The sequence below is a fragment of the Ranitomeya imitator genome, chromosome 2, assembly GCF_032444005.1.
Source record: "Ranitomeya imitator isolate aRanImi1 chromosome 2, aRanImi1.pri, whole genome shotgun sequence".
Taxonomy (NCBI): domain Eukaryota; kingdom Metazoa; phylum Chordata; class Amphibia; order Anura; family Dendrobatidae; genus Ranitomeya; species Ranitomeya imitator.
The window spans coordinates 492,316,229-492,386,819 of record NC_091283.1 but is presented as its reverse complement, the minus strand read 5'-3'; the positions used below and the strand labels follow the sequence as shown (position 1 = coordinate 492,386,819).

The 70,591-nt window shown below is 44.1% G+C and overlaps 1 protein-coding gene across 1 annotated transcript; it reads right to left on the bottom strand.

Moving 5' to 3' along the window:
* Positions 1-12,704: 12,704 nt before the first annotated feature.
* COL1A1 (collagen type I alpha 1 chain) lies at positions 12,705-35,341 on the bottom strand. The gene is made up of 51 exons (XM_069751454.1): positions 35,080-35,341; positions 33,185-33,376; positions 32,971-32,990; positions 32,827-32,862; positions 32,363-32,455; positions 32,203-32,271; positions 31,965-32,009; positions 31,799-31,852; positions 30,820-30,873; positions 30,325-30,378; positions 30,015-30,068; positions 29,874-29,927; positions 29,736-29,780; positions 29,310-29,363; positions 29,171-29,215; positions 28,894-28,947; positions 28,532-28,630; positions 28,406-28,450; positions 28,183-28,281; positions 27,914-27,967; positions 27,723-27,830; positions 26,586-26,639; positions 25,004-25,102; positions 24,815-24,868; positions 24,613-24,711; positions 24,470-24,523; positions 23,743-23,796; positions 23,594-23,647; positions 22,964-23,017; positions 22,166-22,210; positions 21,743-21,841; positions 21,326-21,433; positions 21,007-21,114; positions 20,625-20,678; positions 20,481-20,534; positions 19,500-19,607; positions 19,347-19,400; positions 19,177-19,230; positions 18,256-18,417; positions 17,635-17,742; positions 17,200-17,307; positions 16,685-16,738; positions 16,489-16,596; positions 15,804-15,857; positions 15,609-15,716; positions 15,426-15,479; positions 15,206-15,313; positions 14,835-15,108; positions 14,547-14,737; positions 14,174-14,416; positions 12,705-14,008 (listed from the first exon to the last, which is right to left on the bottom strand). The coding sequence occupies exons 1-51, from the start codon at positions 35,159-35,161 to the stop codon at positions 13,862-13,864; spliced, it is 4,335 nt and encodes a 1,444-aa protein (XP_069607555.1). The 5' UTR covers positions 35,162-35,341; the 3' UTR covers positions 12,705-13,861.
* Positions 35,342-70,591: the final 35,250 nt, after the last annotated feature.

Here is a 70,591-nt window from a genome sequence, read left to right as displayed (position 1 = left end):
CTCCCTTCAATTTCAGTTCATGTGCCTGCGTGGCGTTTGCAGGTCACGTTGCAAGCTACACAGCAGGGGAACAGCTGGCGTTGCTGAACCCCACTGACACATTGACTGGTGTTTTTCTCTGTGCAGATTGCATGTCCGGGCAAAAACTAGCGGTGTTAGAGCCCAGGGTCAGCAGGAGGAGGAGGAGAGGAGCAAAGTGTAGGCCGAAGCCTGCACTGGTGGCAGCTTTTGGTCGGTTGTGCCAGCGTGGCTTGTGCTGGACACGATGCCGGCTACACAGCGGGGGAACAGCAGGCGGTGCTGAACCCCACTAACACATTGGCTGGTGTTTTTCTCTGTGCAGCTAGCATGTCCGGGCAGAAACTGGCGTTGTTTGAGCCCAGGGTCAGCAGGAGGAGGAGAGGAGCAAAGTGTAGGCCGAAGCCTGCACTGGTGGCAGCTTTTGGTCGGTTGTGCCAGCGTGGCTTGTGCTGGACACGTTGCCGACTACACAGCAGGGGAACAGCTGGCGGTGCTGAACCCCACTAACACATTGGCTGGTGTTTTTCTCTGTGCAGCTAGCATTTCCGGGCAAAAACTAGCGGTGTTTGAGCCCAGGGTCAGCAGGAGGAGGAGAGGAGCAGAGTGTAGGCCGAAGCCTAGTTGAACCAATTTCAAAGGTTACCTTTAACCCCCCCCTCAGGTGTTGCAAGGTACAAGAGCCACACCTTGTGCAGCATTAATGATGCACAAGTCAAAGGTTGCTCTATTTAATTTTGCTCCTTGCACACGCTGAATTAAACACGTACACTATTTAGCCCATTATACTGTCAAACAGTTGTGGAGGCGTGACTTGTCTTTTTAACGAGACGCAGCACAGGTGTCAAAATTTGCACCTAGGTACTGGGCGCAGATTCCTGAGCGTTGTTATTTGCTGTACAGGAGTCTGCGCTATTGTGATCCCTTGGCCATGCGCTGTGAGCGCTTCCTGTCTTCTGACCTCATTTCATGTCGGCCGTTGCGGTTAGCGATGGACATGAATCCCAGACCCACAGTGTGTTTTCACAAAAATCACACTGCGTGGCTGGGATTCGTGGCCTTGTGCAGTAAATAGGTTTGCCGCTTACACATGTCCTTACACCTGCTCCAGACTGGGCGGCCTCAGCTGATCCCTTATCGCCTACCACGGCCAGGAGGCCGCACAGTCTGAAGAAGGCGGAAGGAGATGAGTTAAGACAGGCGAACATATGCACTGCTCGTGCCCATAAACCACACCCTCGCTGACAAAATAAATATGACAACGAGGGGCGTTGTTTCTAGCAGGGCGGATGCACAGGCGCAGCCAGCTAACCATGATGACAAAAGACGGGAAACGCTACCAAGGGGGGTGCTGCGTATCATTACAAAGGAAAGTCACACCTCAGGGACAGTGGAATGGTCTCAATGAGACACATTTTGTACGTGTTGAGTTCCACGTGGGCAAGGAGAAAAAGTCAGCCACCTTGTACAAATGCAGCAGTACTGCTGTACTAGGTGGCTGTTATACATAGAAACACCTGGGGGGGTGGGGCCAGGTTCCCTTTTAATTTCAGTTCCTGTGCCTGCATGGCGTTTGCAGGTCACGTTGCCGGCTACACAGCAGGGGAACAGCTGGCGTTGCTGAACCCCACTAACACATTGGCTGGTGTTTTTCTCTGTGCAGCTAGCACTTCCGGGCAAAAACTAGCGGTGTTTGAGCCCAGGGTCAGCAGGAGGAGGAGAGGAGCAGAGTGTAGGCCGAAGCCTGCACTGGTGGCAGCTTTTGTTCTGTTGTGCCAGCGTGGCTTGTGCTGGACACGTTGCCGACTACACAGCAGGGGAACAGCTGGCGGTGCTGAACCCCACTGACACATCACCTAGTGTTTTTTTCTGTGTAGACAACACTTCCAGGTGGCAACTGACAGTGTTGAAACCCAGGGAATCAAAGAGGAGCAGAGTGTAGGCCGAAGCCTGCAGTGGAGCAAGTTGAAAGGGAACCTTTAACCCCCCCCCCCAGGCATTTGTTGCTGAAAGAGCCATCTTGTACAGCAGTAATACTGCACATGGAAAATGGTGGCTCCGAAAATTATGCTCCTTGCAAACGCTGAAGTACACACTCATATAATGTGTCCCCTCACACCGTCAAACCATCCCGGAAGTGGGACTTTCCTTTGTAATGTGACACAGCACAGCCGTCATTCCAACCCCCTTGGTGCCGGGCACCACCTCCTCAACGTTGTTTGGTTCTGTCACGGAGCCCGCACTGTAATGTTATCCCTTGGCCATGCACAGTTAGCGGTGCCCGTCTTCTGACATCATGTAGGTGTCAGGCTGGCAGTGCCTGTGCGTCCAAGCTGCCCGAGATCCAACCTTGCAGTGTCATCTAATGTAGTCCCACTGCGGGCCAGGGATCCATGGGCATGCGCAGTGCATATCATCGCCTCTCACTCACCTCCTTCCTGCTTCTTCAGACTGTGCGGCGTCACGGCCGTGGCATGCTATTAGGGATCAGCTGACGCCGCCTAGTCTGAAGAAGCGTGAAGAAGGGGAGTGAGAGGCTAGTATATGCACTGCGCATGGCCATGGATACCAGGCCCACTGTGGGATCACATTAGACGACACTGCGAGGTGTGATTTCGGGCAGCGTGGACGCACAGGCGCAGCCAGGACGACAACAAATGATGTCAGAGGACGGGCAGCGCAAACTGTGCATGGCCAAGGGATAACATAACAGCGCAGGGTCCATGACGGAATCAAACAACGCTAAGGAGGCAGCGCACGGTGCCAAGGGGGTAGCAATGACGGCTGTGCTGCGTCACATTACAAAGGAAAGTCCCACCTCCAGGACGGTTGGACGGTGTGAGGGGACACATTACATGAGTGTGTAGTTCAGCGTTTGCAAGGAGCATAATTTCAAGAGCGACCTTTCCCTTGTGCAGTATTAGTGCTGCACATGGTGGCTCTTTCAGTAACAAACGCCTAGGGGGGGGGGGGACAGGTCCCCTTACATTTTAGTTGTGCCAGCGTGGCGGTCGCATGACACGTTGCCGGATACACAGCTGGGGATCAGCTGACGTTACTGAACCCCAATAACAGAGGAGCGACTGTTGACTGTGCACACAGCACTTCCAGGCACCAACTGGCGGTGTTAGAGCCCAGGGACAGCAGGAGGAGCAGATTGGAGGTATTGCCGCACACACAGCTGGGGATCAGCTGACGTTACTGAACCCCAATAACAGAGGAGCGACTGTTGACTGTGCACACAGCACTTCCAGGCACCAACTGGCGGTGTTAGAGCCCAGGGACAGCAGGAGGAGCAGAGGAACAGAGTGTAGGCCGAAGCCTGATTGGAGCAAGTTGAAAGGAAACCTTTAACCCCCCCCCCCAAGACGTTTGTAGCTGAAAGAGCCATGTTGTGCAGCACTAAGGATGCAAAAGGAAAAGGTTGCTCTTTTAATTATGCTCCTTGCAAACACCGAAGTAAACACTAAAAATGTGTCCCTTTATACCGTTAAACCGTTCCGGAGGTGCGAATTTCCTTCGTAATGGGACACAGCACAGCTGTCATTCCTATCCCCTTGATGCCGTGCGCTGCCTCCTCAGCGTTGTTTTAAGCTGCCACGGAGCCTGCGCTGTTCTGTTAGCCCTTGGCCATGCCCAATTAGCGCTGCCTGTCTTCTGACATAATTTGGTGTCAGGCTGTCAGTGCCTGTGCGTCCACGCTGCTCCAGATCCCACCTCGCAGTCTCATCTAACGTAATCCCACTGCGGGCCTTGGAACCATGGGCATGCACAGTGCATAACCTCGACTCTCACTCCCCTCCTTCCCTCTTCTTCAGACTGTGCGGTGTCACGGCCGTGGCATGCTAGGGATCAGCTGACGGCGCACAGTCTAAAGAAGGCGGAGGGAAATGAGCGAGAGCCCGAGGGGAAGATATGCACTGCGCATGCCCATGGATCCCAGGCCCGCAGTGTGACTCAATCAGAAGACACTGCGAGGCGGGATCTCGGGCACCGCGGCCGCACAGGCGCAGCCAGCCTGACACCAAATTATGTCAGAAGACAGGCAGCGCAAATAGGGCATGCCCAAGGGATAACAGAACAGCGCAGGCTCCGTGACAGCTTAAAACAACGCTGAGGAGGCAGCGCATGGCACCAAGGGGGTAGGAATGACGGCTGTGCTGCGTCACATTACGAAGGAAAGTCCCAGCTCCGGGACGGTATAACGGTATCAGTGAACACATTTTATAAGTGTTAAGTTCTGCGTGTGCAAAGAGCTAAAAAAAAAGAGCTACCTTTTCCTTGTGCAGCATTACTGCTGCACAAGATGGCTCTTTCAGTAACAAACGACGGGGGGGGGGGGGGGGGACAGGTTCCCTTACATTTAGGTTGTTGTGCCAGCGTGGCGGTCGCAGGACACATTGCCGGCTACACAGCTGGGGATCAGCTGACGTTACTGAAACCCAATAACACTGGGTCGTATGTTTTTACTGTGCAGCCTGCACTTCTGAGCCGCAACTGGCGGTGTTGGAGCCCAGGAATAGCAGTTCAGGTGGTAGAAAGATGAACACAGCAGGAGACCTGGATGACACCCAATTACTTAATCAGGCAGAGGAGTGGCAAATTCCTGCGAGATCCAGGCCTGGTTCATTTTCAGGAAAGTAAGCCGGTCAACGTTATCGGAGGATAGTCGCATGCGACGGTCTGTTAGTACACCACCTGCGGCACTAAAGACACGTTCCGATAAGACACTAGCCGCAGGGCAAGCCAGCACCTCCAATGCATACTGGCTTAGCTCTGGCCATGTATCCAGCTTAGAGACCCAAAACTTGAACGGGGAAGAGCCGTCTGGGAGTACAGTAAGAGGGCAAGCCATGTAGTCTGTCACCATCTGACGGAACCGTTGCCTCCTGCTGACTGGAGCCGCCGGTGATGGTGTAGACATTTGGGGCGGGCACACAAAAGTGTGCCAGAGTTGTGCCATACTGGGCTTGCCTTGGGCAGAGGCACTGCTTCTGCTCCCTCTTTGGGCAGAGCCTCCCCCACTGCCTCGACGCACTGAGCTGCTTTGTAAAGCACTAGCAGCACTCCTCTCAGTTGGACAGGAGAAGATGATGGAATTCACCAGTGTGTCGTGGTACTCCCGCAATTTACGCTCCCGGGTCAACGCAGGGATGAGGTTTTGGACGTTGTCCCGGTAGCGAGGATCGAGGAGGGTGAACACCCAATAATCAGGCATGTTGAGAATGTGGTCGATGCGGCGGTCGTTTCTCAGGCACTGCAGCATGAAATCCACCATGTGCTGCAGAGTGCCAACCGGCCCAGAAACGCTGTCCCCTGCTTGAGACATGATCTCTGCCCGCTCGTCATCACCCCACCCTCGCTGTACACACTGACCACTGGACAATTGTGTCGCTCCCTCCTCTGGACGGAGCTCTTCCTCCTCCATTGACTCCTCCTCATCCTCCTCACAAATTGGCCCCTGCGTACCCCTTTGTGAGGAACCACGTGGCGCTGACTCTCCAGAAGCTGATGGAAAAGGTGACTCCTCATCCTCCACCTCTTCCACCACATCATCCCTTAACCCTTGCAAAGTTTGCTGAAGCAGGCAGATAAGGGGGACAGTCATGCTGACTAGTGCATCATCTGCACTTGCCATCCGCGTGGAATAATCAAAAGGACGCAAAACCTGGCAGACGTCCTTCATAGTGGCCCACTCTGTGGTTGTGAAGTCTGATCGGCGCTGACTGCGACTTCTTTGCGCCTGATGCAGCTGGTACTCCATAACTGCTTGCTGCTGCTCACACAACCGCTCCAACATATGTAACGTGGAATTCCACCGGGTAGGTAGGTCACATATGATGCGGTGTTCCGGAAGGCGGAATCGGCGCTGCAGAGCAGCAATGCGGGATCTGGCCAAGCTGGAACGCCGCAAGTGAGCACACTCTAGGCGGACCTTGTGCAGCAGGGCATCAAGATCCGGATAGTCCCTCAGAAAACTCTGCACAACCAAATTGAGCACATGTGCCAGACATGGGATGTGAGTGAGGTTGCCAAGGGCCAAAGCTGCCACCAGATTTCGGCCATTGTCACACACTACCATGCCTGGCTGGAGATTCGCTGGCAGTAACCACACATCGCTCTCCTGCTTTATAGCATTCCAGAGCTCCTGCGCTGTGTGGCTTCGATGCCCCAATGAAACTAGTTTCAAGACGGCCTGCTGACGTTTGGCCACGGCTGTGCTCATGTCGGTCATAGGTAAACGTTCACGGGTCCATGTGGGGGTGGACTGTGACGGATCCTGCAGAGAGGAATCAGAGGAACTGGTGTAAGAGGAGGAGTCGATGCGTACAGACTGGATTCCTGCAATCCTTGGAGTGGGCAGGACACGTCCTGCGCCACTCGCACGATCTGTACCTGGCTCAACAACATTAACCCAATGGGCAGTGAGGGAAACATATCGCCCCTGTCCATGCTGACTGGTCCACGCATCGGTGGTGAGGTGGACCTTGCTACTGACGGCGTTCAGTAGCGCATGTTTTATGTTTGCCTCAACATGCCTGTGCAGGGCAGGGACAGCCTGCCTGCTGAAGTAAAAGCGGCTGGGCACCTTGTACTGTGGGACTGCCAATGCCATCAAGTCACGGAAGCTGTCAGTCTCCACCAGCCTGAACGAGAGCATTTCCAGGGACAACAGTTTGGCAATGCCTGCATTCAGAGCCTGTGCTCGGGGGTGGTTGGCCGAGAATGCCCGCCTTTTCTCCCATGCCTGTACTACCGATGGCTGTAGAGTAGACTGGGAGTGTGAGGATGATTGGGAAGGTGGTGCTGTGGGTGGAATTACACAAGGTCTCTGGGAGGAAGCCAAACCAGCTGTGCGTGAGCTGGAGGAAGAGGCAACACGAGCTGAAGAGGTGGTAGCTGCCGCTGTTGGTTGGCCTACATCTTCAGTGTGTTTCTGTAACTCCACCGCGTGCCTGGTCCGCACATGTTTCCACATATTTGTGGTATTGAGGTTGCTGACATTTTTCCCTCTTTTTACTTTATGATGACACAGCTTGCATTTGACAAAACAAATGTCATCTGCAACTGTGTCAAAAAAGGACCAGGCACTGCAAGTCTTGGGAGCGCCCTTTTTGGCTTTGGAAAGAGACAGGCTCCTAACGGGTGCCAAAGTGGAGGCTACAGGCTCCGCAGTCTTCCCCCTCCCTCTCCCTCTTTGGCCCGTAAGAGGAAGCTCTTCCTCTGAGCTGCTCCCACCACCTTCCTGTTCCTCACGCCACGATGGGTCAAGGACCTCATCATCTCCACTACCCTCTGCCACCAACTGCTCCTCCTGGGTAGTCTCAGCAGCACAGTACGCACGAGAAAGCGGCACCTGAGTTTCATCATCAGATGCGTACTGCGCTGTGGTCACCGGAGGCACTGGCCCACCTGCCTCTTCAGAGTCAGAGAGAAAAAGGTGTTGGGCATCACTGCACACTGCCTCTTCTTCCATTTCTCCAATGCTGCTTGGCTGGCCCCCTGTTTCCAAGCCAAGAGATTCAGAGAACAGAAGTAGAGACGGCTCCTGTCCTGGGCTCTCTGACTGCCTGGCCAATTTGGCAGGTGGTGAAGAGACAGATGGCTGCTCTCCAGTGCTCTGTGCCTGAGAGGATGTGGCACTAACTGAAGTCGATGCCGAGGCGTTAGCTGCCATCCACCCGACAACGGCTTCAATTTGGTCTTCACGCAGCAGCGGTGCACGGCGCTCTCCGACAAAGCTGCGCATGAAGGACTGTTCCCTGCTGAAACTGAGTGACGACGAGTCACCGGCGCCCGCAGCAGGCACAGAATCACCACGTCCTCTCCCTGCTCCTCTCCCTGCTCCGCGCCCACGCCCACGTGCCTTACTCCCTGCCCTCTTCATCTTGGTTGACAGATAAAGATAAGCAGAAAAGTACTAAGGCCTTAGTGTGCTTATTCCTGTAATGCTCCTCCTAACAGGTGTAAGAAACACTAATGTTGTAAATTGTGGACTAAACTTTATTATTTTGCAAATGTGGCCTACACAAGTGTAAGTTGTGTTTGGTGAACTTAACCTTTTTTTTGGTGCAGATCGGGCTACAGAGCTAGTTTAAATCACACGGAGACCGTGCAGACAGCCGTAAACGGCGCTGCAAGGCCAAGAAACCCTCCTCTCGGTTATCCTATATAGTGTTTTTCCACTATTTAGCTGGATACGAGTGGAAAGACACTAATAGGAATTTTTTTTTTCAAATTTTAAACTGGCTGCACTATTTGAAAAAAAGGAAATTGTTTTTCAAGGTATGAGGCAGTAACGCACCCTGAGCTGAATCCAACCGGCTATGGCTGCACACAGACTACAGGGCGAGCTGCGCTCACACAGAGACCGTGCAGACAGCCGTAAACGGCGCTGCAAGGCCAAAAAACCCTCCTCTAGGTTATCCTATATAGTGTTTTTCCACTATTTAGCTGGATACGAGTGGAAAGACACTAATAGGAATTTTTTTTTTCAAATTTTAAACAGGCTGCACTATTTGAAAAAAAGGAAAATTTTTCTCAAGGTATGAGCCAGTAACGAACCCTGAGCTGAATCCAACCGGCTATGGCTGCACACAGACTACAGGGCGAGCTGGGCTCACACGGAGACCGTGCAGACAGCCGTAAACGGCGCTGCAAGGCCAAAAAACCCTCCTCTCGGTTATCCTATATAGTGTTTTTCCACTATTTAGCTGGATACGAGTGGAAAGACACTAATAGGAATTTTTTTTTTCAGATTTTAAACAGGCTGCACTATTTGAAAAAAAGGGAAATTTTTCTCAAGGTATGAGCCAGTAACGAACCCTGAGCTGAATCCAACCGGCTATGGCTGCACACAGACTACAGGGCGAGCTGGGCTCACACGGAGACCGTGCAGACAGCCGTAAACGGCGCTGCAAGGCCAAAAAACCCTCCTCTAGGTTATCCTATATAGTGTTTTTCCACTATTTAGCTGGATACGAGTGGAAAGACACTAATAGGAATTTTTTTTTTCAAATTTTAAACAGGCTGCACTATTTGAAAAAAAGGAAAATTTTTCTCAAGGTATGAGCCAGTAACGAACCCTGAGCTGAATCCAACCGGCTATGGCTGCACACAGACTACAGGGCGAGCTGGGCTCACACGGAGACCGTGCAGACAGCCGTAAACGGCGCTGCAAGGCCCAAAAACCCCCCTCTAGGTTATCCTATGTAGTGTTTTTCCACAATAGAGCTGGAGACTGGTGGAAAAACACTAATAGGAAATTTGAGAAAAAATGTGCAGCAGGCTGCACTAAGAGCAAAAAAGAACAACTGTGTGAGGCAGTGTGAACCCCCCCTGAGCTGAATACAACCGGGTATATGGCTGCACACAGACTACAGAGTGAGCTGCACACACACACACACACAGAGACCTTGCAGAACGCTGTTAAAACAGCGCTGCAAGGCAAGAGCAAGGTGAACAGTGAAGAACACACAGCGTTTTGCTAAATTAGCCTTTGGAAAGGAAAATAAAGCAATTAGCTAGCTCGACTGGCCCTCAGTTAGAACACAGCGTCCTGTCCCTAACTGAAATCACAGCAGAGTGAGCGCAAAATGGCGGCAGCGCTTTTTTATAGTGCAGAGTGACATCATTTCAGCAGCCAATCCCAGCCTTGCCAGTACTTACATGCCCACCATGCTAAACAGGATGTGCCCACACTTTCATTCATTCCTCATTGGCTGCTGCGTTCAATTTGAATTCTGGGAACTTCCGATTCCGGTATCCGATACGCGGGAAGTATCGGAATTCAGTATCGGAATTCCGATACCGCAAATATCGGCCGATACCCGATACTTGCGGTATCGGAATGCTCAACACTACTGACGAAAAAACATAAAAATGAACAACTGATTTTTGCCAAAGAATACCATGACAATCCTTCAGGAAAAATGTTCTGTGGACAGATGAAACAAAAATAGAGATTTTTGGCAATGCAAAGCAACAGTTTGTTTACAGATGGTCCAATGAAAATTATAAGGAATAAAACGCCCTACTAACAGTTAAGCATGGTAGAGGATCCATAATGCTGTGGGGTTGCTTTGCTGCATCCGATATTGGAGGCCTTGACCGTATCACAGAAATCACATGAAATCAGAGAATTATCAAGAGATTTTAGCGCGAACTGTCCTACCTGGTACAAGAAAACTTGGTTTGAGTCAAAGATCATGGGCCTCCAGCAAGACAATAGCCCAAAGCACACATTCAAAAGTACACAGGAATGGTTGAAAAATAAAAAAAAGGACTGTGCTTATAGTTTTCTTTGAATCAATTGTACCTGCTGATTCCAGGTCTTTCTGTAGGTCTCCATAGGTAATTCTTGGCTCTTGGACAACTCTTCTGACAATTCTTTTCATTCCTGTGTCTAGGGCACTATGTCGTGGTTGGCTTATGGTGAAATTATGTTCTTTCCACTTCCAGATTATGGCCCCAACAGTGCTCACTGGAGCCTTCAGTAGTTTAGAAACTCTTCTGTAATCAATGTCATCAGTATGTTTTGCAATAATAAGGTTGTGAAGGTCTTGAGACAGCACACTTGTTTCACCCATCATGAGATATTTCTTGTGTAGCACTTTAGTAATGAGACATCTTTTTTTAGGCCATCAGTTGAACCAGATGATACTATGTTTCACTAAGTCGGAGGATTGCTTTCTAATTACTGATAGATCTCAGCTGGTGTCCTGACTTTCCATATCTTTTTGCATCTCTTTTTCTTCATGTGTTGAATACTTTTCTCTGTGTCATTTCTGAATATTACATATAATTTGATGTAGATTTATGGTTTGATTTCTTTCCCTATGTGGATTGGATGGGTTGTTACCAACATCTGGTGAGAATTTCATGTCAATAGCACCTTTAGAAATATATTTACTTAGACAATTGGTGATGTGTTCAATACTTATTTCATCCGCTATATATACACACAATATATAGATAGTGTGTAAGGGCTGCATTGTATGTAATAATATCTTATAGCAAAGATACAACCAAAGGTTATCTTCTGGTATGTCATTGACATGCATTAAAAGACTACAATGGAGGCATTCTTGAATTTCCACCTTCATTTAAGAGATGGCCATTCCACAGACATGGAGGCAGATTTATGCCTAATAGAAAAACAGTGACTGTTGCCCATAACAACCAATCACGGTGCAGCTTTCATTCTACCAGGGCAGTTTAAGAAATGAAAGCTAAAATCTGATTGGTTGCTATAGAAAAAAAAGTCAGTTTTGTTTTGGACAGTTTTGACAAATCTTTACCCGTGTCTTCTGGAATCTGTGGTTCTCACGAACCCCATCAATTTATAGATATAAACTCACAACATGCCTGAAAGTTTGACTTTATTTCCTTTGGGAAGATTTTCCCACAACACAGGTGGCTTATCACTTGTCTGCACCATCATTTACTGTTCATTGAGGTCAGCTTACAGGATAATTCCAAGAACAATGATTATCTATTAACAAGATAATATATTTTTGGAAATTCTTTTTTGACATATGCTGTCCTTTAGAATACTAGCAAATGTGGAATATTGTCACCAGACCCATTATAGGCCACCATGGTTTACAATTAGTCCTTGATCTTAATGATACTCACAATTTAATTTACCAATCTCAACACTAAGGCCACTCTTATGAAACCAGACTAACCCTTTGGTATATTTTCAGAGCGTCAAATGAAACCCATGAAAAGAACATAGAGAATCTGGAGCAAATTTATCAAAATTATCTAAAAGAAAAACTGTATTTGTTACTTGTATCAACGAATGACAGTGGATCTTACCAGAGATGTTAAATAAATGAAAGCTGATTGATTGCTATGGGCAACAAAGACAAGATTTTTCTTAGACTGTTTTCATAAATGAGGCTTTTCTGTTTGTATTTTTACCTATTTTGCTCTCGGCTTGGTTTGAACCCAAATAGCTAGTGCTGCTTGGCCACAGTAGGTTACTGGATGCACGGACTGTATAAAAGACTTGCATTGACCATGATCTTCATGGGGGTATAGTTTGCTGTCAGTAGAGCACACCTGTATCAAACACTCTACACTTAGTCCTTGCAAATATTACCTATGGCATACATTTGTATTGAAGGATAAAATGGGGAAACCAATCTTTGAAATTGGTAGATTCTTACTTCTTGATCATTGACAAGAGCTAAAGATCTGTCTGACCTAATAAATGAAGTCACCAAGAAATTAAATTATGATGCGATGATGAGTGGAAATGTTTAGGTTTCATTTAAGAGTCCCCTTTCATGGTTCAAAATAGTAAAAAAAATTAAGAACCATGACTGGAAAGTAAAAACAACTACGATGACATGGTAAAACCAACTAAAATGGTAAAACCAACCTGTTTCTGATTGAGATTATTGTCTTAAAAGATAATCACTGCATCTACTTGATCTCAAGTCTGTTTAGAAGCTGTAATTTATGGTTACACTTTAGCTTGTGAGGATAGAAGTAAAGGAATCGAGAACAATGCCATTTACGTGTAAAGTTAAGCTCCTTGGTAGACTACTTAAAGTGTAAAGCCATTAGTAACTTTATAGTAGTTAATTAACATATCTTCCTTACATAACTTCAATGATATATCTACTTTTATGGGGGAGATGCCAACGTCGGATAGAGAAGGACCACCGATCACATTGACTGTTTTGGACCATATCACATGCTTTATTTCAGCAATCAAAATAATTAAAAACATCTCAAATTATTATACAATAACAAAACAGGTACAAATCCTTTGGTTTTTTTTTTCAGTTCAAACCCCATGGTATCACTGTCTAGTTTTGGTTTGGACAAAAAGTTGGAAAAAGGAAGGAGGAAGAAGGAGAGCAAGAAAAGGCAATGGTGAAGACAAAGAGGACGAGGCAAAACAAGAAGGTGAGAATTACACCAATACAGACAGGACCATATAACCTTGTGTTCACGGGAAAGGGGTTTAAAGAAGGTGGTAAGATGGAATGAAAATAGCACCTTTGATTATGGGAGGGACAGGGGATAAATATGGACAATAGATCTGTTCTATTGCTTAGCACCAAAAAGTGAAGCTATTATGGAAAAGACCATCAAAGAAGCAGTGAGACCTTAGCACCAAATGAATGGGACACAACAGTGAGGTAGTCTCAGGAAAAATAAACACACATTAATATTCTACACTGCTCACCCTTCTAACACTGGAAGAACCATCAATATTAAACTGTTTGTCGGACCTTCAGTATGACAAGGATGAAGCTTAGCATGGAAGAGGAATTTCAAGAATGATGGAGAAGCAGTGAAAGAAGACACTCACACCCAGAGGACAATACCCAAGTCTTTCATGATTCCAAAACACTCTCCACACACCTTCAATTTTATTTTTTCATATTTATTTTTTTTTGCCACCTGAACAAATGAAAAACAAAAAAAAAACATTTTCTTTTTCTTAAAAAAGGTGCATTACATGAAATGATCTGGTTTACTCCTCTTCTACTTTAGGATCATCGATCCAAGAATCTCATCATCTCAAATCCGGGGACAGTCATAATTTCCATTTTTTTCCAATGGGAAAAGGACATGTTCAAGGTTCTGGAAAGGCCAATGTAAGCAGGGGCACAGCAAATAGGAGAGGTGATAAATCTCCATCCCGTGAACACAACACACGGGCGTGGTCTGTCCTTTGAGAGATGTTCTTCAAAGCATGACTATCTGTTTGTTTTTTTGTGTAATGCTTACGGAAACAAGAAAAGTTTTAGAGATGAGAGGAACAACAATTTCAAGTCCGCATGAGATATTCTCCTGTCCTGATATTTGTGTTTTGTTTTTACACGAAGCAGACTGGTCCAATCTCAATTCCGAATTCCTGGTCTGCAGCTCCAATATCCATGGGTGCAACGTCAGTGATGGGCAGGCGTGATGTCTTTGATGTTTTGTATTCAATGACTGTCTTACCCCATTGTCCTGTGTGTTGCTGTAGAAGAAATAAGGATTATTAGTAGATTATTTTTCCATAATATATTACAAGAATGAATTAGGTGTATTACAAGTCCACCTTCTACAGTAGTAGGGCAGGTTAATTGGGAAATATATTTAAATCTTTGGCACTAAAGGTTTGCATGTCCTGACTTTTACTTACCGTGCAGCCATCTTCTGTGACACTGTATGTGAAGCGGCTATTGCCCTCTGCTCTTATTTCAATTTCGTTGGAGCCTTGGAGGAGCAGGGCCTTCTTCAGGTTGCCAGTTTCTTGATCCATGTATGCCACGCTGTTCTTACAGTGATAGGTGATGTTTTGAGAAGCTTCAGTGGCCATGAGGCGGAGGAATGTAAGTTGGATGGCAACATCAGCGGAGTCAGATCCCTCACTGCCGTAATCAAACTAGAAGTAAAAAAAATGGTTGTTATGCTTTCTATTTGTCTGCCATGACATCCGGATAAATGGTTTGGTCCTGATGTAATCCTTTACTAAGGACCCCTATTCTATTGAATTGTATTATGCTCATGCTTACCTGGAATCCTTCACTCATTGTCTCTCCAAACCAGACATGCTTCTTGTCACGTGGGTTCTTGCTGGTGTACCAGTTCTTCTGTTCAACTGTGGATTGAGTTGGATACACACAGGTTTCTCCAGTCTCCATGTTGCAGTAGACCTTGATGGCATCAAGAGTACAGCCTTGGTTGGGGTCAATCCAGTATTCACCTGTGTAAAAGAAGAGGGATGTCATTATGATATCTTTTAAGTACATGCATGGGTATGGTCAAGACATATCTGCATCATCATCGCCACATTGTCTTACCGCTCTTCCAGTCAGAGTGGCACATCTTCAGGTCACGGCAGGTGCGGGCTGGGTTCTTTCTGGTACCCTCAGGACTGCGGATGTTCTCAATCTGCTTGCTCAGGCTCTTGAGGGTGGTGTCTACCTCCATATCACGGTCACGCATGACGTTGGCATCATCAGCACGGTAGTGTCTATCAGATTTCTCCTGAGGAGGCTGGGGCATGAAGCTGAAGTCAAATCCACCACTGGGAGGGCCAGGAGGACCTGGGGGACCAGGAGGTCCAGGGGGACCCTAAAATATGTCACAGCAGAAGTCGAAGATTTAGTCAAGTGAAACATTATACTATATAATTTGACCAGTCTATGAATAATAAAATAAGGATACTTACAGCAGGACCAACATCACCATTACGACCACGTGGACCAGGAGGACCGATGGGACCAGGCAGACCATTAGCACCATCTTTACCAGCGTTGCCAGAAGATCCAGGTGGCCCCTATAATTTATAAGCACACAGTTAATCATATGTATTGTAGTTATCTCATATTTTTAACCTACACAGATTAACTTCTAGTGCTGATGGAGAATTGTAATAAAATAATACTTACTCTTGGACCAGCAGGACCAGAAGCTCCAGATGGACCTTGTTCACCAGAGGAGCCCTGCAATAGAGTTTCATTATTTCTATATGAAACTCAAATTTTAAACATTCAAGACCCAGAAAGGAACAGCTATGAGGACTAAACTCCTCATGTATTCTAATCTATTATTTATTGACCATTAATACTCACAGGGGGGCCAGGAGGGCCAGGAAGACCGTTGAATCCTCTGTGTCCCTTCATGCCTCTTTCTCCTTGTTCACCAGCTTCACCCTTGTCTCCACGTGCTCCTTGAGCTCCCTAAATTAGACAGTATATCAGTTATCTGAGAAGTGTATGTGAAAAGTGTTGAAAATTGAAGCAAGTGTGGTAAATAGGGCTACTTACAGCAGGGCCACGAACACCAGCAGGACCAGCGGGGCCAGCAGGACCAGCGGGACCCTAAAAAAAAGAAGAAAACATAGTAAGAAATTAGGAATATGCTTAGCTAGTCAGCATCTTCAAAGCTAACCCAATATCTTTGGTTAGTAGTCTGTTTTACAATTTGTCAGAGTGGCTTTGCATGAGTTTGTGTTTTTGAAATCCTTCAAAATCTTACTAAGGGACCTGAACGGAACGGATTATAGAAGCCACATGACTATTAGACTACAGAACATTGAACTATGTTAAATATTAAGATATTCCTTTTTTAAACTATGGTGAAATGCCCTAAAATTCAGATGTATAACCTGCAGCTCCTGGGCCACATAATATATGTAACAGGGCCTCATCTTACCATGTGCTATACTAGAGACTTATAATGTAGCAGATTGGCTTTTGGGCCTTCTTATGCACCACTACCTGGTGCAACTACTTCCTCTGCTCTCCCTATAGCTATGCATAAGCCAGATTTCACTATCTTAATTAGATTGGTTACACATATCAAAGACTTTCTTTATGTTCACTAGTAAATGTAGCATCCTACTTCTAAAATGTAAGTATTGCAACTAATAAAACTATGATCCAACACCAGTAGTCCTTACTCACTAGTTCTTATCTAATGGTATAAATTGAGATAAGAGGGAATACTCACAGTCTCACCACGATCGCCACTCTTTCCAGCAGGGCCAGCTGGGCCGGGAGCGCCAGGGGCACCAGGAGCACCAGGAGGTCCAGCAGGTCCGCTCTCACCACGATCACCCTATAGAAAATGAAATTATTAAGTTAAGGAACGTTTTGTTATTACACTAAGTTATTTGAACAAATGTTGCTATATTGGTGGTATTTACCTTGGGTCCAGCAGAACCGTCACGACCAGGAGAACCTTCAGATCCAGTAGAGCCCTAAAGTAGAAGAACAGATTGTATGTGAAGATGAGCTGCCTTAAATTCCCATTTTGTGCAGAGAAGAACATAGGTCATTTTGGTTCTCCATGATTCTCCATGGTTCTTGGTATAACTTTTACAGCTACTAAGATGACAAATATCTTCATTTTATGTGTGTCATACCAGTGGTCACAAATGTTATTTTTTATTATTGAAACCTGTCTCTTTCTTATGTATATTACCCAAACCAAGCTGGGTTTTGATAAAACAGGTTGACAATATTGTACTAGCCATGATGGTCCTCATTCCTTAGTCTTAAGGTGGACTGTCATAAACATCCCCTGCACTTTGTCGAATACTTAATTAGAGGATACATGGACAAGTAATAGAGCTACTAATAATAACCCTAATATGTTGGTCTGGAAATAAGAGTATTCATTCTATAATGTACACATTTAATAATATCATAAAAGATTTACCTCACGACCGGGTTCACCAGGGGGACCAGCTAAGCCTGGGGGTCCAGAAGGACCTGGGGGGCCACGTTCACCACTTGGACCACCTGGGCCTTGTTTACCAGGTTCACCCTAAAAGGTAAGGTAAAAGAAAACAAATGAAATGAGTGTGATTACATGGTTACTGGGGATGCACATGTGTAATGTAATACTGAAGTATGGTGTGAGGGTCTCATATCCATATATACAGTATATGATAAATATATACCACAGTATGTGGTATTGTGGTGAAAATATACTATGAAATACTCAACAATTGTCTGATATTTTCTCCCATTTTGAAGGGAGTGGCTTAACTTTGATGTAACATAATTTACACGGCCCCTGTCGAGGCCTACAAGAATGGGAAATCTTTATGAACTATTGATGTGTTATTTACTATATCAATATGATACTCACAGTGGGTCCGGGAAGACCGGGGAAACCTCTTTCTCCTCTCTGTCCGGGAAGACCAACGGTACCACGGGTTCCAGCAATACCTTGAGGTCCAGGAATACCAGGGGGACCCTACAAAGTCAAGATCAGATAAATTTCAGAAATGTATCATGAACAGTGAAAAAATCACTTTCCTTCGGAAATGTCATAACCATTGAACAGATAGCTAAGCAAGCATGCTTGGTTATTTCCATTACTCCCATAACAGAGAAGAGAGAGAACTGTGCATGTACGCCACCTCTTCACTCATAGCACCGGCAAAATTGGTTTTGGAGACCATATTGATGAAATATGTGCTAGTCCCAATAGAGTGACCTGCATTTATCAGACATTTATGGCAAATCCCAAGGATATGTCATAAATATTGTATATAAGATGGGAATAACACTTTCATTATTTTATATAAATCTCTATGCATAATGGTCTTGTTCATTTGGTCACATTATGACAAGGTATTTATGCACTATATAGTAAGTATGCCATAGACAAAAAACATATGGTACTTTCTATGCTTTTACCAATCCAGGCTTCATTTTTGCTACAGAAAAAAATAATTGGTATCAGCACAATTAGGGCAACACTTACAGCAGGGCCATCACTACCAGGAGAACCTTTCTCGCCAGAGGGTCCAGGAGGTCCAGCAGCTCCAGGTTCACCAGGACGTCCAGCAGGGCCAGTCTCACCACGATTTCCTTTCTGTCCTTCTTTTCCAGCTGGGCCAGGTGGTCCGGGAGGTCCAGCATTTCCCTAAAATTTATTTGGACTACTGTCAATGTATTGTTAACCATCTATAAATGACTTGTAAGGTCACATTTAGAATATGGGATCCAGTTTTGGGCTCCACATTTTAAAAAGTATATTCAGAAGTTAAAGTCAATTCAAAGGTGAGGAGCTCGATTATTACAAGGGATGGAAGACCTCTCATATGATGAGAGTTGGAAAGATTGGGCTTGTTTAGCTTAGAAAACCACATCTCAGATGAGATCTCATTATAAATATATGTGTGGCCAATACAAAGGACTGGCACACAACTTATTCCTTACAAAAGACCATACTAAGGACCAGGGGGCACTCATTACAGGTGGAAGAAAGGCGATTCCGACACTTAAATAGGAAAGGTTTCTTTACAGTAGTCAGACTGTGGAATGCCGACTACAAGAGGTAGTAATGGCAGACACTATGACATATTTTACAAAAGGGCTGGATGATTTCCTCAGTACACATAAAATAGCATTGTGGGTTGTAGAAAATTTAGTGATAAAAAATGTATAACTGGTAGAAAAAGATTAAACTTGATGGACTTAGGTCTTTTTCCAACCTATATAACTATTATATATAACGTTACCTATTATAAAGGTAATATGAAGTATGACCACTACCTTAAGTTTTGATCACTAATGCAATAGTGTATGTGAAACATATATTAGACATTATCAACATTAATCTATATATTTCTATGTGTAGTTATTACATTGGAGTAATGCCATGGTCAAAGGTGCTACTTACAGATGGGCCAGGGGGTCCAACACGTCCAGCAGCACCAGGGAAACCAGTAGCACCCTACAAAAGTGAAAGACACATCAAGAAACTAGGGTTAAACAAGATAAAGGTGGTTCAAGCAGACATTAGGTCAAAAGAACATATATCAATGGATTTACTAGTCCACTCATACTTACAGGAGGACCAGCAGTACCACGAGCACCTTTGGGACCAGGAGCACCAATTGCACCCTATATAAAGACAAAGCAAACATATCATCAAGAATTTTTAAATATTAAAAAATGATAATCATTAACTGATAGGTTTAAAGTATCTACAAATGAACTTACAGCAGGGCCGGAAGCACCAGTAGGACCACCAGGGCCTGGAGGACCAGCATCACCTTTGGGACCATTGTCTCCCTGTTCTCCCTTGGCACCAGGTTGACCATCAGCACCCTAAAGAGAGAGAAGTACAGGTAAGCAAGAGTATTACCGTAACTTCTTAATGGACCATAAAATATTATGCTTGACAAAGACTCCTGCATGGGTCGAAACATTAAATTTAATATGGGGTCAGTTAGTAAAGCCCACATGGCTTTACCTGTATGGATGTTATCATAGATTTATTAATTGGGTCTGTGGATTGGAATTCGGATATTTGGGAATTTTGTGACATTGTATTCAAAACTGACTAACAAATTCTTTGGAGGTTAATTAGCTACATCTAACTATTCTGATGAAGGAACAAACTTTTAGTCTATAGCCAAGTTCAGAATGACCCATAGGGAACAGGTGAACCTTCCGGTGGACCTCTGTGCATGAGTGGGCCCCCCAGATTAGCAGTGCATGGCACAGTGCACTGGATGCACAAAAAGCAGACAAAGGCAGCATACAGCATCTCATTTATTTAACAAATTACCAATTTTAATATTTTATGGAAGCTCAGGCTGGGATTACATAAAAAAAGTAGAATTCAATTAATTAGTATCCTTCATCTCTGGTCAATGATATTTGCATGTAGCATAAAAATGGGCCTCCAGAATCAATTTTACTGAAAAGCCCCTGGTATACAAGTCCACCACTGTCCATAACAATTGGACAATGACATTAACAGAAAGGGTTCAGATCTACAGTATGAGTGACAATGTTCATCTTGAAGTAACGTTAAGGGTAATTCACGAAAATGGAGTAGATAAGTTTGTCTCCTATTTGCAATAGCTTCAACTGGGTATAATGAAAAAGAACGTATATCTTTCTATGTAAAAATTGGTGACAATAATAATATCTTGATGTGTGGAAGAACCCAAAAAATATATCTTGAATACTTACAGGAGGACCAGCAAATCCAGCAGGGCCAGATGGACCAGGCTCACCACGCTCACCCTATGGGAGAAATAGGCAGACCATTGTCATAAGGAATTACACGACTGTGAAATTGGTGGTGGTCAGCTGATATTTACAGAAGATACTTACGGGAGCACCACGGGCACCAGTGGGGCCAGCAGGGCCAGAGGGACCAGCTTCACCCTGTGCAAAGGAACAATGGGTTATTATCAGTGATGAATATTGGAATAGTATAACCATGTCCCACTACAAAATAGAGCCTAATAACAGACACGGGATAAGAGGGAAATATCATCTTTCCTTATTAGTACGTATGAACTGAAAGATAGTTTTTATAACCAGAAGAGATTGTTCATGGAAAACTAAATTTTGTCTGGTGTAGGACAATTTTTTGTATCCATTTAATTTTTGGCGACGGATTCCAAATATTCCAATGTATTGTATACAGATTTTGGCTAGGGACTACTCCTGCATAAGTGTAACACCTGATCACTGGGAAGACTCCACTTACTTTGTCACCAGGAGCACCAGATGGGCCGGGTGGACCAATTGGGCCAGCTAGACCTCTAACACCATCTTTACCAGGGGCACCATCGCTTCCTTTAGGTCCTTGATCACCCTGGAAGAAGTAGTGGAGAGAATTAAGGACTATGAAACATAGTGTAATGTAAAATAGAGTAGTAACAAATAAATTTGAGAATCATAGAAGGAAAGCAATTCAGGAGATGAAACTGTAGAAGGGATAGGCGAAATGAGGCATTATTAGATAACTAAATACAATATTCAAATACCGTATCTCTATAGAAATCAAATCATGCATTGGCACTTACTCTGTCTCCCTTAGCACCAGGCAGACCGCCAGCACCACGCTCACCGGGCATTCCTTGAAGTCCTGGGGATCCTTGACCACCAGGGGCACCTGGAGCACCAGCTTCACCCTATTATAAGGAAAACATAAGAACACATGACAAACTAAACTTAGAATTTGTGCACATGAAGGTTCTTACAAACTGATAAAATTGACTAAACTACCCATATTTGCCAATATATAATGGCTCATTAATGGCTTACATGAAGAAATCAATCCAAATCAATTTCAGTCCACTTTATGTTTTTATCTCTTTACCTAACATGAATCAATGTTCTAAATGTCTACATTGACTATTACAGTCATTCATTACTGAACACCAGGCCTCTGAAGATGAAATTCTGCGCCATCATTTGTGGTCATGTCAAGGTAAACTCACCTTAGCACCATCGTTACCAGGAGCACCATTAGAACCACGGGGTCCCTGAGGGCCAGGAGGACCTTGGGTACCACGTTCACCAGGGAAACCTCTTTCACCCTAAATAAGATAAAGGTAGCAAGCATGAGATGATCAAATTTATGGCAAACATACTAAGAGTGGTCTATCACTAATAATTCATTGTAGTCTAAACTAAGCAGAGTTTCCTACTAATATTTGTCAGGCCTAATATTATAGAATATACCAGACATTATCCATCAGAGTAATGCTTATCTGATAGTGAAATACTACATATTACTATTTTAGACTACTGTAACTGCTTTTATGCAATGAATGACCAGTAAAAGAACTGACTATTGGGCATTACATAATCAATGTCATAGTCAATGTATAAAGACTTCTGTATTAAGGTATGATACTTACTCTTGGGCCACCAGGACCAGGAGGACCAACATCTCCAGGAGCACCCTATGATGAAAAAGTTGAATGTTAATATCATTAAATCCAAAAGTGACTGAATATTTAAAATTTAATCCAAAAGGGTTTTTTTTTAGCAATCGACCTCTCCCCTCTGCCCTCCTCTACCAATCCCTCCAATGGTTACCCATAGTCTGGAGCATTCACTATATAATACATGGCTGTCTACAGCCAGCCCCTCCCATGCATCTGAGCTGATCTCTAGATACATCCCCACATGTAGCTTCTCTTCACATGTCCATCTCCAAGTTCTCTCCTGTACTTCCCAATGCTTTGGAACTTGTTACCCCCAACTGATAAGACTTTTCCTCATATTTGAAACCTTCAAAAACAACCTGAAAACCCATGTCTTCAGACCATTTTTACACGTCACTGCCATTTAAACTGCTATTACCCTCATCTGTTTAGTTTTTCCCTCTTCCTTTGTTGTTTGCAAACCCTCAAGGGCAAAGTACTCCTTCTCTGAACCAGTCTGTCTTTTACTTAGTCCATGTTTTGTACTTGATTTTTGTCTGATATTATCTACTCAAACCTTTTTCATGGGTACACCTTCTTGGAATTAATGGCATTTATAAAATAATTAATAATAATGATAATAAAATATGTATTATGACTTGTCGATCTTAATACTTATTGGATATAGTTTTCACTTGCGACACCAAATTGGTGACTAAATAATTCAAACCCATTATTGGTATTCCAAACAATGACAACAGTTTCATTTATCTATATGTATATCCTCACCTGTTCACCGGGCTTGCCACTCTCACCAGTAGCACCTGGAGATCCGGGAAGACCCTAAAAAAAGTAAAAATAATGTTGACTTTTACTGGTTTAATGTATAGTTGTAAATTGCTGAATATTAATTTCCAGGACTATTAGTATAAACGTAGGTGGATGTATTGTGCTGCAATCATATGACTACATAAAGAGTTGAGGCATTATTTTCATCCACTGTAAATAACTAAATTGAGCTTTGTAAGCTCAGATGTAAGGTGGTCATATATTAGATAAATGGTCCTCCCAATTTTGGCATTACCAGTCAACTAATGTGTATGATAGTATCTTAACTCTCCCACAACAGAAAATGTTAAGTGAAAGCATGGTTAGGTATGTTAAATCTCAACATGATTGCTCCTTTTGAATTCACGGAAGCTAAGCTGCCACTTAGGGTGTATGACATCAGCTTACTCCCACTTCTCATTGAGAATGTATGCACACTCGGCCAAAGTGAGAATGGAGAGTTGGGAAAAGTAGACATTGGACGACAGCTTACTAAGGTGTATGTCCACCTTATGACTGTAATAAAAGTCAATGGACAATGGTCTGGAAATCAAGGACAGACTACTGCTATGCTCTATGTAAAAAACGTACTTGGAATCCAGGGGGACCAGCGGGACCTTGTTCTCCTCTCTCACCAGCGGGACCCTACAAAAGAATAAATGCAATGGTTAGTTATATCTGCTGCAAAACCAATACTCAATGGATATTATTGAGCAATAATAATAAATAATAATACTTACAGAAGGGCCAGGGGGACCTTGAGCACCAACTTCACCATCTTTGCCTGGGACACCCTAAACGAGGCAGAGAATATCATTATGAATGAAGACTTAAACATGGCTAACAAGCTACTCTTCAGTTAATTGCTTAACAATGTTGGAGTGACTCCTAGGTTATGGTATTGGTATATGATGTCGGTAGCTAGCGACTTATAATTACTGAAGTTAGGAATTACTGCAGCTTGGAGGAGGGATAGATGGAGAAAGCTCACATAGAGATAGTGGTAGTAATGAGCCTCTTATCGTATATCTGGCAGAAGTGGACATACCACTGGTGTAACCTATGCAAATGCACAGAGCCCAAAAGATAAAGGGAGCCCACTTCCATCCCCAAGGCAGCAAACAGCTTATGTCATAGACACATCATTACACAGCAAAGAGCCCATGTAACAAACCACTACACGACCAGCTCTGCCCTCGCCTACTGTATCCTCACCCATCCCTTGTAGATTGTGAGCCCTCGCGGTCAGGGTCCTCTCTCCTCCTGTACCAGTCAGTGACTTGTATTGTTTTAAGTTTACTGTACCTGTTTTTATTATGTATACCCCTCCTCACATGTAAAGCGCCATGGAATAAATGGCGTTATAATAATGTCTGTCCACCCCTGGTATACTGTATTATCTGAATCTTGGAAGATATGATGCATTTTTGGTGATTATTGACTAAAAGTAATATTTGATATACTTACAACTGCACCAGGGGGACCAGCAACTCCTCTCTCACCAGACTTTCCAGGCTCACCCTATGGAAGTTAGAAAAATATATTAAACACATTTTACAAACCAGTTAAAACTGTGAATGAACTGAAAAAAATAAATAAAAATCACTTACAGCAGCGCCTTTAGGACCAGGGAATCCCATTACACCAGATTGGCCTCTAGCACCAGGTGGACCAGGAGGTCCAGGGCGGCCATCTTGACCAGGGGCACCCTATTTCATAGTCAGGAAAACAAAAATCACAGGTTAGAATGCAAAAATCAGTTAAGTATATCTAAAGTAGATTAAATTATGGAAGAGAAGGAAGACAACTTACAGCAGGACCAGTCTTGCCATCAGGGCCAGGGCTACCAGGGCTACCAGTCAGACCCTAGAAATGGAGGGCAGAAAGAAACAAGGTTAAGTTGTATTCTCCTGGTAAACAGAGTTCCATATGTTTTCTTTCTTAGTAAAAGCTTTTAGCCCTCTTTGGCTTTTTGTGTTATGTCCTGGTATAATCTCTTACCTTAGCACCAGGAAGACCAGGTTCACCAGGGCGACCAGACTCGCCATTAGATCCTTTGGGACCAGCAGCACCAACGGGACCACGTTCACCAGGGGGGCCCTAGGTTAGAGCAAAAGTCAATGTTTAGATACAGGAAAGAATATAACTTTTAAGTCACAGTCTTAGAGGTGGCCATATCAGCTCCTGTAGTAACATAGTAACATAGTAACATAGTTAGTAAGGCCGAAAAAAGACATTTGTCCATCCAGTTCAGCCTATATTCCATCATAATAAATCCCCAGATCTACGTCCTTCTACAGAACCTAATAATTGTATGATACAATATTGTTCTGCTCCAGGAAGACATCCAGGCCTCTCTTGAACCCCTCGACTGAGTTCGCCATCACCACCTCCTCAGGCAAGCAATTCCAGATTCTCACTGCCCTAACAGTAAAGAATCCTCTTCTATGTTGGTGGAAAAACCTTCTCTCCTCCAGACGCAAAGAATGCCCCCTTGTGCCCGTCACCTTCCTTGGTATAAACAGATCCTCAGCGAGATATTTGTATTGTCCCCTTATATACTTATACATGGTTATTAGATCGCCCCTCAGTCGTCTTTTTTCTAGACTAAATAATCCTAATTTCGCTAATCTATCTGGGTATTGTAGTTCTCCCATCCCCTTTATTAATTTTGTTGCCCTCCTTTGTACTCTCTCTAGTTCCATTATATCCTTCCTGAGCACCGGTGCCCAAAACTGGACACAGTACTCCATGTGCGGTCTAACTAGGGATTTGTACAGAGGCAGTATAATGCTCTCATCATGTGTATCCAGACCTCTTTTAATGCACCCCATGATCCTGTTTGCCTTGGCAGCTGCTGCCTGGCACTGGCTGCTCCAGGTAAGTTTATCATTAACTAGGATCCCCAAGTCCTTCTCCCTGTCAGATTTACCCAGTGGTTTCCCGTTCAGTGTGTAATGGTGATATTGATTCCCTCTTCCCATGTGTATAACCTTACATTTATCATTGTTAAACCTCATCTGCCACCTTTCAGCCCAAGTTTCCAACTTATCCAGATCCATCTGTAGCAGAATACTATCTTCTCTTGTATTAACTGCTTTACATAGTTTTGTATCATCTGCAAATATCGATATTTTACTGTGTAAACCTTCTACCAGATCATTAATGAATATGTTGAAGAGAACAGGTCCCAATACTGACCCCTGCGGTACCCCACTGGTCACAGCGACCCAGTTAGAGACTATACCATTTATAACCACCCTCTGCTTTCTATCACTAAGCCAGTTACTAACCCATTTACACACATTTTCCCCCAGACCAAGCATTCTCATTTTGTGTACCAACCTCTTGTGCGGCACGGTATCAAACGCTTTGGAAAAATCGAGGTATCATGTCTACAACAAGTGGCATTACCATTCAATCCAGTGTGTAGTATACACATACACATATACATTATGTAATAGTTGTAGATTGTCAACTATCTTTGAAATCTTACATCTTCCCATCAAGTGGGACACTCAATGTAGCTATATTTCTGACGTAACTTAATATTAATATTAAGATGTCCATAGAGACGTCTTACCTTGGGTCCACCAGCACCATCAGCACCAGGGAAACCACGGCTTCCAGGTCCACCCTATTGAGGACAAATTATGGTCAAACAAATGTTGCTGAAAAGGTAGACATAGAATAATAAGATTGATAAAAAGAGAAATAAAATCTATTATTAAGCCCATTCTTACAAACCAGAGCCCAAGATCCATCAATAAGTCAAACAAAATATTTAAGACTCTGAATCATGAAGTAGGGTTGAGAAAATGGCCACCATCCTTATATGTTCAAAGCTCAATACTATTATATGAGTGTAAGAAATTCTTAATAAACGGCCAAATAGATAATACCTCATCTCAAGAATGCCACTATATCCAGATCCAGCCAATGATGTTACACGAGATAACCAGGCATTTTTGTATATATTATCATTCCCATACATGAAACAAAACAATAAACAGGATCTGAGATCCTTGTTCTTGAATTGATATATGAAGGCAGCCATATTGTGGATTGGATTGAAATTTCTAGAGTAAAGACAGCCAATAAATTCAACAGGAAATAGTGACATCCCTGTTCCTTACATGATAATATTGCCATTTAACAAACTGGCCTAAGAAATTATTTCCCTCAGTACTTTTTTGGACTGAACACAGTTGTAGGCCATATCTCTCAACATACTAGTGTCATCAGACTTTTCTAAACCAGAAGATCAGCTGGGAATTGTTCCCTAAAATATTGAGACTATATATTGTGGAATACCACAAGATTGACTTAGTTCTGTACATGTCCAGCTGGTTTTTGCAATATTCACTGTAGATTTATAAAAGCAACGTATACAGCCAATACTTGTAGGGATATTAGTCTGGAAATATTACCATTTCTTAAAAACGTTCATCTTATAAACTACATATTCAAAATTATGAACCAATATTCTGGTTTCCTTAGGGTTTATTTGGAATGAGATTTCATGGTAGACAATTTTCATCCATACAGTTATATTTTTGTAGGTCCTACTAACTAGTGAATCTATGAAGTAACTGAGAAGATGGGTGAAGAAAGTTAAATGGTCAGTATGTATTGGTTCTATTGGGAACTCCTAAAAGTCCAAAACAAAAATTCTGACAAGGTGGACAAATTGGCAAATAAGACTTTTTAGGTCACTTACACGTTCACCAGCAGGTCCGGGAGGTCCAGCAGGTCCGGGTTCTCCACGGGATCCTCTCTTTCCTTCTTCGCCAGCGGGACCTGGGGGTCCTTGAACTCCAGCGGGGCCCTGAAGAAGATTAAGAAGTTAGCATTTTGGTTCCATTATGATTAGATCTATTTAAATTAAAAAAAGATCAAGATGATACTTACAGATTCTCCTTTAGCACCAGGTTCACCTTTGTTTCCAGGGGCACCAGGTTCTCCCTATAGAGTAGAGATAAAATAACATTTTAGACCAAATTTTAAAAATGTAGTTCTCACACCATGTAGAATTAGGGGTCATTTTCAGTATTTAAATACTAAGACTACATGTAGTCAGGCATTGGCAATCACAAAGCAGAATTAAATTAACTTAATCGAGCTTTTCAGAAGATGTACTCACAAGACCCCAAAAGGGACATGTTTTGTGTTATACTTACATTGTTACCTTTGGGACCAGGAGACCCACCAGGGCCTTGAAGTCCGGGAGCACCACGGGCACCAGGGAAACCAGGAGCGCCAGCAATACCAGGAGCACCCTATATAATAAAAAAAAACATGAAATAAAGTGATGATTAAACAATACAACAGAATTGTTGGTGGGTAGTACTAAGGGGTGCAGTATGAAAGTGGTTAAACAGAAAAACAATCTTGATTACTTACAGTGGCACCCTTGGCACCAGGTTGACCATCAGAACCAGGATTTCCCTAAAATAAAGAAAACACCAGTCATTGAATATGTCCTGATGATTACAGAATCTTGAGTATGAAGATGCCAAGGACACTTACAGAACCACCGGGAGCACCAGCTGGGCCATGAGCACCAGGTTCACCACGAGCACCCTGAGGACCATCAGGACCGCGAGATCCTTGGGGACCAGCATCACCCTATGTGATAAAGAATAGGGGTCACTGTGGAGCATAAATTGTATTATCTAGTTTTCTAACATGTGGATTATGTGACCGGAAGTGTGTCTAGCTGGCGCATAATGAACATAACTATTGGTGGATATGGCGGGCTTACACTACTTTGTTTCATTTTGAGTTGTATATAACTTAAATAGTAACCTGCCATATATCTACAATTACTTTACAAAACAGAGATTCAATTCTGAAAATATTGTGCTCTCTGCAGGTGAATTAAATCTTACCTTAGGACCAACACCGCCAGGGAATCCGGGAGGTCCACTTGGGCCAGTGGGGCCCTAAAATAATGGAACATAAAATTGGTAAGTCACAGCAGAACACATTTGCTTCCTTCTCAAGTGCTGAAAATCCTCAATAACAATAGCTAATGAGGTTCGGTCCTTATATTGGTGTACTCTAACAGGACAGGTGCATCCATTTAATTTTAACTGCCATTAGATTTATAAAAATTGAGACCATCATAGAATTTTTTTTTCTTCATAGTAATCTAAGATTACTTACTGGAGGACCAGCAGCACCGGGAGCACCATCATTACCACGAGCACCCTAGAGAAGAGAAGAAAATTATTCCCATTAACACCTCTTATATGATTCTTCAGTACACCATTTGGGTTTTGGAGGTAAGTACCAATATACTTACAGCAGGGCCAGAAGCTCCGGGACGACCTCTCTCACCAGGGAGACCACGAGGACCCTACATAAGAGTAGGATAAAATCCCATGATTGTCTACAAGCTCAATACTACACATGATATTGCATTGGTTTTTAATGTTTCCCATTTGACCTAAGTTTCTTTTCATTGGCATTACCACTTATTTCATATGGACATAAGAACAGCCATATGCATTGGTTTTAGGCCTAGTTATCCAACATTAGCCCCCTCACCCACCCATGTTCTATCTATAGACATCAATGATAAATATTGCAAGTATACCAAATTAATATATATAGCTATTTAATTATCAAAATGCTGTTTGTTTTTCTGTTTATCTTCTGGATTGTGGTGTTATGGTGCCCTTACTACCTTAAAACTTTCAACTTCCCCTTTACAAGAAATACTACTTACCACTTGTCCAGGAGAACCATTCTCACCAGGTGCACCAGGTTCTCCCTAAAACATATAGAGAATAACATATTAAGACCTCCATAGTTAAGTTGTTGGTCATACGACCATTATCTACAGTGTTGTATAAGATAAACATACCTTGGGGCCAGCTGGACCAGTATCACCCTTAGCACCATCAAGACCATTGAAACCCTATGTATGGAGAAGAAATGTATGAAATCTTGCACCATTTCTGGAGGATGATGAAACATATGAATGATGCTTTGATGTTGAACTCACTCTGTGTCCCTTCATTCCTGGAAGACCAGCAGTTCCTGGGAGACCACGGGCACCCTGAAATGTAATTGGGAGAATGTTAGGCATGGCCTCTGATAATACGATAATGACTATAAAGTCCTATATGACTTAATAATATGTTCGCCACCAACTAATCTTCAATACATTCAATAAATTAATTTCACAGTTTCTTGGGCCCTTATAGGAATTGTTGTGATGTTAATAATAAATATATCTCAGATGGGTGCCAGATACCATCTTATTATCTCCAAGAAAGACCTTTACAAGGATTAAAATTATGTGATATGCTTACCTGTGGGCCTGGGGGTCCACGTTCACCAGGGCGGCCGGGTTTGCCAGCTTCACCCTATTGGAAAAACAAGGCACAAGGCAGGTTATGGACAGAGAAGGCCACAATGTTCTACCATTGGGTACAGTTTCCCCCCTTTTGCTGAGTAATTATAATACCCATGTACTACAATACCCGAGGCCTAGCTAGTGAGGACATTGGAATATGCCAATATAACACTGCGCCAGCCTGCAATGCAGCTGGAAAAGCTCAGTTGGCCGAAGCCTACTTTAAAGCAGGTTCTTCAAGCATAGGCTTCAATACCTTCTCTATAACCAAAGTAAATAACCTTATCTAATTTTAACATTCTGAATGAAACATGACTTTAGAAGATGGGATTACCAATCCATAAAAGTTGTGCTTCTAATAAAAATAAATATACCCTCTCTTTTTAGACTCCTAAGTGGATACAAATCAAAATAAATTTATATATTCTCCTTTGCAATTTCCAATACTTACATCTTCACCGTTCTTTCCTGGAGGTCCTGCGGGTCCACGGGGTCCCATAGCACCCTAAAAAAGAGAATATGTTTATTAAGGCAAAATATTGGGGTAAAACTTGTCCATTGGTTGGTTTAAACTGGGTCAACCTTATGTGCACTATAACCAGGCCCTATATCCAGTACCATGCCCATGGGCCTCTATTAAGCTATTATACTGGCATAATATAATGTTCTAGGTTTTTCCTTGTTTTCTATGGCTGGGGCTTTATGCCAGGGAAGCCTTCATTAAAAATTAAAAGACTATATTAATACAAATAAAATCCAAATCTTTGTATAAATTGATGCAATGCCTGGCCAGAGCTAACTGAGACTAAGAGCACTTGTGTGTTCGAAAAGCGTACAGTATATACAGGCACTCTCCTTCCGGTATACCCGGTTTTTGTATGTCTTATAGCCTATTTTTATTTTAAATGAATACTATTAAAGCTAAGTGATTTTATCTCTTGGAGCTGGATTCCCTTTTTTCCACATGTGCATCTCTAGGCGTCTGGCAGAGACGCAAATCCGTGCTCAAGATTTCCTGGACTCATAAGGAAATTCATCTAAAGGGTGAGCTGAATGTATCTTTTTTTTCTAGGATTAAGGCTTTACCGACAGTCGGTGAACAAGGCCTAAATAGCAAATAATTAACTTGCTTAGCCTATATTTTATTTCATGGGAACAAACTATGTTAAGGGGGTCATTAGTTCTCCAGTCATGGTATCACTTTCTTTTTCACTTTGACACCATGTGGCTACCTGCATAGATATGACACCATATAAACTCAATGGACTACCTCCATATGGCACCATATTGACACCATGTGGCTGTCTCCATAGCAACAGGCCATGAAAGTTATTGCCTTTTGATATTGGTTGAGGCCTGATGCATCTACTTGGATATAACAATTTCATAAGAGCTTTAGCACCAAATCTAGAGTGTAAAAAGATACTTACAGCAGATCCGGGTTCACCAGGTTCACCAGGGGGTCCTTGGAAACCTTGAGGTCCCTATAAAAAGTGAAAGAGGAGCAAGGTTGGATAACTTCTACAATATGTCCCACTCAAAGCCTAGTGCTGGCATGAGGTCTACTAGCAATGTAGCTTCCTTGAAAATACTTACAGGGGAGCCAGCAGGGCCAGGAGGACCACGAGGACCCATTGGACCCTAAAATAAAAGAAAAAGAAGTCAACTTGATTTTAGGTCTCCTCAATTACCATAACACCAAGTCAGGGATTTTCTGTCCCATAAATGTAAGATACACAATATCGATACTTTGATGTACTATGATATGATTATGACATCCTTTTCCTTCAGAAGTATTGTACCAAATGTAAAATACAATTTAGTGGCTTCTTACCATTGGGCCTGGCATGGAGACACCAGCTGATTTCTCATCATAACCGTAAGACATTTGAGGAGCAAAGTTCTGTAGAGGAGAGAAGAGGTACCATAGTTAGATGTGAAGATTGGTCAGCCATAATGGAGGTAAAATATGTATGATGAGGCAGAATGCTTACTCCGCCAAGGCCTGGTGGACCAGGAGGGCCTGGGGGTCCAGGAAGTCCAGGTTGTCCGGGAATACCATCTCTGCCAGGTGTGCCAGGTAGTCCCTTTGTAGAAAAAAAAAATGCCCAATTACGAGAAGATACTAAGATATCAAACAGCAAGACTCCCTACACATAAGAGCCGTGAAGTAATTACTAAGAGTTATTGTTCCATAAAGTGTGGAATGTCTTAGGTACAAGTCTGGACAGAATTAACAAACTGTAGAGATCCTGAGCTGTGCACTTGGGATTTCTTAACAAAATTAAACTCTCCAAGGGCAGAGATCAGATTCCTGCAGGTAACAACCTGCTTAAAGGGCAAAACATCTCAGCCTTGACATGAATGTCATTAGCTTATATATGTCAATTAATATTTTCAGGGACCACTGCAAGATATGACCAACTGCGATATCTTGGCCTAAACTCTTGACACTCACCCTCTCTCCTTGTGGGCCGGTCTCTCCCTTGGGACCCTAAATGAAGAAAAGGATAAAATGTTGAGGACAAGGATGCAACTATAACTCAAGAAGAGTGAAAACATAATAGATTATACATTAGATGTTCTCCAAAACATGGCTCACCTCAACTTGAGCTTCTGAGACTGTTGGATAGAAAGAGAGAGGGTTCAGTTACTAATTATTGGATATTGGCGTCAATGTACATGTATCGCTATAATGTGCTATGCTTATTCTGTTGCTTTTACTCTATAGGATGTTTTGCTATGAAAACCAACATGACATTGTAAATTCTAGGCCTACATTGCCCACCATCCCTCATGTTTATCTCATTGCTTACAATCAGAGTCAGGGCATACTGGACAACATTCTCCGAATGGGATTTCTGGGTTTGTGCAGGTGATGTCTTCACAGATCACTTCATCGCAAAGAACGTTTCCGCTGTCGCATACACAGATCTGGCAGGGTTCAGGTTTCCATACGTCTCTGTCATTATACCTAGTACCTTCATAGGTGCATTGAGAAAAGATGGCTGCAACGACATTATGATCAATGTTAGTGTAGAACGCACACGACGTAGACCATGACAATCTAATGTCAGCATGAAATCCCACCGGCAGAGAAGCATAATTCCTCTAGAAACCATGAAAAGTACCTTTTACATTAACTTGCAAGGGGTTAAAGTGCAAGGGGGGAGGGAGCACAGCTGGTTTTTTTTTTTTTACATCTGGATTAAAAGCAAGAAACAAGAGAAAAAAACCATCATCTGGTTCCCATCAGCCAGACTCAGTGACAAGGGTAAAAGCTGCCAAAAATACTGAGGGTGGGAGGAGGAAGCCGAAGAAAATATTTGGAAGAGATCTGTGTTTTCCAGGCGAGGGTCTCTTCCAAACCAATGTGCATCATAACGGGTCTTGATCCATGAGGGACAAAAGAGGGGGAATACAGTAATGCTGCGCTCAGGGCAGAGGGAAAAGGAGGAGGAGGAGGAGGAGGAGTAATGGAATCTGAGAAGGTGAAAATGTTTTGGGTGGGAGTAGAGGCTGGTGGTGAGATCCTGTGCTGGAGGCGGAAACCGTGGCCTTCAAGCAGATGAGGATGTACAGGACGAGGCATGTTCAGGTACAAGTGGAATGTTAATAGAGGGCTGAGAAGATCATCTCACAAGAACAGAATTGACATATATACATTTACTGTCTCCAGCTACCAAAAACAGTCAAAGATTAAAAATAAATAAATAAATAAATAATAAAAAAAAATGTAATTAATTCTCCTAAAAATAACTAAAAGAATAAACACATTGTAAAAACAACTAAAAAATGACTTAAAATCCCCATGCAGGTGTTAAACAAAAGTTTTAAGATATATACATTTTTTTTCGCACCGCACCCATTAATGTCATTGCTATACTTTCTAGCACCACTAGGTGGCATCGATTCAACATAAGCAGGAAACACTAATAAAGCGTAAAAAGAAATAAAAAACAGAACATTGTATGATAATCCTTTGTAGGATTTCCAGACATTAATTAAAAATAATAATAAATACATTATAATGGTGAAAGGAGAAACACTTGTGATAGATGGAACACAATAGATTTTGCATCTTCCCTGAAATGTCTATAGTTGCCACCAGGTGGCAGCAGCGTAGTAGCTTGGACCAATATGGTAAGTAAGCATCCTGATGCTGGAGTTCTGAAGTTATGTCTAGACTTCCATATACTGGAATCTGTTAACAATCCCAGATGAATCACTCCTTACCATATTTTATTATCCAGCTCCCCCCCCCACCTGATGAGTTAAACAGAGTGTAATGAAAGCCACATGCAACTTTCTGTCCCTCCAGCCCAATTTCCATGCAGAGAACTTGTGAGATAATATGTTTTCAATAAAAACAATGCATTAACTCATACAGGAAAAGAGGGTTAGGAGGAATCCCACCCCCCACTTCACATTGGTTCTTCATAGATCTCTACATACATTTAACCCATTAAATACATGCACGTAAAATTCAGAACTAATATCCACTGTTGCAAAAATGAGCTTTCCAGATGCATAGGCACGCAAGTTTCATTGTGGAACTATAACTCCCAGCATTGCACCAGGATCTGGAGAGCATCAGGTTGCATTATATCTATAACATTGAGAAGTTTACTATGGACCCTTCAGGTGCACCCATCCTTGGTGATGTAGGTGACCATCCAAGACCACAGCAGATAACAAAAGTTGAACTCACCATCATCTTCTCCTTGACATTTTGCTGCTAGGATCGTCGCTGCTATTACCAGCAGTAATCTTGTATCCACAAAGCTGAACATGTCAACAATCAGACATGTAGACTCTCTGTGGTCCTGTCTAGATCTTCTTAGGTCCTAGTCATACAGGGGTAGGTTTAGTGGTATATCTCCAGTGCAGACCCCAGCAGAAACTTCCTACTGTGTCCCAGCTGGACAGGGTCCCCTTTTATATCTATGCTCCACTTTGAGAGGTGGGGTCCTGGGATCCTGCACTCTCTATCCCCTTTTTTTAAGGTTGGAACATTGGTCCAGCCCTTTAACCAATACCAATCTTATGCACAGACTCCTAAGGAAAAAAAAGGACTTCAAACAAAGGCAGCTCCTCCCTGCGCAGAAGGCTGAGGAGTCTTATTCTAGCTTAGGCTTTCTTAGCCGAGACAAGATACTTTGTCTTTCACATTGAACTTAATGAGGAACCAAAATTTGGCTTCCCATACCTTCGATATTACTATCCGGGCTACCCAGCTTTGATATCAACCTGTCCCAGACCACCTTAAGATTCCTCAAACTTTTTAGGGTCAATTCTTGTTTTTTCTTTCATAAGTAATTTGCAGCAGAAATGAGTTTGTCAGATGTAGCACAGCTGAGTTTGGTCACTTTATTCACCTTGAAATAGCACAATATGTCTCCAGTTTTCCATTAAATTTTGGTAAGAAATTGAAATGACAGATCCAGCTCTTCTTCATCCGCCAACGTGGAGCTAGCAATGATAGAAAGTCTATTGCACAACACTCACAAAAAGCGCAATATATTCATAAAATGTATAAATGACCAGTAGATTAGTTGCCAAACATTTTATGTAGGGTAATGACTGGGTTCATTTTGATTCACTTTTCTTTCTGTATATATAGATAGTTTTTCATATACTCTTTGAATTATCCATTTATTTATTGTCCTGTTAAAATAAGATATAGCAGATCTGAGTGTGTCAGTTATATAGGAACACAAGGTAAAGCCTTATAGCAGAAACACCTGAATGACCAACTCAGATCTGCTACATTTATTACTACCCCCCCCCCAAAATAGTGAGACTTAACAATATATATATATATATATATATATATATATATATGTATATATTCAAGATGTCTATAGGAAACCTTTATTTTTCCTCTCTATTTTTGGTCGTGGCTCACATTTGTTTCTGTTTAAGAAGAGCCACGTTGGACGCTTGAAAATGATATATGAAATATGTCATTTCTTTTCTACAGGCAGCAATTATAGGGAGCAGTGTATGTTTAGCCGGCAGTGACTGCTCGATGAACCATATACTCCATTCTAGACAATGATATAGAATTAATGGGATTTTTTCTTTCTTTCTTTTTTTTTTGCATTGGGTCTTTTAGATTTTTTTTGTTTGAGGATATTCACTTGCTGATGGTTTTTGGTTTTGGGGTTGTGATTCTAGTTTATACATAAAATGTCTGGCCAGCCATGGTTTCGTACTGTTTTTTTGGGGTGTGTCAGACCATTAGTGATCAGTTCTGGTTCTGTGGTGTCGGTTTGTTCATGGATTTGATTGAAAAAGTTTCTGCATTAGAAAACCTCCCAGGAAGACTTCTAAAAGGGGTCTGGATGAATAGATTGTATTATGTTGTGCTACTGAGTAATCAACATGGCAGCTTCCACTCATATAAGTAGGGTTGTCCTGCAGGAACAAGTGGCTTACCCAAAGGGACATAACTGTAGTGGGTACAGGGGTTGCAGCATCACCAGGGCCGTGAAGCCTACACAGGCCCAAAAGGTCTCTTTAACCTATATGATTAGACCAAAACTATTGAAGACCCGTTAAAATTGAGGCCCACAAACTTCAAGTGAGGCCACTGCTGTTTACCAGGTTGTGGTGTCCATGATTGGACTGTCTCCAATTTGGCTTCTAAGGAGGTAAGGCTCCCAAGCATGGGACCCTCTCTATATGATGCCTTCAAAGGACATACATATAGGTTAGTTTTCAAGAGAAGGCGTAAATCTAAGTCTTAAGTGTGTTGGCTGTTAGACCCAACATCACAATATCAGGAAGCTGAGATATGTAGAGTTGTTTGGTGAGTTCTTATAACCACACCTGCTTAACTGTGCCTGTATGTTATGTGGAGGTAATACTGAGGTCATTGGTAAATTTTTACAAAATAGTAACGCCAAAAGGTCAAAACGTCAGTTTGGCTATCTTGCTTCGTTCCTATAACAGGTAGGCTCAGAAACATCTAGAGCAATGGTGGGAAGATCCCAACAAACAGGACGGTTATCATGCCTTACTGAGCTCTCGAGTGTTGGTCAGTGAAGAACTGGTGTACGTTGTGCTCACCAAGCTAAAGGTTTTTCCATCTGCACATTTTTAGCCCTACAGAACATGTTTCTGTCCCCTGTTTATTCTGCAGCTGTACTACTACTATTGCATGAAGGGTATATGACCAAGGTGGACTGATCATTTATTTGTGACATAATCTAAAAATGTAATAGACCCCCATCAGCAGGGAACTTGTTGTTGTGATTGTTTATTCGAACCCCTGTTGTAGTTGGGTCTCATTATTGTGTCAGAACATAGGCCCATCATCGTAGAATGTACTCTTGTGGGGCAGTCCAAACTCACACGAAGTAGGGCTATACTATTGATATTTTATGAAGTACAGTAATGGTCTTTGAAGCTTATCCGTCACATCCTATAAAATAATGTAGCCTCTTCAATTTTACTGGATATCATAGCTAGTAACCATGGCTGGCAGCCCATAATCAGTGGATCCAAACCGTGACATGCTCTACAGGATGGACGGTGATGAAAAATGTCCACTTTTGAATAAATCAAGTAAAAATTCAAAAAGACTCATAGTCTGTCACGATTTGCACATTGTTGGGTCTCTATTGGATTCCTGATTATACATATTCCACTCAACAGTAGTTCTCACGGTTCTAACCTCTGCAAGTTACTAGGCCCACTGGACACTTCATGTACTTTATTCTTGTCCAACTGATAATGGGGTAAACACAAGACACACCCTGACTCCATGGCCAACAAACTTCTAGATTCTGGTTGCTTCCAGGGAGAGACTGAAAGAGAACCTGGCAGCTGATACTTGCTGCCCGATCCAGCGCCATTTCAGAGTCAAACATACCTAGCTGAGTTTATACAGCCAGTGCCTGATAACTGCTGCCCCTGGCTCAGGCTACACGTATCAGGTGTCAACTTCACTTTAAAGGGGTTCTCTGTTGGGAATAATCACTTTTAGAAGGGTGTATTGAGGTCAATAAGCTAGTCACAAAGTGTAACCCTGTTAAGATCCTCAGAAATTAACTGGAATTTGAGGGGAAAACTGGCAGTAAGTGTTCATTTATCCTTCAGCGCTGCCACAGGGGAAATTAAAGAGCTTGCCGGCTCATGACATATTGATTACCTATACGTAGATTATCAGTATCAAATCAGTGGTGGTTCAAAACTTGGCACCCCCACCGATTAGATGTCATTTTCTCTGGTTTCATCTTGTCAAAAGGAGCTGTTCTGCAGTACCCGACAGTGGCAGCTACATATTGTATGAAGCTGTGCTTTGCAGTTCTATTCAATGAGTTTATATCTGCTGGCTCCAGGAGCTTATAGAAGCTGATTGGTGGAGGGTTCGGATGTCATACACCCGCCGGTCTGATGTTGATGGTATTTTTTGCGAATAGGTCATTAATATGTGTGATCAGACAGCCTCTCATCAAACGATGATCAATGAAATCAATGGGATGCCTATGTGTGGATGACCGGACTGGTCCTCCAAAGTGAGAAACTCTTTGTAACTACTCTTCTACGACAAAGATATAAGGATCCTGAATAGAGAACGCACCTACCTCTAGAAAAACAATCCTGTTTAGAAGACTTGACTTTGAAAAGTTGAACAGAGTTATGTGCATCCTTAAAATCTGACTTTTATGATTGTATTCTAACTAGTGTGTGATATGGTAAATCCATCAACAAGGTGCAAAAGTGCCCTACTGCAGATTGTTGGACTGTGCAGTGCACAATCATTTTTTGGGGCTCAAATATTCAAACATATATAATTTTTAACCACTATATACCAATATTTGATGAGGTTCCCCCATATATCAGGATGTCAATTTATGACAACTTATTAACAGATTCCATCCAATAAGCGGATCACCAACTTAGGTGTCATTCAGACATCCGTGTTTCTTCATATGCGCAAAAAACAGAGTGTCATCAGTGTTTCGGAGCTGACGGACATCTGAATGAGACCTTTTAAATATGTCATGGACGACAAGGATAGATAGATATTAGATAGATGGATAGATAATAGATAACAGATAGACAGATAGATAGATAATATATAGATAGATAATAGATAGATGATAGAGAATAGCTAGCTAGATAGATAGATATATCGATATGGGATAGATAGATAGATAGATAGATAGATAGATAGATAGATAGATAGATAGATAATAGATATACAGATATATAGATAGATAGATAGATGATAGATAATAGATAGATATATATATATATGAGATAAATAGATGATAGATAGATGATAGATAGATAGATAGATATGGGATAGATAGATAGATAGATAGATAGATAGATAGATAGATAGATAGACAGATAGATAATTGATATACAGATAGATAGATAGATAGATAGATATGGGATGGATAGATAGATAGATAATAGACTGATAGATAGATAGATAGATAGATAGATAGATAGATAGATAGATAGATAGATATGGGATAGATAGATAGATAGATAGATAGATAGATAGATAGATAATAGCTAGATAGATAATAGATAGATAGATGATGATAAAGACATAGATGATAGATAGATAGATAGATAGATGATAGATAGATAGATAGATAGATAGATAGATAGATAGATAGATAGATGATAGATAGAGACATAGATGGTAGATAGATAGATAGATAGATAGATAGATAGATAATAGCTAGATAGATGAGAGATAGATACATAGATGATGATGATGATAGATAGATAGATAGATAGATATGAGATAGATATAGATAGATAGATAGATAGATAGATAGATAGATAGATAGATAGATAGATAGATATGGGATAGATAGATAGATAGATAGATAGATAGATGATAGATAATAGATGATGGATAGATAGATAGATAGATAGATAGATAGTAGACAGATAGATAGATAGATGATAGATAGAAAGATAGATAGATAGATAGGTAGATAGATAGATAATAGCTAGATAGATAATAGATAGATGATAGAGAGATAGATAGATAGATAGATATGTGATAGATAGATGATAGATAGATAGATAGATAGATAATAGCTAGATAGATAGATAGATAGATGATAGATAGGTAGATAATAGATAGATGATAGATAGAGACATAGATGATAGATAGATAATAGATAGATAGATAGATAGATAGATAGATAGATAGATAATAGCTAGATAGATGAGAGATAGATACATAGATGATGATGATAGATAGATAGACAGACAGACAGACAGACAGACAGACAGACAGACAGATAGATAGATAGATAGATAGATAGATAGATAGTCAGACAGGGAGATTAGCCTGTTGCTATAAAATGCTAGATAGACAGATATTCCTCCCCTCTCTGACACGTTGTATTGGGGGATGGTGTTCTTTGCAATGACTATTGTGTGATAGTATAAAGTGTAATTAGAACCACCGTACAGCCCAGAAATCCCATCCAAGTTAAGCATGGTCCAGCCCCACACATCCACGCAGACACGTTGCATGATCATTTCCCTGGCCCTCCCTGTGATTTTCTGTGGCTGGAAGTTTTCCAGGGCAGAGATGTGTCTTTAATTTTTGCAGCATGACAGCAAAGAAAAGAATGCACTTTTTTCTATATGAAGAAGCAGAAAACAGACATTGCCACCTCACCACTAACAGTCTGCACAGAGACCGGAGGAAGGAATGCCTATTCTACACTACTGCTATCTATCTATCTATCTATCTATCTATCTATCTATCTATCTATCTATCTATCTATCTATCTACATATGAGTTCTAAAACCATCACCAGAACTGCACTGTGTGAACTTGACTTTTAATTGACTGTCCCAATGATTTGCATACCACCTCTATACTGTTAATGACTCTTCCAACATTTTTGGCTCTATAGAACTTCCATTGCCACTGGACTAAAAATGCCACCTCCCTGAAACTACAAAGAAGGCGAAAAATGTTGTGTGCACTGATACTTCTTGATAGACCATCCAATCTTTATGACCTACATTGGGTACAGAAAGTATTCAGACCCCTTTAAATTTTTCACTCTTTGTTTCATTGCAGCCATTTGGTAAATTCAAAAAGTTCATTTTTTTCACATTAATGTACACTCTGCACCCCATCTTGACTGAAAAAAAACAGAAATGTTGAAATTTTTGCCAATTTATTAAAAAACAAAAACTGAAATATCACATGGTCATAAGTATTCAGACCCTTTGCTCAGTATTGATTAGAAGCACCTTTTGAGCTAGTACAGCCATGAGTCTTCTTGGGAATGATGCAACGAGTTTTTCACACCTGGATTTGGGGATCCTCTGCCATTCTTCCATGCAGATCTTCTCCAGTTCCGTCAGGTTGGATGGTGAATGTTGTTGGACAGCCATTTTCAGGTCTCTCCAGAGATGCTCAATTGAGTTTAGATCAGGGCTCTGGCTGGGCCAGTCACGAATGGTCACAGAGTTGTTCTGAAGCCACTCCTTTGTTATTTTAGGTATGTGCTTATGGTCATTGTCTTGTTGGAAGGTGTACCTTCGGCCAAGTCTGAAATCCAGAGCACTCTAGAAAAGGTTTTCATCCAGGATATCTCTGTACTTGGCCGCATTCATTTTTCCTTCAATGACAACCAGTCATTCTCTCCCTGCAGCTAAAAAACACCCCCATAGCATGATGCTGCCACCACCATGTTTCACTGTTGGTATTGTATTGGGCAGGTGATGAGCAATGCCCAGTTTTCTCCACACATACGACTTAGATTTATCACCAAAAAGATCTAACTTCGTTTCATCAGACCAGAGAATCTTATCTCTCATAGTCTGGGAGTCCTTCATGAGTTTTTTAGCAAATTCTATGCAGGCTTTCATATGTTTTGCACTGAGGAGAGGCTTCTGTCGTGCCACTCTGCCATAAAGGCCCGACTGGTGGAGGGCAGAAGTGATAGTTGACTTTGTGGAACTTTCTCCCATCTCCCTACTGCATCTCTGGAGCTCAACCACAGTGATCTTGGAGTTCTTCTTTACCTCTCTCACCAAGGCTCTTCTATCACGATTGCTCAGTTTGGTTGGACGGCCAGGTCTAGGAAGACTTCTGGTGGTCCCAAACTTCTTCCATTTAAGGATTATGGAGGCCACTGTGCTCTTAGGAACCTTGAGTAATGCAGAAATTCTGTTGTAACTTTGGTCAGATCTGTGCCTTGCCACAATTCGGTCTCTGAGCATCTTGGCGAGTTCCTTTGACCTCATGATTCTCATTTGGTATGACATGCACAGTGAGATGTCAGGTCTTATATAGACAGGTGTGTGTATTTCCAAATCAAGTCCTATTAGTTTAACCCCTTAACGACCGCCGATACGCCTTTTAACGGCGGCCGCTAAGGGTACTTAAACCACAGTGCCGTTAATTAACGGCGCTGTGGAAAAAGTAAATAGCGCCCCCCAGAGTCGGATTTTCTCCGGGGTCTCGGCTGCCGGGGGTAGCCGAGACCCCAGAGAACATGATTCGGGGTTTTTTTTACCGACCCCGCATTTGCGATCGCCGGTAATTAACTGTTTACCGGCGATCGCAAAAAGAAAAAAAAGCGATTTCTTTTTAATTTCTCTGTCCTCCAATGTGATCGCACATCAGAGGACAGAGAAATGGGGTCCCAGGTAGCCCCCCAATACTTACCTGTCTCCCCCGGTGCTCCTCGTGGCTCCCGATGGGCGCCACCATCTTCAAAATGGCGGGCGCATGCGCAGTGCGCCCGCCGGCCGCCACCGGGAGAATCTTTGGGGTCTCTGCTGCCGGGGGTAGCCGAGACCCCAAAGAACATGATCGGGGTCGGTTTTACCGACCCCTGTTTTGCGATCGCCATTAATTAACAGTTTACCGGCGTTCGCAAAAAAAAAAAAAGCAAAGTGTAATTCTTTGTCCTCTGATGTGATCGCACATCAGAGGACAGAGAAATAGGGGGATTCGGGGACCCTATTATACTCACCAGTGTCCCTGGGTCCTCCTGCTGCTCCTCCTGGTCTTCTTGGCAAAAGAAAATGGCGGGCGCATGCGCAGTGCGCCCGCCATCTGTCGCCATCTGCCGGCCGGCAGGAGAAGAGCAGTTGGGGCTAAAATTAGGGTTAGGGTTAGGGCTAGGGTTAGGGCTAGGGTAAGCGCTAGGGTTAGGGTTAGGGCTAGGGTTAGAGCTAGGGTTAGGGCTAGGGTTAGGGTTAGGGCTAGGGTTAGGGTTAGGGCTAGGGTTAGGGCTAGGGTTAGGGCTAGGGTTAGGGCAAGGGTTAGGTTTAGGGCTAGGGTTAGGGCTAGGGTTAGGGTTGGGGCTAAATTTAGGGTTAGGGTTGGGGCTAAATTTAGGGTTAGGGTTGGGGCTAAATTTAGGGTTAGGGTTGGGGCTAAATTTAGGGTTAGGGTTCTTTCACACTTACGTCGGTACGGGGCCGTCGCAATGCGTCGGCCCGACATACTGACGCACGTTGTGAAAATTGTGCACAACGTGGGCAGCGGATGTAGTATTTCAACGCATCCGCTGCCCAATCTATGTCCTGGGGAGGAGGGGGCGGACTTACGGCCACGCATGCGCGGTCAGAAATGGCGGACGCGACGAACAAAAAAAGGTACATTGAATGTTTTTTGTGCCGACGGTCCGCCAAAACACAACTGATCCAGTGCACGACGGACCATCCGTCACGATCCGTCAGTGGCCATCCGTCACGATCCGTCGGCAATACAAGTCTATGGGCAAAAAACGCATCCTGCGGGCACATTTGCAGGATCCGTTTTTTGTCCAAAATGACGGATTGCGACGGATGCCAAACGACGCAAGTGTGAAAGTAGCCTTAGGGCTAGAGTTAGAGTTGGGGCTAAAGTTAGGGCTAGGGTTGGGGCTAAAGTTAGGGTTAGAGTTGGGATTAGGGTTAGGGTTTGGATTAGGGTTGGTGTTAGGGTTAGGGTTGCATTAGGGTTACGCTTGGGATTAGGGTTAGGTTTGGGATTAGGGTTGAGGTTAGGGTTGCGATTAGGGGTGTATTGGGATTAGGGTTAGGTTTGAGGTTAGGGTTGAGATAAGGATTAGGGGTGTGTTGGATTTAGGGTTTTGATTAGGGTTATGGTTAGGGTTGACATTAGGGTTGTTTTGGGGTAAGGGTTGTGATTATCATTAGGGTTAGTGATTAGGATTATGGATCGGGTTGGGATTAGGGTTAGGGGTGTGTTGGGGTTAGGGTTGGAGCTAGAATTGGGGGGTTTCCACTGTTTAGTTACATCAGGGGGTCTCCAAACACGACAGCCAATTTTGCGCTCAAAAAGTCAAATGGTGCTCCCTCCCTTCTGAGCTCTGCCGTGCGCCCAAACAGTGGGTTACCCCATATCAGCATACTCGGGATAAATTGGACAACAACTTTTGGGGTCCAATTTCTCCTGTTACCCTTGTGAAAATAAAAACTTGGGGGCTACAAAATCTTTTTTGTGTAAAAAAAAATATTTTTTTATTTTCACGACTCTGCATTCTAAACTTCTGTGAAGCACTTGGGCATTCAAAGTTCTCACCACACATCTAGATAAGTTCCTTGGGGGGTCTAGTTTCCAAAATGGGGTCATTTGTGGGGGGTTACTACTGTTTAGGTACATCAGGGGCTCTGCAATCGCAACATAACGCCCACAGAACATTCTGTCAAAGTCTGCATTCCAAAACGGCACTCCTTCCCTCCCGAGCTCTGCCGTGCGCCCAAACAGTGGTTTACCCCCACATATGGCACATCAGTGTACTCGGGATAAATTGGACAACAACTATTGCAGTCCAATTTCTGCTGTTACCCTTGTGAAAATAAAAACTTGGGGGCTACAATATCTTTTTTGTGGAAAAAAAAATATTTTTTATTTACACGACTCTGCATTCTAAACTTCTGTGAAGCACTTGGGCATTCAAAGTTCTCACCACACATCTAGATAAGTTCCTTGGGGTGTCTAGTTTCCAAAATGGGGTCACTTGTGGAGGGTTTCTACTGTTTAAGTACATCAGGGGCTCTGCAAACACAACATAACGCCCGCAGACCATTCTATCAAAGTCTGCATTCCAAAACGGCGCTCCTTCCTTCTGAGCTCTGCCGTGCACCCAAACAGTGGTTTACCCCCACATATGGGGTACCAGCATACTCAGGACAAATTGGACAACAACTTTTGGGGTCCAATTTCTCTTGTTACCCTTGTGAAAATTAAAACATGGGGGCTAAAAAATCTTTTTTGTGGAAAAATTTTTTATTTTTATTTTCACGACTCTGCATTCTAAACGTCTATGAAGCACTTGGGCATTCAAAGTTCTCACCACACATCTAGATAAGTTCCATGGGGGGTCTAGTTTCCAAAATGGGGTCACTTGTGGGGGGTTTCCACTGTTTAGGCACATCAGGGGCTCTCCAAACGCGACATTGCGTCCGATCTCAATTCCAAACAATTCTACATTGAAAAAGTAAAACGGCACTCCTTCTCTTCCAAGCTCTGCGGTGCGCCCAAACAGTGGTTTACCCTCACATATTGGGGTATCAACGTACTCAGGAGAAATTTCACTACAACTTTTGTGGTCTAATTTCTCCTGTTACCCTTGTAAAAAAAAAATTTGGGGGCAAAAAGATAATTTTTGTGTAAACAAATGCGATTTTTTATTTTCACGGCTCTACGTTATAAACTTCTGTGAAGCTCTTGGGGGTTCAAAGTGCTCACCACACATCTAGATAAGTTCCTTAAGGGGTCTAGTTAACAAAATGGTGTCACTTGTGGGGGTTTCCACTGTTTAGGCACATCAGGGGCTCTCTAAACGTGACATGGCGTCCGATCTCAATTCCAGCCAATTCTGCATTGAAAAAGTCAAACGGCGCTCCTTCACTTCAAAGTTCTGCGGTGCGCCCAAACAGTGGTTTACCCCCACATATGGGGTATTGGCGTATTCAGGAGAAATCGCATAACAAAATTTATGGTTACATTTCTGTTTTTACACTTGTGAAAATAAAAAAAAATGGTTCTGAATTAAAATGTTTGCAAAAAAAAGTTAAATGTTAATTTTTTTCCTTCCACATTGTTTCAGTTCCTGTGAAGCACATAAAGGGTTAATAAACTTCTTGAATGTGGTTTTGAGAACTTTGAGGGGTGTAGTTTTTAGAATTGTGTCACACTTCGTTATTTTCTATCATATAGACCCCTCAAAATGACTTCAAATGTGATGTGGTCCCTAAAAAAAAAGGTGTTGTAAAAATGAGAAATTGCTGGTCAACTTTTAACCCTTATAACTCCCTAACAAAAAAAAAATTTGTTTCCAAAATTGTGCTGATGTAAAGTAGACATGTGGGAAATGTTATTTATTAACTATTTTTTGTGACATATCTCTTTAATTTGATTTAAGGGCATAAAAATACAAAGTTTGAAAATTGCAAAATTTTAAAAATTTTCGCCATATTTCCGTTTTTTTCATAAATAATCGCAAGTAATATCGAAGAAATGTTACCACTAACATGAAGTACAATATGTCACGAAAAAACAATCTCAGAATCAGTGGGATCCGTTGAAGCGTTCCAGAGTTATAACTTCATAAAGTGACAGTGGTCCGAATTGCAAAAATTGGCTCGGTCATTAAGTACCAATTTAGAACCATCTGAAGGAGGATCACAAGGAAATGGACAGCATGTGTCTTAAATATGAGTGTGTGAGCAAAGGGACTGAATACTTATGACCATGTGATATTTCAGTTTTTCATTTTTATTAAATTTGCAAAAAATTCTACATTTCTGTTTTTTTCAGTCAAGATGGGTTGCAGAGTGTACATTAATGTAAAAAAATGACCTTTTTTGAATTTACCAAATGGCTGCAATGAAACAAAGAGTGAAAAATTTAAAGGGGTCTGAATACTTTCCGTACCCACTGTATATGATATACCCTAACAATTACCACTTGATTTATGTTACATCATTGGTTAAATGTATCCTTCTATTCAGTGACATGCTTGGATAGTAGTTTTGCAACAGCCTGGTGGCCACAAGTTAGAGCCTCTATTTTTTCCCCTAGAGGTAAGTGAAATTGACCCACTTTGAGGACCTTCATAGCTTACACAGCTATTATACATGATTCTCGGTGTTTTTTTTAAGAAATATTCATTTGTGGAGAGATCTGCTTTTGGTTTTTGGTCCTCATCAGCAAGGAGTCTGAATATAATTTTCCCAGAGACATCCATATGTGAATAGATGTGTTTCTGTCTTGTGGTTCTCATCAGCGCTGTACAGATTCCTGGTTCGATATTGGAGATGCAGCAATATGGCTGCGGCATCATCTGGGTCCCAATGGATGTTCTGACTTATTTGGAGGGGTTTGTACAGTATGTTTACTTCTTATACTAGAAATTAGAAAGTAGTTAAGGGAGCAGCGTATATAAATTTTATTTTATATACATTTTATTTAGTGTCTACTTTAAATAAAAAATATCACTTAGGGTATGTGGACATGACAACTTTTGCAGGTGGCACTGCTCTGAAACCCAACTGAGAAAAGCCAACAAAATACTCCAAAGAATGAACATATTAATTTCTATGTAAAAACGACTTGCATAGATATAAGGGGTACAGACGCGACCAGGCCCTGAAACAAAAGGGGGCCCAAGCAATCTTTATGGCCCATATGCGAAGATCAATACTACTAAGGCTAGACGGTTGGGGGCTGTGATGGAGATATTGCATTGGGGACCACAAGCTTCATGTTACGCCACTGATGCAGAGGAAGCAGTGGCGTAGCTAGGGTTTTGGTCCAGGGGGGACGAAGCTTCTGAGTGGGCCCCTAACCAGGTAACCTTGATTACAACTCGGTGACACACCCAAATACTGGAGGAGAACCTCAGCAGATGACCGTGCTGTTACTCAAGATAATCTCTATATAAAGACCAATATGGATATTACTGCATATGGTCAGTGGTAGATACCAGCCCTCCAGAACATATAAGAGATCACAGCACAGTTACAGATAATGTCTTACCGCTGACGTCCTTTTTGATGGAATCGTTCATTTTTCCCGTCTTTTCCATCTGGCCCAGACCGACATGACAACTTCTTCCAGCCAGGACTCGGCTGCAGAGAGTACAACAAAGACACATTTCACTTCTCATGTTCCAGCCCCATCACCATCTATTCCCAACCTGCACAAACTCCTCATCCTGCTTATACCCCAATACTGAGCCGCTGCTGCTGCCATATGTGACCCCATTACTGCACCTGATACCCCAATACTGAGCCGCTGCTGCCGTATGTGTCCCTATTACTGCACCTGATACCCCAATACTGAGCCGCTGCTGCCGTATATGTCCCTATTACTGCCCCTGATATCCCAATACTGAGTGTCTGCTGCTGTATGTGTCCCTATTACTGCACCTGATACCCCAATACTGAGCTGCTGCCCTATATGTCCCTATTACTGCACCTGATACCCCAATACTAAGCCGCTGCTGCCGTACGTGTCCCTATTACTGCACCTGATACCCCAATACTGAGCTGCTGCCCTATATGTCCCTATTACTGCACCTGATACCCCAATACTAAGCCGCTGCTGCCCTATATGTCCCTATTACTGCACCTGATACCCCAATACTGAGCCGCTACTGCCGTATGTGTCCCTATTACTGCACCTGATACCCCAATACTGAGCTGCTGCTGCCGTATGTGTTCCTATTACTGCACCTGATACCCCAATACTGAGCCGCTGCTGCTGTATGTGTCCCTATTACTGCCCCTGATATCCCAATACTGAGTGTCTGCTGCTGTATGTGTCCCTATTACTGCACCTGATACCCCAATACTGAGCTGCTGCCCTATATGTCCCTATTACTGCACCTGATACCCCAATACTAAGCCACTGCTGCCGTATGTGTCCCTATTACTGCACCTGATACCCCAATACTGAGCCACTGCCTCCGTATGTGTCTCTATTACTGCACCTGATACCCCAATACTGAGCCGCCGCTGCCGTATGTGTCCTTATTACTGCACCTGATACCCCAATACTGAGCCGCTGCTGCCATATGTGTCCCTATTACTGCACCTGATACCCCAATACTGAGCCACTGCTGCCGTATGTGTCCTTATTACTGCTCCTGATACCCCAATACTGAGCCTCTGCTGCCGCATGTGTCCCTGTTACTGCCCCTGATACCCCCATACTGAGCCGCTGCTGATGTATGTGTCCTTATTACTGCACCTGATACCCCAATACTGAGCCCCTCCTGCCGTATGTGTCCCTGTTACTGCACCTGATACCTCAATAATGAGCCGCTGCTGCTGTATGTGTCCTTATTACTGCACCTGATACCCCGATACTGAGCCGCTGCTGCCGTATGTGTCCCTATTACTACACCTGATACCCCAATATTGAGCCGCTGCTGCCGTATGTGACCCCATTACTGCACCTGATACCCCACAACTGAGCCGCTGCTGCCTTATGTGTCCCTATTACTACACCTGCTACCCAAATACTGAGCCGTTGCTGCCGTATGTGTCCCTATTACTGGTCCTGACATCCCAATACTGAGCCTCTGCTGCCCTATGTGTCCCTATTACTGCACCTGATACCCCAATACTGAGCCGCTGCTGCAATATGTGTCCCTATTACTGCACCTGCTACCTCAATACTGAGCCGCTGCTGCCGTATGTGTCCCTATTACTGGTCCTGATACCCCAATACTGAGCCTCTGCTGCCCTATGTGTCCCTATTACTGCACCTGATACCCCAATATTGAGCCACTGCTGCCGTATGTGTCCCTATTACTCCACCTGATACCCCAATACTGAGCCACTGCTGCCATATGTGTCCTTATTACTGCACCTGATACCCCAATACTGAGCCGCTGCTGCCGTATATGTCCCTATTACTGCACCTGATACCCCAATACTGAGCCGCTGCTGCCATATGTGTCCCTATTACTCCACCTGATACCCCAATATTGAGCCGCTGCCGCCGTATGTGTCCTTATTACTGCACCTGCTACCCGAATACTGAGTCGCTGCTGCCATATGTGTCCTTATTACTGCACCTGAAACCACAATAGTGAGCCTCTGCTGCCCTATGTGTCCCTATTACTGCACCTGATACCCCAATACTGAGCCACTGCTGCCATATGTGTCCTTATTACTGCACCTGATACCCCAATACTGAGCCGCTGCTGCCGTATTTGTCCTTATTACTGCACCTGATACCCCAATACTGAGCCGCTGCTGCCATGTGTCCCTATTACTGCATCTGCACCCCAATACTGAGCCGCTGCTGCCGTATGTGTCCCTATTACTGCACCTGATACCCCAATACTGAGCCGCTGCTGCCATATGTGTCCCTATTACTCCACCTGATACCCCAATATTAAGCTGCTGCCGTATGTGTCCTTATTACTGCACCTGATACCCCAATACTGAGCCGCTGCTGCCGTATGTGTCCTTATTACTGCACCTGATACCCCAATACTGAGCTGCTGCTTTCGTATGTGTCCCTATTACTGCACCTGATACCCCAATATTGAGCCGCAGCTGCCGTATGTGTCCCTATTACTACACCTGGTACCCCAATACTGAGCCGCTGCTGCCATATGTGTCCCTATTACTGCACCTGATACCCCAATACTGAGCCGCTGCTGCCGTATGTGTCCCTATTACTGTATCTGCTGTGTGGTTCTCTGTGCCCTCTAAATTCTAAAGCAACTCTCTACGATATAGTAATGCCATGTGCAAGTGCCCTAGAAAACAGTGCTCATATTTTGCCCCTAGAAAGTAATAATGCCCTGTGTGCCCCTTTGATAGCCACAGTAACCTGAGTTCCCCTATAACAGTAAGTGCTCACTTTACATTTAATAAAGTCCCGAGTCTCCCCCTGTACAGCTCCCCTTTACACAGCATGATGCTCTCTTATACACAGTATAATGCACCCACACAGTATACTGACTCCTTAGTAGCCCCCAAACTGTTTGATGGCTCCAACAAAGTATAATGACCCCGACACTGTAATCTCCATACTGTATGATGGCCCCCTAGATAGCCTCCATATACAGTAGCATAATACACCAAATAGTCCACAATATAGTATAATGCACTCCCCGTAGGCAGACTCTATAGCATACGGCAGCCCCCATAGGCAGACTCTGTAGTATAAGGCAGCACCCCCATAGGCAGACCCTGTAATAAGGCGGCAGACCCTGTAATAAGGCAGCACCCCCATAGTCAGACTCTGTAATAAGGTAGCCCCCATAGTCAGACCCTGTAATAAGGCAGCTCCCCTATAGGCAGACCCTGTAATAAGGCGGCAGACCCTGTAATAAGGCAGTCCCCATAGTCAGACCCTGTAATAAGGCAGCCCCCTATAGTCAGACCCTGTAATGAGGCAGCCCCCCTAGTCAGACCCTATAATAAGGCAGCCCCCTTAGACCCTGTAATAAGGCAGCACCCCCATAGGCAGACCCTGTAATAAGGCAGCACCCCTATAGTCAGACCCTGTAAAAAGGAGCCCCTGTAATAAGGCAGCACCCTCATAGTCAGACCCTGTAATAAGGCAGCACCCCCATAGTCAGACCCTGTAATGAGGCAGCACCCCTATAGTCAGGCCCTGTAATAAGGCAGCACCCCTATAGGCAGACCCTGTAATAAGGCAGCACCACCATAGTCAGACCCTGTAATAAGGCAGTCCCCATAGTCAGACCCTGTAATAAGGCAGCCCCCTATAGTCAGACCCTGTAATGAGGCAGCCCCCCTAGTCAGACCCTATAATAAGGCAGCCCCCTTAGACCCTGTAATAAGGCAGCACCCCCATAGGCAGACCCTGTAATAAGGCAGCACCCCTATAGTCAGACCCTGTAAAAAGGAGCCCCTGTAATAAGGCAGCACCCTCATAGTCAGACCCTGTAATAAGGCAGCACCCCCATAGTCAGACCCTGTAATGAGGCAGCACCCCTATAGTCAGGCCCTGTAATAAGGCAGCACCCCTATAGGCAGACCCTGTAATAAGGCAGCACCACCATAGTCAGACCCTGTAATAAGGCAGTCCCCATAGTCAGACCCTGTAATGCGGAAGCCCCCTATAGTCAGACCCTGTAATGAGGCAGCCCCCATAGGCAGACCCTGTAATAAGGCAGCACCCCCATAGTCAGACCCTGTAATAAGTCAGCACCCCTATAGGCAGACCCTGTAATAAGGCAGCACCCCTATAGGCAGACCCTGTAATAAGGCAGCACCCCCATAGTCAGACCCTGTAATGAGGCAGCACCTCTATAGTCAGACCCTGTAATAAGGCAGCCCCCACAGTTAGACCCTGTAATAAGGTAGCCCCCCACAGGCAGACCCTGTAATAAGGCAGCACCCCTATAGGCATACCCTGTAATAAGGCAGCACCCATATAGTCAGACCCTGTAATGAGGCAGCCTCCCTATAGTCAGACCCTGTAATGAGGCAGCCCCCATAGGCAGACCCTGTAATAAGGCAGCACCCCTATAGTCAGACCCTGTAATGAGGCAGCACCCCTATAGTCAGACCCTGTAATAAGGCAGCCTCCACAGTCAGACCCTGTCATAACGCAGCCCCCATAGGCAGACCCTGTAATAAGGCAGCCCCTACATAGGCAGACCCTGTAATAAGGTAACCCCACTATAGGCAGACCTTGTAATAAGGCAGCACCCCCATAGGCAGACCCTGTAATAAGGCAGCACCCCCATAGTCAGACCCTGTAATAAGGCAGCACCCCTATAGGCAGACCCTGTAATAAGGCAGCACCCATATAGTCAGACCCTGTAATGATGCAGCCCCCCTATAGTCAGACCCTGTAATGAGGCAGCCCCCATAGGCAGACTCTGTAATAAGGCAGCACCCCTATAGTCAGACCCTGTAATGAGGCAGCACCTCTATAGTCAGACCCTGTAATAAGGCAGCCCCCACAGTCAGACCCTGTCATAAGGCAGCCCCCCATAGGCAGATCCTGTAATAAGGCAGCCCCCCATAGGCAGACCCTGTAATAAGGTAGCCCCCTATAGGCAGACCTTGTAATAAGGTGGCACCCCCATAGGCAGATCCTGTAATAAGGCAACCACCACAGTCAGACCCTGTAATAAGGTAGCCCCCCTATAGGCAGACCCTGTAATAAGGTAGCCCCCCTATAGGTAGACCTTATAATAAGGCAGCACCCCTATAGGCAGACCCTGTAATAAGGCAGCACCCCTATAGTCAGACCCTGTAATGAGGCAGCCCCCCTATAATCAGACCCTGTAAGTAGGCAGCCCCCATAGGCAGACCCTGTAATAAGGCAGCACCCCTATAGTCAGACCCTGTAATAAGGCAGCCCCCACAGTCAGACCCCATCATAAGGCAGACCCCCATAGGCAGACCCTGTAATAAGGCAGCCCCCCTATAGTCAGACCCTGTAATGAGGCAGCCCCCCATAGGCAGACCCTGTAATAAGGCAGCCCCCCTATAGGCAGACTTTGTAATAAGGCAGCAGCACCCATTAAAAAATAAATAAATACTCACCTCTCTTCTTCCTGGTTCCTGCGCTGCTCCCGCTGATCTCCTGACAGCAGGCGCCGGGCAGTGACATCATTGCGCCCGCTGTCAGTGTCGGCGACGTCAGACACTGACACTGACAGGGGGATGATGGGAGAAGGAGCGCAGTGTTCCTTCTCCCATCATTGCGATCAGCTGTATCGGCTAAATGCCGGTACAGCTGATCTTCCAATGACGGCGGGGGGGGGCCCACTGCTGGCACCGGGCCCCCTGCCCCATAGCGACAGAGGAGGGAGATCGATTCTCCCTGCTCTGCCGCAGAATGTAACTGTATTGGCGCGCTGCGGGTGGGCCCCCTTAGAGCATCGGGCCCGGGGCGCCCGCACCCTCTGCCCCCGGTAGCTACGCTACTGAGAGGAAGCCATCACGGTTTTGTCCTGTGCTTCAGCAGTCCAATGGTCCATCTGGTGAGGCTGAAGAGTTTTAGGTTGGAAACCACTACTTGGGGTAGCCCAGGTCAGAGAAGGAGGGATCTGCTCCTGATTTTGGTTTTAGAAAGTTAAAAAAATAAGGAAGGGGAGAATAAATTTAAAGGGAACTTGTCACCATGAAAATGCAGTCCAGTCTACAGGCGCCCTGTTATAAAGCAGGAGCAGAAGAGCGATTTGATATACAGTTTTATGAGAAAAGATTCAGCATAATCTTAGTTTTCATCATTTAATCCTCTGCTCTTTCTGGGATTTTTGGTCCAGTGGGCGGTCTGTGATAGCACCGCCCTCTGGACCGAAAATCCCAGAAAGAGCAGAGGATTAAACAATGAAAACTTAGATTATACTGAATCTTTTCTCATAAAACTTTAAATCAAATCACTCTACTCTTCCTGTTCTATAACATGGCGCCTGCAGATTGGACTGCATTTTCAGGGTGACAGGTTCCCTTTAATACATAAGTAGCCAGGATCATGCAGACTGAATACAGGTCATGTTATGGTCAGAAAGTGTTAAAAGGTTATTACCAAAATACTAGATTATTCCTATCTGTATGGGATACTGGGTGACCTTAAAAACTGGGCTCTGGAACGTGGGTGATCTAGGGGGGGACCCTAAGAATGGGGCTCTGGAACCTGGTAGCCGGGATCCACAGGGTCACGTCTTAAATGGAGCAGAAGTGTATATGATCGCCGACGCTCAAATTTCTTGTCTATGGAACTGCTGGAGGTAGCCGAGCACTGTGCCTCTGTAGTATAGGTGCCTGAAACTGGAGCACAGCAAGGGAAAGTGCCACCTAAGGACTTGTTCACACATTGCGTTTTTGCCAGATTTTTTTCCGCATTTATTGCCACGGAGAAAAGTGCAGCGGTTTACAGTACCAGCGAAGTGCATGAGTTTTCAGAAATCTCATACACATGCTGCTTGTTTTTACTTGCAGATTTGAACCTTCAAAACATTTTTTTTTTTAAATCTGCAGTGTCAATTCTTTCAGCAATTTTCCTTCCCTTCAAGTGAATGGGAAAAAACACAGGTAAAAATTCATCAAAAACATGGCAAAAAAGGGGCTATTTTACACAGCATTTTTCCTGCCAACACTCTGGTTTTTGCAACAGACAAATACTCGTGTGCACATGGCCTAAGGATAATCTAAAGCATCTCATGAAGACATCTTATGGCTGCGGACAGAGACCATGGTCCTTAATATGGACACATAGGGATGCTATGTGATGTTGCAGTGCCCCAGAGTCCTGGTCGTTGCAGTAATGTCGCTCTGCCACTAAGGGGAGTGATGTTATGTCTGATTGCACTAAAGGAGTTCACCTGAACAGGTATCACAAGCACACATTATACTTCACACTCTGGCCACTAGGGGGAGCAAAAGGCACTATGTATTAGGCCACTCCTCACACTGGTAAAACTAGGGGTCGGATAGGAAGTTAGGACACAACGCAGGCTGGGAGAGTCCAGGGAGGACCTGTCAGGGGTGGGTTCCTGACAGGTGCCTAGCAGAATGAATAGAAAGCAACAGAACCGCGCCTGCACTACCTTGCAGCGGTATCCTAAGAAAGGACACGAAGAGAAGGATATTGTGGAAAGTGAGAAACGAGATCAAAGCACAAAGGAGAGCCAGTAGGAGTCGTGCCCCGAGAACGGCAACATCCTACTGAGGCATGTAGCCGGTGACCGGAACACCGAGGAAGTAACTGACTCTATGCCTTACTTCAAATACCGCAGGACAGTTAATTATAGGTTGGCTGTCTATCATACATCACCTAAGCAGACATAGGGGGCAAGCATGGAGATGGGCGTCTCTAGGGTCCCAGAATAGCTCCGAGCCTTAGCGTCAAGCGGGTGCATCCCATCCAGATAAACTTGGGGGACGGAGAGAAAGAGAAAGAACGCGAACAGAAGTTGTGAGGACTAGCCCGAATGCTCAGCAGGGAAGAACTGCAACACACAGGCGCTAGTGGTAGGCACTGATTTCCACCTGCAAAGGGAACTCTGGATGTGCCTTTGGACCGGCCGGTCTCAGACAGCCCAGTTAACAGTGCTCTGGATTGAGGATCCCGAAGCCTTCAGTAAAAGGTAAAAAGACTGCAACCCTGTGTACTCGTTATTGACTGCGCCTCACACCATCGCCATCTACACTACTGGGAAGCCCTGGGAATATACTTCACCTGTGGGAAGGTATACCATCTAGCTGCCATCACATCACCCCAGTGGGCCCCAAGCAGCGTCGGTCAACCTGACCAAATACCACAGGTGGCGTCCCAAAACTTTAGCCGACTTTCATCACCCCTTTTATTGGACACCCCTTAGCAGGGTCACGGACCGGGTCCAGCCACCATGACAACCCTAGAAGTGAGACAGAGAGGACCGGTACCGAGTAACCCGCGGCCCTGCGATTGGGGGTGCTCCAATGTCATACGGCGGCGATTGCTTTAGCAGCTCTTTCTCAAATTGCCATCACTCATTTATGACCATTCATTGGGTCAGTGCCATTTATATGCAAATAAGACAAAAAAACAAATTCAACAGACCCCGCTATGTCCAAAAAAAGAAACATGGTGGCTTCTAGTGGGGCGTAACGGAACCGAAATCACAAGGAAATTGCAAAAGTTCCCATCTGTTTTTACCAAGCAGTAATATAAGCAGTGGGCCATAAATCCCATCACTCATGAGGCCAGCTCTACTGGGGGCTGCAGGTCTTCTCTACTGAAAGGGAAAAGTTGCAATCAACTTCTGTATCAGCACTATGGTGGGTTATGAGAGAACCAACTCCTCCAGGATGGAAATAGTTAAAAGCCCATTACATTATGTCACTGGAGAGGGAGGAGTGCACAGAACAGGAGGAATTCACATCAGTCAGGAATTCTCCCAGGGGCAGGGTTAACCCCTTCATTGCTGGCTTTGATTTGCAGCATTCTTCTGCCATGTGGGAAACATATTTAGGTGGAGCGGAGGGCGATTGATATAGACACCTACCTGCTGCACTAAAGTGTATACCATAACAAAATTAAGAATCCTTCAAGATTTTCCTCTAGCGCTGTACAATGATAATTGCTAGGTTACTATGAAATGTTCTAAAAAAACTTTAATATCACTAACAATTTCCTTAATTTATTTCTTTTTTCCAGAAACAGCGCCACTCTTGTCCATAGGCCATGGCTGGTATTGCAGCTGTTCCTGGACAAAAACAAACATTTTTTTCCAAAAGAACCTCGGTTTCTTCTACACTACTACTTCTATGCAATTTCCTCTGGACTACTGGAATATTATGTAGTTTGCCATATTTCAGTCTTAGAGAGCCATCTTATTAAATGTATGTGACCACATAAATTGAGAGTGTCTCATAGGAAATGAAGCAAAGCTGGCCATACCCATGATCTGTTGGGTGAGAGACGAGAAGAAACCATACACATCAGATGGTCTGTACAGGTTTGGACTACTTTTACCTAATGTGTATGGGGCCTTAAACTGCTGAACAGGCTTTATAAGAGGTCATCTTCTCACCTCAGAAATTGGGAGCCTACAGAGGAAGATTCAGACCATTGGCAAGTTCTCCACCAAAGATGTCTCAGGTAAACTAAGTCCTTCACCCTACGTAAGTCTTTTAACAATCTAATGAAACAAGAAATTCTGTGAAGAATGTTTTACCTTGAAATCTCCAATTTAGTTTTCAATAGTAACAATACATTAATAGACACAAAGCCAGAATATCAGTTAGATTAAGGGCTGGAAATTGTTCAATTTGGTCAAATGAAAGGGAACCTGCCACGAAACGAATGCAATCCTATGCATGAGCACCATGATATAGGGCACGAGGAGCTGAGTAAATTGATATACAGTACAGAGCAAAAGTTTGGACACACCTTGTCATTTAAAGATTTTTCTGTATTTTCATGACTATGAAAATTGTAAATTCACACTGAAGGCATCAAAACTATGAATTAACACATGTGGAATTATATACTTAACAAAAAAGTGTGAAACAACTGAAATTATGTCTTATATTCTAGGTTCTTCAAAGTAGCCACCTTTTGCTTTGATGACTGCTTTGCACACTCTTGGCATTCTCTTGATGAGCTTCAAGAGGTAGTCACCGGGAATGGTTTTCACTTCACAGGTGTGCTCTGTCAGGTTTAATAAGTGGGATTTCTTGCCTTATAAATGGGGTTGGGACCATCAGTTGTTTTGTGCAGAAGTCTGGTGGATACACAGCTGATAGTCCTACTGAATAGACTGTTAGAATTTGTATTATGGCAAGAAAAAAGCAGCTAAGTAAAGAAAAAACGAGTGGCCATCATTACTTTAAGAAATGAAGGTCAGTCAGTCTGAAAAATTGGGAAAACTTTATTGTTTAACCATGAGACTCAACAGAAACATCTGGAAGTATGTGAACAAGTTGGGAGGATCCAGTTTCCATGATAACGTTAATGGGTCTCTACATAACCTATTTCAGTTACATTAATGTTGGCTGGAATGGCTAATCTTGGTGGATAGTCATATTCTATCTAATGTGAATGGAGACAGCCCAACTGCAGCATGATGAAAGATGTTGGGGAAAAAAGAAATAGGCACATTGGATTTCAACATGCCAGGTCCATTTCTTTTATTAAATAAACTTTTTAGAGTTTTACTTTAACAATGCACATTGTAAAAACAATAAGATATATCATGTATAAAACCCATCTCAGCACCCTATCCTTTCCACCCACCCAAGCCAGATTAGCCTACCATCCACCTTTTTGCGAACAACAGTCTCTTTAAATTGCACAATGCTGCCCTGGTGATAGGTTCACAGTCCATGAGGCAAAGTTCATGGAAAACAAGAGATAGAGTTCATGGGAAGATGGGACAGAGTCCATGGAGCATGTGCACAGTCCATTAGAGCAGAAAGGGTTTGAGACCTTGAGACCCTTAGTGGTTCACAGTCCCTCAATCCAGCAGGGAGATACGCAACCGTGCATAAAACATTTGTATGTTCTCTCCGTGTTTGCGTGGGTTTCCTCCGGGTACTCCGGTTTCCTCCCACATTCCAAAGACATACTGATAGGGAATCTAGATTGTGAGCCCCATTGGAGACAGTGATGATAATGTGTGATGATAATGTGTGCAAAACTGTAAAGCGCTGCGGAATATGTTAGCGCTATCGATAAAAAAAAAAAAACATTTAGAAGCGGGAAAAAACATAAACCTTCCTGCCATTCTAGCCAATATCCAAGGGTCAATTTTGTGAATCCTGCCCTCTGGAAAGCAGAATGATTCTTTTTAATGTGTTTTTTTCCTGTGCAACATGCAGAACTAAGCCCTCGGTGCTGCCGTTTCACTAATGGCCACATTTTTGTGTGCTGCGCCGCCTCACACCCAGGTCTCCTCTTCTGGTTCAGGTATCTACACTTTCTCCTTCTTCCTCAGGGGGAAGATCTCCTCCATCTGCTACCTGGAGCCCAGTTCCCAATTGCCTGGGCTGCAAATGACCCGGCCTCGGGTAGTACTGGAGCCCCCGACATATAGAAATGGATTACAGCCCCATTCATTACTTGCACCCTTGCCTGTTCTTGTGTGAGAGGTGGGGACCCATAGATACCAGCTGATACCCCAGCGGTGATGGCCCCACCTTGAGCTGCTTCGTTGAGCCTCTCCTGGCTGTTTCTTTTCAAATGAAGGGCTCTTCCTGCTCCCTGCCCTCTCGGATCACACCCACCATATACCAGCGACATTGTCCCTCGATTTTGAGGAACGTGAACCTAGTTCCAGCCATCAGCTCTTGCAGCCTTCGAGGCAAGTGTTCCGTTTCGACTAACCCTTGATTGAAGGACAACCAACCACCAGAGCAAAAGGATCTAACCCCAGAAAAAGATCACAAAGCAGGGTATACGTATTATAATCATAAATCTTTATTAGTAGTGGTGATACACATAGATAAAAGTGCACATGTTGGATAAAATAACCAGGATAAAATCACAGAAAAAGTTATATATAACAACCAATATAGGCGTAGGGTGTACACAATAAGGAAAAATTCTGTATATATATCAGGGCTCCAAGGGACAAACAGAGTAATACTGTGAGACAATATAAAGATAAAATGTAAAAAAGTGACGTGAGCAAAAAAATATACAAAAAAATTGAAAGTAACCCGTAATAGGGTAGTAGGAATAACTAATATATGCTTAAAGTGCAATATGTGCGAATGTGCAAACCTGCAGAGTAAAACTAGTGTGGGAGACTCCCACAATATACTAAGTGCTAAACCACACAGTATAACTCGGAGAAAGAGTAAAAAACATATATAGGGAAATATTATAGCGGAGCTCCTGTACCTTTTGGTGTCACCGTATCCAAACAAAGCGCACCCCGATGCGCGTTTCGGATTCATGATCCTTCGTCAGGGGGTCAGTGTTTACAATTTTTTCTAACCCTTGATTGAACAGAATGTGATGACGGGTCCCAAACTCCTCTATGGACCCTCACTTCTGCTGCACATCATAAGAAACGTCCTCCCCAAGTACACCTATTTGCGGTACCTTGCAGCTAGTGGACTGGCCTTGGTCCTGGCTCGCATCCTTCTCTTTTCTGACCAGCCCAGAACCCTCAGGTCGCTTACTAGTCGTTGGATCTGGGCTCTTCCATCCTCCGTTCTCAAGAACCCCAGCGATGAAGACAGCTGCCAGGATTCGGGCCTTGGTGGCTTTGTGAAGTCAGTCAGTTCTGAGCCTGCCGCCTCTGCTGCTGGTCTGACTTGCTCCGATCCTTCTGCACCTTCAAACACACCCTCAGAATCCTCACTTAACTACGCGATCATCTCACACTGTTGTTCTTTCGCCGATTCACTACCCACGAATAGCGTCGTCTCTTCTGGCATATGGGGCCCATGATGGTTCCGCCTCTTCCTGGGTGGAGCTACATATGAGTCACCTGCCAGGGCCTGGGATACTCGGTACCAATTAAAAGGGTGGTCATGGTGGCAGCGACCCGGTCCGTGGCCTTGGGCACCCAAGTAAAAGGGAAAGGCCTTTTAAGGGAGTTATAATAAAGTTTGTGTTCTTGACGCCACCTGTGGTTTTCGGTCAGAGGGGACTGACGCTGCTTAAAGGGGTCCTCTGGGGTGATGTTACTGCAGCAAAGATGGTGACACTTCCCACAGGTGAAGCGGGGTCCCCAGGGCTCCCGGTGTGTTTGGCAGGGATGGTGAATGCTGGCAAATAAATGGAGGACACAGGGTTGCAGTCTTTACCTGGTTTACTGATGTTGTAGTCAGCCTCAGTCCAGGGTACTGGCAACAGGTGTCGATGGAGTCCAGGCAGCCTGAAGACAAGAGGAAATCCCTTTGCCAGGTCAGTTTGGGAGCCTTCCACTTTACGCTGATTGCTAGTCCCTTGCTGCCTGTAGTGTCCTGACAAGATCCTCGGTTACTCTCTGTCCTGGGACAGTCCCTGCATGGTAGGCAACTTGAGCCTTTCCCTTGGGGTCTCTGTACACAGTGACTCTGGGCTCTAATTGTTGCTGTACCTCAGGTATTATGTGGGCAAGTCACTTTTAGCTTCCTGCCCTCTGGTTCTACTGTGGGACTTGCAGTCCACACAGCCTCGGGCTCACGTTGCCCGGTTTCTGCGCTCTGCTTAGAGGAGCCCAGTCGCAGCCCTCCTCTAGCTCTTAGGTCCTTCTATGCTCTTCCACTGTCTGCTACCAACTGTCTAACTCCTCCTCCAGACCAGGATGTATATAGGGAAGTCTCCCTTAAACCACTGCACAATCAGTAACAAGCTAGGAAATTACTGGCCAGTGAGCCTAACTTTTATGTCAGGAAATATCTTTGAACAAATTATTAAGCAGCATGTATGTAAGTACTTGGATAAGAATACAGTAATTAACGAGAGCCAGCATGGATTTGTAGCAAGCAAGTCATGCCAGACTAATATATATTTTTTTAAACCTTGTTTATATTGAATAGAAAAATTAATATACATCAATGCAAATGGAGCGCCCCCAGACACAGGGCCACGAGTTCTGGTTCGGTTCTGAGGCTGTCACGGTGGCTAGACCCGGTCCACGACCCTGCTAAGGGGCATCCAATAAAAGGGGATAGGAGTCTGTCAAGGTTTCGTGACGCCACCTGTGGTGTTCGGTCAGGGTGACCGACGCGGCTGTGGGGTCCGCTGGGGTGATGGAGTGGCAGCTAGATGGTATACCTTCCCACAGGTGAAGTATGTCCCCAGGGCTTCCCAATAAGGTGGATGGTGATGGTGTGAGGTGCAGGCAATAACGAGGACACAAGGTTGCAGTCTCTTTACCTCTTTACTGAAGACTTCAGGATCCTCAATCCAGAGCACGCTTAACAGGGCTATCTGAGACCGGTCCGATGGGCACATCCAGAATTCCCTTTGCAGGTGGAAATCGTTGCCTACCAATAGCGCCTGTGTGTTGTAGTGCTACCCTGCTGAGCATTCGGATATAGTCCTCACAACTTCTGTTCCCGTTCATTCGTTCTTTCTAATTTGTTCCAGATGTTTCTAGTTCAACGTCCCCCAGGTATGTTATGGCTAGGACGCACCCGTATGACGGGAAGGCCTGGAGTTCTTCCGGGACCCTAGAGACGCCCCTCTCCCACAGTTGCCCCCTATGTCTTCGTAGGTGTTTAGGTGAGACAGCCAACCTATAATTAACTGTCCTGCGGAGTTTGAAGTAAAGCATAGAGTCAGTTACTCCCTCGGTGTTCCGGCCACCGGCTACGCGCCTCAGTAGGATGTTGCCTCGGTCTCACGGCATGACTCCTACTGGCTCTCCTTTTAGGCTGATCTCGTTTCTCACTGTTCCACAATATCCTTCGCTTCGTGTCTCTTTCTTAGGATACCGCCGCGGGGTGTGCAGGCGCGGTTCCGTAACGTTCTATTCTGGTCGCTAGGTGCCTGCCAGGTTCCCACGCCTGACAGGGACCCCCCTGTGTCTTCTCCCTGCAACACCCCCAGCCACGGGATGTTGCCTGAATACAACCCAGTCAGCTTCTGACTAACTTCCTATCCAACCCCTAGTTTTACCAGTGTGAGGAGTGGCCCAATAAATAAAGCCCTTTGCTCCCCCTAGTGGCCGGAGTGTGAAGTGTAATGTGTGCTGGTGATACCTGGTCAGTAGAATTCCTTCAGTGCCATCAGACGTACCATCACTCCCCTTAGTGGCAGAGTGTCATACTGCAACGACCAGATCTCTGGGGCGCTGCACAAATATTAACCAAAGCCTACTATCATACAGTGGGTACGGAAAGTATTCAGACCTCTTTAAATTTTTCACTCTTTGTTTCATTGCAGCCATTTGGTATATTCAAAAAAGTTCATTTTTTTCTCATTAATGTACACTTTGCACCCCATCTTGACAGAAAAAAACAGAAATTTTTGCAAATTAATTAAAAAACAAAAACTGAAATATCACATGGTCATAAGTATTCAGACCCTTTGCTCAGTATTGAGTAGAAGCAACCTTTTGAGCTAGTTCAGTGTTTCACACTTGGATTTGGGGATTCACTGCCATTCTTCCCTGCAGATCCTCTCCAGTTCCGTCAGTATGGATGCTGAACTTTGATGGACGGCCATTTTTTTCAGGTCTCTCCAGAGATGCTCAATTGTGCTTATGTCAGGGCTCTGGCTGGGCCAGTCAAGAATGGTCACAGAGTTGTTCTGAAGCCACTCCTTTGTTATTTTAGCTGTGTGCTTAGGGTCATTGTCTTGTTGGAAGGCGAGTCAATCAGGGTCCTCTCTAATCTGCTGAGGAGTTCTTCCTGATGGCGACAAACAAAGAGAGTCAAAGTCCAGTTCCAACTTTACATAAACAGTTTTATTTGGTTCCAATCTCAGTACATCCAGCTCAGTCACAGCAACATCATAGGTAACATCACGGAACACATCCTTAACTTGCCCTGTGCTTTCCCTCACTTCTTCTGGAAAGTCCCAGGGATGCACCGACTCGTCTGGTACTGCAGCGTTCCTTCTGGTCAGGCTAGCTATATTCAGGTCTTCCCCTGTTTGCTCTAGACATAAGGGCATCAGCCCACGTAGTTGGCTGCCACATATTGGAGCTACCCTGAATTTCTTCTCTGTTGTGACCTTTGTCCCACTGGCCCTGGATGACTGGGCTCCTTTCTTAAACGTTACGTGGTCAACTGCTTTGTCCGGGCTCTAAGGTCCTCTGATCTGTCTGGGCTCCCTGGCCTTACTAACTAAAAACAGGAAATCTTTCTGGCTTACCCCAGTTGCCCCCTCCTATGTAAACTAGTTTCTTTTACTCTGTCTTATCCTGTAGTATTCTAATAAGCCCCCTCTAGTGGCTAACCTGCATACCATGATTTCCCTATCTGTACAAAAGAAAGCACACACAATAAATATATACAGTGTACATATAACATGAACCAGCACTTGTCAGGGACGTCAGACAAATGAGAAAGGAGAATAGGGTGCAGACCAGTCCTCGTGCACCCCCTTACACTTTCATATGTCTTGCACTGAGGAGATCAAAACATACAACCTCGTGGAAGCACCATCACGTGTTTCTCAACGCAGTGATCCAGAACACTGCCCCCATCCCTTATGGGAAATATGCAAATGCATGTAGAAAAGCCGCGGAGACACCATCACGTGTTTCTCAATGCAAGCAATAAAGAGCCAGGTCTTTCACCAGGAATGAACAACCATGGGAAGGGCAGCATCCAAAAAGGAAAACTACCTATGCCAAAACATGGTATCCATCCACAGACAGCTGTTTCGGGGTATTTGCCCCTCATCAGTGTGGAGTAGGAAACTGGCTATTAGGAGCAGTGCCTAGTAAAAGGACTATAAACATAAGGATGAATGACCTCGGGGAGATCAAAACATCCAGCACCGCGGAGACACCATCACGTGTTTCTCAATGCAGTGATCCAGAACACTGCCCCCATCCCTTATGGGAAATATGCAAATGCATGTAGAAAAGCTGCGGAGACACCATCACGTGTTTCTCAACGCAAGCAATAAATAGCCAGGTCTTTCACCGGGAAGGAACAACCATGGGAAGGGCAGCATCCAAAAAGGAAAACCACCTATGCCAAAACATGGTATCCATCCACAGAAAGCTGTTTCGGGGTATTTGCCCCTCATCAGTGTGGAGTAGGAAACTGGCTATTAGGAGCAGTGCCTAGTAAAAGGACTATAAACATAAGGATGAATGACCTCGGGGAGATCAAAACATCCAACACCACGGAGACACCATCACGTGTTTCTCAACGCAGTGATCCAGAACACTGCCCCCATCCCTTATGGGAAATATGCAAGTGCATGTAGAAAAGCCACGGAGACACCATCATGTGTTTCTCAACGCAAGCAATAAATAGCCAGGTCTTTCACCGGGAAGGAACAAGCACGGGAAGGGCAGCATTCAAAAAGGAAAACCACCTATGTCAAAACATGGTATCCATCCACAGACAGCTGTTTCGGGGTATTTGCCCCTGATGACATAGGTCTCGGTCCCCACCATCTTAGAGAAGGGCATGACAGTGATTGGCTTGCTTTCTGCGGCGTCACAGGGGCTATAAAGGGGCATGCACGCCAACCGCCATCTTACTTCTGCAGATCGTAGCATAGGGAAAGGTTGCTGCAGCTTCATCAGAAGAAGGGATATAGTTAGGGAGGGAAGATTAAGCCCCAAAACTGCTTGTACTGTAGCGATTTCCACTGTCCAACACCACCATTTGTTTGCAGGGACAGTGGAGGCTATATTTTTGTGCATCAGCTCTGTAGCTTATTTGGCTGCTTTATAAGGCTACCTGATAGCTGCATTGCTGTTTGCACGCCGCTGTGCAAACCAACTGCTTTTTAAAAAGCAAAAATCCTGTTGCTCCTTTCTGCACAGTTATCTTGTTTATTTGTCCACACTTTTGTGTGCAGCAGTCCTTTTTATTGCTGCCATACTTTTCCTGAGATCATTGTAGGGAGATTGAAATTGTACTACAGTCCTTGTATTTTTTCATATATCTTCCAGCCACTTTCTGCCACTTACATTGTGTTGCTTTATACACTGGGCCTGAGTTTTGGTTCAGTCTCCCCCCAAAAAAGTGAGATTCAAATTCTCACAAAGTGGATATATTTCAGTCCTGTTAGTTTATATCAGCCAGCCACTTTCTGCCGCTTAGATTGGGTTGTTATATACACTGGGCCTAAAAATATATCATCCTAATATATATAGCCTAATAAAATACCATGCCACATGAGAACCTTGAGCAAATATTGGCTACCAAACAAGCAACTCTTGTAGACCGTTTGGTTCTGGCATTCCCAGCACACAGCGGCGGTGATGGTTCTCACACGAGCCGTAGGGGGCAACATGGCAGAGGTGTTAGAGGTGTACAAATCCGAAGTGGCGTTGGACAGAGGGGTTTTATGACCAGGTTGTGGAGTGATTTTGCAATGACCGCAGACACGACAGGTACTGCTGCATCGATTCAAAGTGACAGGAGACAGCATTTGTCCAGTATGGTTACAAACTACTTTTCCTCCCTTATCGATGTTCTCCCTCACAGGTCATTCCCCTTTGATTACTGGGCATCTAAAATAGACACCTGGCCTGAATTGGCAGAATATGCATTACAGGAGCTCACTTGCCCAGCTGCTAGTGTGCTATCAGAAAGAGTCTTCAGTGCTGCTGGTTCAATACTGACCGAAAAAAAGACACGTCTGGCTACCCAGAATGTTGATGATCTAACCTTCATTAAAATGAACCAATCATGGATTTCAAATTATTTTGCCCCACCTTCTCCTGCTGACACGTAGCTTGCCTGAAAAATGTCTTGCTTTTGGCCTCCTCTTACTGACTTCCAATTCCACTTCCAATTCCGCCATTTGCAGCTGCTGAATGTCCACCATAGGCCATTTTTATACCTCCCTAAATGGGCTGACTTCCCCCACAGGGCCGTGGTCATCCCCTGGCGCAAGCACCCGTGCGAGTGCCGTTTGCCGTGCGAGTGCCGTTTGCCTGGACAGGTGGGTGCGCCCACTCTTGGGCGACGGTAGTGGCACAGGGTCCCTCATTGTACAATGAAGTGTCTCTGACGGTGGTGGTGCACAACCAACGTCAGACACACCATCGTAATATGAGGGGCCCTGTGCCAGTACCGCCGCCCACGAGAGAGTGTTCCCCCCCAGTTCGAACAGTGCTCTACCACTTGCAATACTTACCTCTCCCTGCTCCACCACTGTGTAGTCTGTGCTGTTAAATCCTTCAATGGCACTGCTAATACAAATTTGTTGAAATGATAGATGATAGTTAAAATGTACAGGGGCCCTGGCCTCCATTTAGACCAGTTAATACTTTGCGCCTACTACCACTGTCTGCTACTCAGCAGAGGAGCCCACCCCAGTACCTAGCTGTCCTGCCTGTTTAGTCCTGTTACCAATTTTGAACTGCTTTTAGCCTACTTTTTTATTTTGGGCCTACTAACTGTGTCTGCGCCACTCAATACAGTTGTCCTCCACTGAACAAAGCTATGCCGCCTGTTTAGTCCTGTTAACAATTTTGAACTGCATTTAGCCTACTTTTTTATTGTGGGCCTACAAACTGTGTCTGCGCCACTCATTACAGTTGTCCTCCACTGAACAAAGCAATGCCGCCTGTTTAGTCCTGTTAACAATTTTGAACTGCATTTAGCCTACTTTTTTATTGTGGGCCCACAAACTGTGTCTGCGCCACTCATTACAGTTGTCCTCCACTGAACAAAGCAATGCCACCTGTTTAGTCCTGTTAACAATTTTGAACTGCATTTAGCCTACTTTTTTATTTGGGCCTATATCTGTGTTTCCTCCTCATCCTGCCCATTGCCCAGCCACTGCTAGATGAGTCTGCTGGTACATTGACCCAGACCACTACATTCCCCTTGCACTCTACACAGCCTGAATCTCACGCTGCTGAAAGTCAGGTTCCCCTTCCCGCATACTATACCACCTTACACGGGAACAAAGAGGAAGGTGCAGATGAAAGTGCAGGTTCCTTCATCAGGTGGGGGGGCATACTCATTCGCGACGTCACTGGCACAGGGCCCCTCATAGTACGCAAAAGTGTCTCTGGCAGTGGGAGGCGCCACCCGCCGTCAAACACACCGCCGTATTATGAGGGGCCCTGTGCCAGTGCCAAGTGCCAACGAGTGGGCCCCCCCCTGCTTGCTGAGGATCACAGCACTTGCAAAGTTGAAATACTTACCTCTCCCTGCTCCACCGCCGTGACGTATTCCGCGTTTCCTGGGCCCACGAAAATCTTGAGCCAGCCCTACTCCCCCACAACTTTAGCCAAATGACCCCCTGTTTTCAATGCCTAACTAGTATTATAAAGTAAATTAAGATTGACAAACTTAAGAAATAAGAATTGATGTTTTTGGCTTAAAATGGACACTGTAGGTGTTTTCCTGTCCTCTACTCACTGCCGACTTTGATTCCCCATTGACTTGCATTGGGTTTCGTGTTTCGGTCGGCCCCGACTTTTCGAAATAATCGTCCGATTTCACCCGACCCGACTTTTGACAAAGTCGGGTTTCGCGAAACCCGACTCGATCCTAAAAAAGTAAAAGTCACTCAACTCTACTTATGACCATGTGATATTTCAGTTTTCTTTTTTATTACATTTGCAAAAATTTCTACATTTCTGTTTTTTCAGTCAAGATGGGGTGCAGAGTATACATTAATGAGAAAAAAATGAACTCTTTTAAATTTACAAATGGCTACAATGAAACAAAGAGTGAAAAATTTAAAGGGGTCTGAATACTTTCCGTACTCACTGTATGTATGCTATGCTGTTTTGAGATGGTGGGTAGCAAAATACCTACTCCAGCCATAATTACATTGATTCAAAAGGAAAATAAACCAAAAACTGGAGAGGAGGAGGGAAGTAGGGGAGGAATGAATATGTCTGAAACAAGTACATCTCTTACATATTGATCACCCAACATGGGTGCGTAACCTTAAACTCTCTTTAAGAATTGTGCAGGACCCACCCACACCAGAATAGACCCCTAACACCCAGAAGCATCTCTATTCAGTGGTTCTCCTAAAAATATTTCCATATAAGCGCTTCTCCTAGTAATAGTTGCTAGTAATAGCAATGTCATCCTGAATGGTTTGTGGAAGCATGGAGATGAAACTTTCCCAAGTTTCAGAAAAAAACTGGACCCTTCCCTCTTTATGCAAGGAGGCCTCAGTCCAATCCATCTGAAGCAGAAATGACAGTTTGTCTAGCATGATCTGGAAAGGAATCCAGACTCATCTTATTTCCTTATATGATAGAATCACTGATTTTGTGGCTCAGGGAAAATCGGTAGAGATAGTATATCTCAACTTCAGAAAATCATTTTATAAAGTATCTCGTAATATCCTTATTGAAAAAAATGATCAAGTATGGGATTGACAAGTCTACAGTTAGGTGGATTTATAACTAGCTCAGTGATCATACTCAAAGAGTGGTAATAAATGGTTGCACATCCAATTGAAGAGTGTTTTAAGTGGGGTACCACCAGGCTCTGTCTTGGTCCCAGAGTGGTTCAACATTTTTATAAATGATGTAGATAAGGGAACTGAGAGTAAACTAATCAAATTTACAGGCCATACTAAGCTAGGAGGGATAGCTAAAGGTACCGTTACACTAAACGACTTACCAACGATCACGACCAGCGATACGACCTGGCCGTGATCGTTGGTGAGTCGTTGTGTGGTCGCTGGGGAGCTGTCACACAGACAGCTCTCTCCAGCGACCAACGATCCGGGGAAAGACTTAGGCATCGTTGAAACTGTCTTTAACGATGCCGAAGTCCCCCTGCAGCACCCAGGTAACCAGGGTAAACATCAGGGTTACTAAGTGCAGGGCCGCGCTTAGTAACCCGATATTTACCCTGGTTACCATTGTAAAAGTAAAAAAAAAAAAAAGTACATACTCGCATTCCGATGTCTGTCACGTCCCCTGCAGTCAGCTTCCCGCACTGACTGTGTCAGCGCCGGCCGTAAAGCAGAGCACAGCAGTGACGTCACCGCTGTGCTCTGCTTTATGGCCGGCGCTGACAGTCAGTGCAGGGAAGCTGACGGCGGGGGACGTGACAGACATCGGAATGTGAGTATGTAGTGTTTTTTTTTTTTTACTTTTACAGTGGTAACCAGGGTAAATATCGGGTTACTAAGCGCGGCCCTGCGCTTAGTAACCCGATATTTACCCTGGTTACAAGTGAACACATCGCTG

Bases quoted from the DNA above. Each gene is read 5' to 3' on its own strand.
- COL1A1 (XM_069751454.1), bottom strand. From the start codon at position 35,161: ATGTTCAGCTTTGTGGATACAAGATTACTGCTGGTAATAGCAGCGACG. The intron at 21,842-22,165 runs GTAAGTATCATA...TATCTTATTTAG, and splicing joins CTGGTCCTGGTGGCCCAAGA to GGTGAAAGAGGTTTCCCTGG. The intron at 16,597-16,684 runs GTAAATACCACC...CATTTTCTATAG, and splicing joins ACGGTTCTGCTGGACCCAAG to GGTGATCGTGGTGAGAGCGG.